This window comes from Microtus pennsylvanicus, chromosome 10 (assembly GCF_037038515.1).
Source record: "Microtus pennsylvanicus isolate mMicPen1 chromosome 10, mMicPen1.hap1, whole genome shotgun sequence".
In the NCBI taxonomy this organism is placed as follows: domain Eukaryota; kingdom Metazoa; phylum Chordata; class Mammalia; order Rodentia; family Cricetidae; genus Microtus; species Microtus pennsylvanicus.
In genome coordinates, this window is record NC_134588.1 from 89074 (window position 1) to 161162 (window position 72089).

The 72089-nt window shown below is 45.1% G+C and overlaps 1 protein-coding gene across 3 annotated transcripts; it reads right to left on the bottom strand.

Moving 5' to 3' along the window:
- Positions 1–10916: 10916 nt before the first annotated feature.
- On the bottom strand, positions 10917–53361 carry LOC142858437 (protein phosphatase 1 regulatory subunit 21-like). 3 transcript variants are annotated; one of them, XM_075987607.1, is made up of 8 exons: positions 53260–53354; positions 53134–53177; positions 36516–36591; positions 20503–20535; positions 17469–17585; positions 14604–14702; positions 13211–13432; positions 10917–11352 (listed from the first exon to the last, which is right to left on the bottom strand). In XM_075987607.1, exons 5-7 carry the CDS (start codon positions 17538–17540, stop codon positions 13223–13225), a joined length of 381 nt encoding a protein of 126 aa, XP_075843722.1. In that variant the 5' UTR covers positions 17541–17585; positions 20503–20535; positions 36516–36591; positions 53134–53177; positions 53260–53354; the 3' UTR covers positions 10917–11352; positions 13211–13222. The 3 variants fall into 3 exon arrangements, with proteins under 3 accessions (XP_075843722.1, XP_075843723.1, XP_075843725.1); XM_075987610.1 differs by having other exon boundaries at positions 11173–11352; positions 13304–13432; XM_075987608.1 differs by lacking the exon at positions 53134–53177 and having other exon boundaries at positions 53260–53361.
- Positions 53362–72089: the final 18728 nt, after the last annotated feature.

A 72089-nucleotide genomic window follows, 5' to 3' on the forward strand; every position in this document is an offset into this window, starting at 1 on the left:
CCCCTTCCCCTTTTCCCCCCTTCCCTTTCACCTCCATAACCCACTATATAAACTCTATACCCCAGCTGTCTCTGCATGACGTATTTATCTGTCTGTGTTCCCCTTGGCCTCAGGCCACCCGCCAGAGGACCCGTGAGGCCTTGGGTGGCCATCTGCTGCCCCTCATGGAACCACCGTCCCTCATGGGACCAGCCTCGGGTCCCACCTCTTCATGAATGATAATGACAACCCCTTCTCTCTTCTCTCAATATGCAGGTTTCTAACCCATGTGCCTTGGCCAGATGGTGGCTGACTTTCTCTTGGCCGTTTGGAGATATGGCCTCCACCTCACTATCCATCACACTCACCCGAGGTCAGGGACCCTTCTGTGGTCGGCTGACATCTCCAGAATCTCACCGTAAAACACAAAGCCTACTCCGAGGGCACTTAGTCAGACTTTGCTGCTGGATGCCAGGCAGACAACCCTGTTTAACTAGATTCATTCCACAAGGTGCAGAAGGGAACATTGCCAGAGGGCAGTTTTCTCCAAACAGCAGAAGGTTGACTTCGATGGCTTTAGGACATGATTAGAAATTCCCAGGAAGAGGAAGAAACAAAAGATTCTTATGGGTGCATTGTTTTTCTAAGCAATGAGGCCACACAAGTTCAACACTTAGTACCTGCACTTAAATGAAGGCGGTCTTTACGCACTGAGACTACTGACAAAGCCTTACTAACTCATACAAATGTGAGCTGTCAAACTGGGCAGAAGTGAGTTAGAGCCCTTTTAATATAAGCCCTCCCCCATTTTCAGTGAATTCAATTTTTAAATCCTTTTTATGTTTTATTTATTCTTTCACAACGTCATACATATGTAAAGTGTACTTTGATCATCTCCCTCCCATTGTCCTTGAAAGAATAAAAGACCCCTACCTAGTAGCATTAAGTTAGCAGACCCCTACCTAGTAGCATTAAGTTAGCAGCAGCAATAACGAGCCCAGCCGCCCCCACCAGAACCCACAGCTGGCCGGCTCTCATGAGAAGCATCCTGTCCGCTTGAGACCCTCAGGACCCTCTCAGGACCTGCAGCTAGCCGGCTCTCATGAGAACATCCCATTTGCCTAGGAAAACAGGATGCCTATAGTCAGCATATGTGCCCAACTTAAAATATCAGCAATTCACAGGAGAAACAATTTCCCCTATAAAAGATCCCAGCTTAGCTGCTGCAACGTCATTTCACAAGGCTTTTGACGAACAATGTAAATGCAGAGTGAGGTCAGGGTTCCTGGCTGCAAGGCAGAATATAGAATCAATTAACAGGAAGCCTGTTACCATACATCTGGGCTGGGAAAGGAAAAACCAAGAGAAAAACAGGATATCTGATCCCATACATCTATTCTGGGAAAGGAAAAACCACCTGTGCCCCTTGCCCATTCCAACTGACCAATAACCATGCATTTGCTTCTGTAATCCGCTTCTGCTACCCTCTTTGCTATAAAAAGATCTTCCCCCAGTCTGCAGGCGCGCAAGCCCTACGAAAGACTTGCTGCCCACAGGTACCTGTGCTACTCAATAAACCTCCTGTTAATTGCATCCTGTGGCCTGGTCTCGGAGTGTCCTGGTTCTGGGGTCTTCATCAGAGAGGAAGGTCCTCTCTGAGGATCTTTCAGTCCTCTTATCCCTTTCTCCCTCTCCAGCTGTGTGTGTGTGTGTGTGTGTGTGTGTGTGTGTGTGTGTGTGTGTGTTCCACTTCACTTTATTAGGATTGCTTGTTCTAGCATGGGTGGGGGTTAAATACTCGAGCAAGGGCAACTTACCAATAGCTATATCACTAGGAATATCCCCTAGAAACTCCTCAGGGAAGGGTGGGGCCTTATGAGCCCCTCCCCATCCATGACGGACAGCAGGCGGGTCCCATTTTGTGGCTTTGAGTTCATGGGGCATCATCCATACCATGCTGAAAAGAATAGGTTTCCTTAGTGTGCCTTCCCATACTTCACTTCTTCCACTCTATTTGCCTTCTCTGCCATGTTCCCTGAGACTTGCAGGGGAGGATGCAGATGGCTAACCAACAGTCTCTTATTCTCAAGACTAAATGCCGGTATGATTTTCCCCATTACCATGGTCTTTAAATCTTTATTTCTCCCCTGACCTGCTTTAAAAGGTTGTTGGCAACATGTGTTATGGTCTCATTATTGTTTGTAGAGAAAGAGAATAGTTTTCCAGAAGCTTGTCTTCTTTAAGGACTAGCTGAAGGATCTGAGTTCGGATCCCCATGCACTCACATAGAACATTCAACTTGGCCAAAACGAGGCATGCCTGAGCAGAGACAGGGTGATGCTGGTGTTTGCCAGTCTGTTGGAGAAAACAGTGAGCTCCAGGTTCAGTGAGAGACTCTGTCTCAAGGGAATAACATCCTCCCCTGCCATCCATAGATGCGTGCACACATTCATACACAGCACACACATAAACACACCTTCAAGAAACCAACAGAAGTATGTGTTTCTCACATACGGTGAAGCGCAGCATTCCCCTGCAGTTCCTCCCACACAACAAAGTTTTGATGAAGCCCTGGCTGCTTCCAACAGCTCTGATTCTGAGCCGGTGAGGCAGACAGTCAAAATCACTCAATCCCTAAAACACAAACAACGAACGACAACAAAAACTACCCCCGAATCCATCTGCGTAGTTCCAGGAAAGACTTGAGAGGCTCTCTGGAAGCAGCCATAGAACCAAGCCCATCATGGAAACATTGACTCAGCCATAATAGAACCCGACCTAAAAACCACCAAATGAACTAAACAGCTCTTCCTCCCAATCAGAATGCAGCTAAAGTCGCAGCCTCAGGGCTAGAAACTAGCGCTGTGTTTTATTTTGTTTGTGGTCCTTCTCATTTTAGCCTCTTCCATTCTTTCGCTTGTTTGCACAACTGCAGACCAACAGCCTTCCTGCCCAAGCACGTCAGGCAAATTAAAACCTCTAGCCTGAGGGAGGCTGTAATAGCTGGGTTAGAGCAGTCAAAAAAGAAGACTAAAAAGCTTCACTAACAGTTAGTGGAGACTGAAGTCCTCACTTTGAGAAGACCAGCTTCTGCACGGTATGTTTTATTTACTGTTCGCTGCTTTTTTGCTGCTTGTTTGTTTGTTTTTTTCCTTTCTGTGGTGGCAGTGGAGGGGGGATAGCATGCGCCACGGTGCGTGGGTTGAATATGGAGAACAATGTGAGGGAGTGGGTTTTCTCCTTGCACTGTCTGGGGTTCCCAGCAATCCAACTCAAGTTGTCAAGGCTTAGCAGCAATCACCTTTACTTCCTAAGTCATCTAACTGGTCCTGAACACATTTTTTTTTGGCTAGCATTCTATGTTGTATTATAAGTTTTGCCGTCTAATTAGATTTACTATCATTGTTGGGGGGTATACATTTGGGAAGAAAGGAGACATAAGATAGACAACTAGATACCCAGGATGGGTGCTACCGAACCATACATATAGTAGAGTCCTAAAGGGAATCTGTTTTCATTCGCACCTGCACCCACAGGGTTCACATGCCTAATCCAGGCACAAGACATTGCTGCAACAAACCCTAGGGCAGAGTGTTCTGATGCCTGTGTGTGGACCCCTTGGCCTGGCTGGCTTGGCCTGGCTGGTCATCTCAGAGGAAAAGAGGGATGGAAGTAGATGGTAGATGATAGATGGATAGAGATAGATGACAGATAGATGATAGATAGATAGATAGATAGATAGATAGATAGATAGATGATATAGAGAGATAAATAGATGATAAGTATAGAGAGATAGATGATAGATGATAGATAGATAGATGATAGATAGATGTAGAGATAAATAGATGATAGATAGATTTAGAGATAGATAGATGATAGATAGATAGATGATAGGTAAATAGAGATAGAAGATAGATGATATATTTAAAAATAAAGTAGGTGGCTGAGTTATGCTGTTGCTGTGCCTTGTTCTACCTCTAGCTTCCCAGGAGGCCAGCCCATCTCAGAAATGGCACAGCTAACTGAAGAGAAGAAGCATACAGAAATCAACACACATGCAGAAGTCACTACCACTACAACGACTTTCAGAGTGCACCTTTTTACTTTCGCCATCTTTGAGATAAGCAGTATTGCTCTGGTTAGTGGGGTGGGGAGCTCAACTGGTGAAAGAATAGCAGGGAAACCCTGACGCTTCTCTAGGGAGCAGACGGGCGTGGACTTTTCTAAAGACTTCTACAGTTCGCTGGCACCTGCTTTATCTCTTAACCAGGGACGCTCCTTCCCTTTCCGCGCTGCTCTGGAGCTTGCCACTTTCCTCAACACAGATCTCTTTCTCCTAATTCCAGCACATATCTCCATGGGAGCCTCTCTGGCAGGGTCCTTTCTGTAATCAAATCTGGTGGCAAACAGCTTAGCCTATCCTCAGCTAAGCCACCACAGCCATGTCACCAGCTGGGGACCTCATTCCAGCTTCTTTTCCTGCTGCACAAAACAGACCCTCAGAGAACATACTTCTCAACTTTTTAAATAACATTTATTTTTATTTTATGTTCATTAGCATTTTGCCTACATGTATGTCTGCGTGAGAGTGTCATATCTTGGAGTTACAGACAGTTGCGAGCCATCATGCGGGTGCTGGGAATTGAACTCACGTCCTCTGGAAGAGCAGCCGGTGCTCTTAACTGCTGAGTCATTTCTCCTGCCCCCACCCGTCTCAATTTTATTCAGAGCTTCCCCCCCCCTCCACCTCCCAAACTTTTCATGGACCCACTAAGAACTTCTTATGAGATTCCTGAATTCACACAGCAGTGGGATTCTGTTTTAAACACTTCTGGTATTGTCTTTGTGACCTTGGAAAGCCTAGTAAATGGAAAAGATATTGAAATAGTTTGTCCAGTCACTGGAATTCAGGATTCAGTATCACGAGAAGATCTTCAAGGTTTTTGCAATAGGACCTGGGGAAAACTCAGCTACCTTAGAATTCTTCAAATCCAAGTCAGCTGAAGCTGTTAGGATCAATAGACCTTCAAGAGGAGGGCCAGGCTAGTCTCAAATGGTTAACCAGAACACTATTTCTCCCAAACTTCACAGCCATAGTCTCTGTTTGGATGACAAGAACCGTTCAGGACAAAGTGATAGCTGTGGGGGAAATGTATTAGAGAAGAAAGAACTTGGTACACAGACATTTTACACTCACAAAATGTTCTGAGCCGACCCAAGCTACTGCTATGTCCTTTCCTGAGGAAATGCAGCTGCGCTTTGGATGGACAATTCCTGAGCTAAAAAGCCTACATATCTTCAACAGATAATGCCAACCAAAAGCAATCGATTCTAACCAGGCAGCCATTGTCAGTCTTTTAGCATAAAGATGACACTTCTGGTATGGTTTGAGCTACCCTGACTGCTGGCTACAGCTGGTTCACGGCTCAGTGCCTGAGACTATCTATCTATTGCCTGCTTTCTGTGTAGAAGATACCCTGCTATGCAGCAAACATCAGTCTAAGGAGTGATTCCTGCTTCAAGTTCCTGCAAGGGTAGAGGTCGATGTCATACATTAAAATACAATGTGAAAATTGTCCCTTTAACCCAACTAAGGAGGTGACCTAGGTAGGAAAGACTGAAATGATGCAATGCCTACAGAACTCAGGAGACTGAGGAAGGAAGATCATGAAGTCAAGGTCTAGCAAGAAGGAAGGAACAGCCAGGGAAATGGAGGGAGGGAGAGAGGCCAAGGGAGAATATTCTTCAGTATTTGAACAGGGTATAACTGACATTCTGTTGACTGGATTATGCTGTTTCTATTCTAGGGCCCCAGAGATTTCCCTTCTGGGCCATCCCACCGTACTCCCTGGTGCTTAGAAAAGCAGTGGAGTTCAGGAGTAATTGAAGACCCCAGTAAAACCAACACTAAGGTTCCAACTGGCGAGTTGCCTTTGGAGGCCCCTCCACTTTAGGCTCCAGCATGCTTTCTCTGCTGAGTCTGTTCACAGAAAGTTGGTCAAAGATTTGGAAGAACAGAGCTGCCCTTGCCAGCTAGCCTCCTAATTTGGAGTTAATTACTGAACTGCTCAGAAATGTGAGGCAGAGGAATGTGCTTGCTGACTGCCTTCCCATTCATCACCATGGTATCTGAGGACATGGCTCTCGGCCGAGAACAGGAACTTCCTCTGCAAACAGAACAGACAGCCCTTGTTGGTCTGGATCTGGGATGTTTCTCAGTATCATCTGCCATTGTCTATGGTTCTCTTCTTGTTAAAGTTATGGAGAATGTTTAGGACTTTGAAGACCAGGGAGGGCGAGCAGGTAAGAGCACCCATTGCTCTTGTAGAGGACCCTGGTTCAATTCCCAGCACTGACATGGTTACAACCACCTACAACTCCAGTTCCAGGAAACTGCCTCTCTTCTGACATCCGTGACCATCACACATGCGCATGGCACACATACATGCATGCAGACTAACACGCATGCACATAGAATCGAATAAGTATTAAAATACTATTTTTAAAGACCGGGGTCAACCTCAAGAGATAACGATGCATAAAACAGATCTATAAACTGTACCTTTTCTGTATGGGCATTTTTACCATGGAGAAGGCTTTCCATTGACTGAAGAAAGCTTTGATTGCAACTCAATCTGTGCCTTTCAGCTAGTTGGTTCCGCTTGTTTTAACTTGTTTGCAAACACTCTGACTTTTTGGTTGTTTGCCGTTTTTTAACAGTGCTAAGTTACCTCTGTCTTGCAGTGACCAGATAGTTGGCAGAAAAAACTCAATGGAGGAAAGTTTTATTTTCGTCACTGGGTTTGGAGAGATGTCAGTCTATCCCAGAAATGGAGGTCTGGCAGTGGTAATACATGCCAGGGTTGTTCATTTCTTTGTGGTTCAGGAAGAACAGACTGGACTGTGGGGGTCAACCCCCGTGACCCACTTCTACCAGGTAGGCCTTACATCTGAAGACTCTACAGCCTTCAAAATGGTGCATGAGATGGGCGCTGAGCAACCAAAGCATGAGCCTGTGAGGGATGTCTCCTCAGATATAAATGGCGACAATGGACCAGGGCCTTAGAAGCAGTCATGTTAATGGTCATGCCAGTTTACCCAACAGTGTCTAACCATCACACCAAAAGCAACAGCTCTGCCTGGAGAATGGAAACTTCCTCTTTAGACACAGAACAAACTATCCCTCATCAGAGTGGCTCTCACATGCCTTCCCAGACATTATCTGCCAATGATGTTATGTTCATGTTAAATCCCATTTTATATGACAATCCAGTTTATCAGCTTAAGAAGCCAGCAGCACTGCATGTAACAACTTAATTGAGGGTAACATTGACAAACGACATGACAAGACACATATTTGTCAGTCTCTCAAGCTGTGCCTGAAGGCTCGTCTCCATGCTTCTGGCTGCTTTCCCTGTGTATGGTGCCTCCAGGCACTAGGAGCCATGCAAAGGCCTTCCCTTTCCCATTAGACAATCTTTTTTCCATTTGAAATTTCTCATCACATAATTTATCTTATATTAAAACATATGTGAGCATTAGATAATTAGATAATTACTTTTCTAAAATTAGTTCTTTTTTTCTGTGTGTGTCTGTGTGTTTGTAGAAATGAATATGATGTTCACAGAAACCAGAAGATGATGTCAGAGCCCCTGAAGCTGACGTTACAGGTGGTGAGCCACTTCATGTGGGTGCTGGGGCTACAATTTCAGTTTTCTACAAAAGCAGGTACCCTTAATCATTGAGCCATCTCTCCAGCCCCATGAATAAGTTAAAATGTTAAAAACTAAACCTTTATTAAGAGATTATGTTCTTCATCTATTTCCTAGTTTTCCAAATTTGCAACAATATGCACGTAATATATAATCAAGAAAAGTCATTTTAATAAGTTCTTCAGAAAACAAGTGGTCTTAGGGTTTTTATTGCTGTGGAGAGACACCATGGCCACAGCAACTCTTATAAAGGAAAACATTTAATTGGGGCTGGCTTACAGTTCAGAGCTTCAGTCCACTGTCATCATGGCATCGTGCAGGCAGATGTGATACTGGAGTAGGAGCTGGGAGTCCTACATCTTGCAAGCAAGAGGAAGTTAACTGAGACACTGGGCAGTATCCTGAGCATGGGAAACCTCAAAGCCCACCCCCACAGTGACACACTTCCTCTAAGAAGGCCATACCCACTCAACAAAGCCTCACTTCCTAATTGTGCCGCTCCCTTATGAGATTATGGGGACCAATCACATTCAAACTAGCACACAAGTCTTTATGCTGTTGCATTTGTGGCTTTTGGTACACACGCACCTCAGTCACTATCTTAGTCTCCACTGCAGAGACCGGAAATCTACTCTCAGTTTTCATTGCCCGTGCCATGAGAGGCCTATGCAGTGGAGAGGACATTTCTGAGAGGAAGCGTAGGTGGCTGTCATGAGAAGGCTTAGAGGGCTGTCATGAGAAGGCTTCCGGAACTGAGAGAGGGTGAGAGACAGTGACTGCCCAGGATGCGGCAATCCTACAGCCCAGGGAGCAACCAGGACAGCCCCCACTGAGTCCGAGGGCTCAAGAGAGACCTGTTCCCCTGACATGGTGTCTCACATGTTGCCTGGTGTAGCTTCAAAGGCTCCTCTGCCTGAGCTCCCCAGCAGCTGGGACTCATAGCCGACTTGGGGTTTCTTGAAGATGTCCTGGCTGAATTCCCAACCAAATTTGGCTTCAGTGAAAGGAGAATTACACTTCCAGGAAAAAGTTCAGGAATGAACAAATGGCACCCACTAAATACATGTTTTAAAGGTCATCAGAGAAAACAGAGATGTTATACATTATGTGGCTTGGCTACCACGTGCATCTGAACAGTCACAGGGAAGTTTATATTGAATATCAACACGATCAAAAGGTGAAGCAACCAATTTAAAGTGGAAGGGTTTTCTCTCTACAGAGTGGAAGGAGGACTGGGGACAGTTTTTTTGTTTGTTTTTCATCAGGAACATGTATGTTAGAACAGCCTGACTCACACTGAGGCTCATACTGCTCTTGCAGAGGATCGGAGTTCAGTTCTCAGACCTATGTCATGCAGCTCATGGAGCCTGTGACTCGGTTCCAGGAGACCCAATGCCTCTGGCCTCCTCCACTTATGTGTACCCTATCATACACACAAAGACATACACATAATTAAGAATAATTAAAAAAATTAAGAAATGAAACACAGAGAAGTTGAAGGGAAAAAGCCTCTATGTATTAGTGTTTCTTAATTTGAGACAATCTCAGAACAGGATGAGAGAGTTCATGATTATATCACCGCTATGTTGCAACGCAGCTCTCCAGACAGTTGTTTGTACCCCCTCCCCCATGTGTGCAGTACATGAGCACACCTTCCCTGCACTAATCGATCATGATGACTAATGAATAAGACAGGTTCAGAAACCAGTGCTAACCATACTCACCGACACACGTGTAGAACTGAAGCATTCAGATGAAATAACCCAGTGTCTTAGACTTACCTTAAACACTCCAAGAAAAAAAAGCTTACCAAAGTATTTCTGATAACTGACAGGGACACGAATCTGTTCTCTCCACATCTGTGTACATTTTGAAACTCTCATTATAAATGAGCGATGACAAAAAAGTTAGTGGCACAAATACACTAGACTTGCGTGATAGTTGGCAAGGTCTGTATAGCAGAGAAGTCGGGGCTAGAGAGGTGGCTCAGTGGTTAAGATCACTCTTGCAGAGGACCCAGGCCCAGCTCCCAGCACCCACATGACAGCTTGCAACAGCGTGACTTGAGTTCCAAGTGATCCAATGTCTTCTTTTGGCCTCTCCAGGTACCAGGCACACATGCAGTACATGTACATACATGTAGACAAAGCAATCATACACACAAAAAATAGGTAATGTTTTTATGTCAAAGGAGAAAAATAATCACGCCAAGGACTGGAGAGACAATGGCAGTTAGGAGCATCTGCTGCTCTTGCAAAGGACCTGAGTCCAGGTTCCACCCATTGGTCGCTCACAGCTACTGAGAGCTCCAGCCCCAGGAGGTGCTATACCTCCAGCCTCTGCAGGCACCTGCTCTCCTGTGTACACACACACACCTACATAACTTTTAAAAATAAAACCTTTTAAAAATAAAAATATATATCAAGGGCAAATATTATATCTGGCCTTTAAATGAATCTGAGAAGCTAACTAGCTAAAAACTTTACAGGCTTTTGAATGATGGTATGAAAGAGGAGGCAGGATGAAGTAATGGAGTTACTGAGAAATGTCATAGTTTACCTCCCAGAAACAGCACCTGGAGCAAAATGCCCATCCAAAAGCCCTCCTGAGGAGCGGGCTCAGGGGTGCACTCGTGTGGCTGTGGCCGGGTTGCCTAGGCCCTCTAAGCCTTAGTTTCTATCCGGGAGACAATGACAAGCCACCAAGCACAAAACATCTGCTTGCGGTCTTGGGAGTAGGGTGCAGGGACAGGAACCCAGGGGTTTGCACTGAAATGGCACGTGTCTAGGAGAGACCAGGGGTCTCTGCTTGAAAGGTGGGTACCCCCAAAACTCAAGGGCCTTCTAGAGGCCGGACTGTCTGATAGCTCAACTAGAAAGTTTATCTCTAGATCAGTGGGACTGGATGGGTTTGAAGCTCCTTTATCACGTTGTCACAGACAGCCTGCAAGGTTCATGTGGGTAGGAATTTATTGACATGAATTTCCTTGAGCAATTATTCTAACACAGAGAGTGCTGCACAGCTGCAGACATGACAACAAACCCATGGGATGCAAAGGATGGGAGGCTCATCACCTTCGAGGAATGGAGGGAAGGGGGAGGAGGGAGGGGGAGATGGGGAGGAAGGGGAGGGAAGGGAGAGAATCTTTTAAAAAGAATCTGAGACATCTTTCAATTTTCAATTATTAGAAGAAATGACAATATAGGATGTAATGACATCTGACAATTTAAGCATTTTATCCAGAAACATATATCTATTCCACAGATACAAGATCCATTGCCATATAATCAAGCTTGAAAATATACAAAATGTTTGTTGTTCTTACATACTGAAATTAGGTCCTAATTTCAAAAAGTGCACAGTAAAAACAGCATAAGGAGACCACAATATCCATGGTTATGTCTATTGTTTTCCATTTGACTGTCAACATCAAATTCTGTACTTGCCTTGATGTTTACAAATATACTTCAAATGTCTCAAGGTCACGGACAACACTGGCTAGTTTACTAGGTCCAACCGCACTTCAGCTTCCCAGAGGCCGCCAGCACTGGTTGCGGGGTCTGACCCCGAAACTCTTGGCAGCAGCTGCAGCCGGTCTGGAGGGAACAGTCACTGACGAGCTCTTCGTCAACTATCGACTTCTGTTCTTCTTAGAATTTCCCTGTGCAAGGAACAACAGCCACCATCAGAACACAAGCTTCATGAAAAGCGTTCACAGCTTATAAAACAGGCTGTCTGGGGGCCATGCTGTCCCACAGAACACTCCGGCTTCCCATGTGGACAGCAGCTGAGAGAACCTGCAGGTCAGCTTTTCTTCAGTGACCACAAAGCTGCTGTTACTTTGACTTTCCCTTTTCACAACTTCCATGGATATGGATCCAACCCCTCTCAGGGCCAATGGTGGATAATAAAGAAAGCCAGCGACACCCAGTTTACCAAATTCCTTTTCTTATGTGATTTCATGAAGCAAATAGTTTTAGCTCCAATGTGTTTTTCTGTTGTTTAAATAAACAGGTTTGACAGCAGTGGCTCTCAACTTCCCTAATGCTGTGACCCTTTAAGACAATTCCTCATGTTGTGGCGACCCAACCATACAATTATTTTCATTGCTGCTTCATAACTGTAATTCTGCAACTGCTATGATATAACTGGAAGTATATTGGCTGGTCGTCATCACAGAGATGGTCCAGAAAGTGCCAGGAACCCTCTCTACACCGTGAGAAGTCGATGGCTACCCTGAAATGATGCTGGGGAGGGTTGTGTAGTGCAGACTCCAGTGTAGCAACCCAGAATGTTCTCTGGGGAAATCTCGCCAAGCAAAGAATTGATCTACTCCACCAGTGCAAGACTGCAGCCACACTCTCTACAGCCTCTTCAGCTCATGGATGGGTGATAAAGGCCTGGCTTACAGAAGTGCTCCGACCATCTGAGATGACACACAGAACTGAGCACCTGGTGTCGTGAAGCTGACATCCACTAACAGAGACATGGTATGCCATATATGGAGATGCATGCCTACCTAAGCACATTACTCAGTATCTATGGACTGGCTCAGACAGAGGCCCCACGAGAAACAGAGTCAACAGCAATCCTAGAGATAAAATGGTTAGCATCCCTAGGTTATATGGGCAGTTACGCGAAGAAAGGACTCCATTCCACTCCTGGGCATATACCCAAAGGTCATTTCCTACTGCAGAGACTTCTGCACATCCACATGAATTTCTGCTCTACCCAGAATAGCAAGGGAATAGAACCAGCCTCGACGCCCACCAACTGATAAAGAGGTGGGAGACAGATGATATGCAATATTATTCAGCTGTAAAGAAAAATGAGATTTGCAGGAAAATGGACAGACTCAGGAAGCATAACATTAACAGAGGTGACCTAAGCTGAAAAAGAAGAAGCGCATGCTCCCTCTCATATACGGACGCTATCCTCTAATATATGGATACATGGAAACAGGTCTAAGTGTCGATCTGGTACAACACTTAGGAAAGAAATCAAGAGAGGGCAATGTGAGGACAGAGTGCAGGTGGGGGACACACGAGCCAGGAAAGAGGATATTAGGCTAATTTTGTTGTGCTTGCTGTTGTTTTTGCCAGTTTCTACTCTGTTTCTTCTTTCTGTGTGGTAGATAACTGAATTAAAATGTAGTAGATACTGAAAGAATAAAACCCTAAGTCAAGTCTACAGTCTCAAACTGCAGCTCACTGAGAGGCCAGCGTTTGGGACTGATAAGTGTCTCAGTGGCTTCCTTAAGCTGTGTGAGGTTTTACTTGTGGTTTAACGAGAATAAATGATTTTACTGAATGAAACAATTTGCTAAGGGTTCCACAAATAGTGTTAGGATCTTCTACAGACAGAGCATGCTCCCCTCCTAAGGCCATCTGCTGGTCCCCCTCACTCACGCACAAAAGCATAAATGTCAAAAGGCAGCAGGTCAAACCGCAGCTTAGACTAAGCCAAAGAAACCATTTTTCTTTCTGGACAGGGAAATGAGGCGCAGGACGGTGACTCACAAGTATGTGCTCTCACACTTGCTCTTGAAACATCACAGTGACGTGTCTTCTACCAGCTGCATCAGCCATTCCCACTTCCCGCCCTGCACACACTTTACTGGACATCTTCAGCGTGTCGATCTCTTCCCTCTGCTTGGACAGTGTCTCGTTCATGCTGCACAGGTGGTCACTCATCATGCTTAACTGATCCTCGTAGCTCCTCTTGGTGGTCGTCAGCTCATCCTAAGAGCAGGGGAAGGAGAAGGCTTGTCAAAGTTACTTCTTTATTACAAACATCTAGAGAGCAGCCTAGCTGATTAGTTCACACAAAGGTAAGGCACAGGTTGAACTGAAAAGAAATGGGGAAATGCGTTCGTAACTTATTTGGGAAAACTTACGGGCTGGAGAGCTATCTTAACTTGTTAAGTGTTTGCTTTGCAAGCATGAGGCCCCAAGTGCCCGAGAAACTAGGCCTGTGCGGCACACTAGGAATCGCAGTGCTGGGGAGGAGACAGATCGCTGGACTCACTGATGAGCTAGCCAGTCTACTTAGCAAGTCTGAATACAGGCATGCTTGCACAAATGTTCCTGCATGTCCAAAATATAAGCATTCCCTCCTTGGCTGGGTACAGGACTGTCAAAAGCCTGAGGTGAATTGATGCTTCCAAACCACCCCGGGTTTTCAAAGGCTCTGCATAGACCTGGCCTTCTGCTCCCTCCCAGGAGGACACCTTCTCGCCTGCACTTTATGCTCTCCCCAGCCTCTTCAATGTCTCCTAAGTAATCTGAGAAGTTGATCTGAAACACGGACCACTGGGTTTTCCTGTGTCTCTCTCATGTTGACACCAACAAGGGCTTCCTGGAAGGCGATGTCAGAAACTGGAATTTGATCGTCTGCTTATGTATTTGTATACACATACTGAAGCAGGGTCTCACTATGTATTCCTGGCTGCCCTGGAACCCAGACTGTAGACCAGGTTGGCCTCAGAGATCCACCTGCCTCTTCCTCCCAAGTGCTAGGATTAAAGTCGTGTGCCACCATGTCTAGCAAAAACAAGTGTATGAAACCCAGCAGTGAGGAAGGAGGAATGATTTGCAGCCACCCTCTTAGGTTTATTTAGGTCAGTTTCTGAAACAAGACAGAATAATGTGGGCAAAACAAGCCTGCAGCCAGTCATGACCAGGAAGAAGAGAAAGAACTATTATGGGTAAGTGAAAATAAACAAATGCAGACTACAGCAGAATTTGAAATTCAAATCAGAAACAAGTAAGATGACCACTCTTTGCCTAGTATAAGTAATGCATGCCTTTCAGGTGAGTTAGACATGAACTGCAGAATGGTGTGTTTAAGGCCAGCGATCCAATCACTTCCCAAGGGAAGGCACTGGCGCAGAGGTCACCTTCAGGAACCCACCTGCAGCCTGCTGCTGTTCTGACTGGCTAGCTTCAGCTCCTCGGTCAGCGTCTCCTTGCACTTCTCCGCCAGGGCTAGTCTCTTCGAGAGCGCACGGCACTGTACAATAAAACATCAGACTTTATCCTGGGAAGGTTAGTAGGTTATAGTCACCAAAGCCAAAGGCCATCATCCATTCCAAAACTCTCTACTGAACATGTGCTGGAGAACGAGGACAAAAGATGAAGCCACACCCTCTTGTTTTAATAAGGTAAAAAAGGCCAGCAGTACAAGTTCATCAGTGTTCTCAGCTGCAGTGACTACAAAGCACATGAGAACATTCTCTATTTACACGGGATCCATTTATACTCCTGTGGATAGAGGACACTGGTTATCTCAAAAGTAATCACAGGTTGCCAACCAGGGGCCCTATCTGGGATTTGGGTTTAAAGTTATTCTGTAGAGACCCCAATGCAGGAAGGAACCATGACATCTTTATAATCCCACCGTAAGACTTATGCTGACGATACGGAGAAGACAAATCTTTTCAGAGTTTTACTAAGCCCAGATGATTCAAAACAGAGCAGATGAAAAGGAAAAGGGGAAATTTTATTTCACTATTGTTCAGACAAGGGCGATTTGAAGACACACACTGAATACTGTGTAGACATCAGGATCTCCAAGTATCCTTTCCAGTGAAGTCATACGGGAGGTACTACTTCCTGTTTATATATGAGAACAAACTGGGACAATCTAAAAATTCTTCTATCATAATTGTGCTGAAAACATGTACTAAAATACGCAGATCTCATGAAAATGAGACAGATTAAATTCCCTGTTACTCATTTGTTCTCGAGAAAACTTCAGGACAATCTGTACGATCAAATCAGCCACTTCCCTCTGTGCTCAGCACTGACCCTGACCAAGAGGGAGAAAGCAAGCAAGGCACGGTTCATAGGAAGATGACAATCACATTGGGAACACTAACCTGGAGAGCAGACAGGGAAGCAGAAATGTGGTATCAGTTGCAGGCCCAGCTCAAGAGGCAGCAGTTCCACCATTGGCCAGGCTGTTTGCTGTGCCCCCTTCTATACTGTAACATCGCAATCATAAGAGACCACCAATGAAAGGGGGCGCAGCAACTCCCTGCATACTGGGCTGGGCTGATTTACTTTAAAAGAAGAAACATAAGGTGCTCTTCTACCTCCAGCAACTGGCTGCCTGTCAACCTCCTCATCTCTGCAATGTCGGAGACAATCACAGATGACACTAGGTCCAAGAAAGAGTCCCTTCCTTTGCGGTTTAACACCTTAAAGTTCTATAATTCTCTGACCGTCTCTTTAATTAATTCTTACTATAAAGTGCGAACCGAAGACTTAAAACCCTGCATGTACCCACCCAGCCTTCTTCCTTCCTTATTCTTGAACAGTTGTACTGATTTCATTCACTTCCTGATGTGGGATCTCCTTCTTTATATGTGTTGCTTTTATTGGTTGTTGAATAAAGCTGTTCCAGCCAATGGCTTAGCAGAAATCAGAACAGAGAGAGAGAGAGAGAGAGAGAGAGAGAGAGAGAGAGAGAGAGAGAGAGAGAGAATAGGTAGAGTCAGAGAGACTCCATGTAGCTGCTGAAGGAAAAAGATGGCAGAATGCCAAAACCTTACCAGTATGCCAGAGCCTCTTGGCGAAACACAAATTAATAGAAATGGGTTATAAGAATTAGCCAGAAATATGCCTAAACTTTTGGCCAAGCAGTGTTGTAATTAATATAGTTTGTGTGATTATTCGTGTCTGGACAGCTGGGAAACAAACAAGCAGTCTCAGTTTACAACTTCCCCTTCAACTTTGCAAATTCTATGTATAGTGAACAGTGGGTTTTATTTATATGAATTATGGAGTAAAGGAAGAAGAAAAGGTGACAAAAGTAAGATTTTGTATCTTTTATAAGTTAAAATGGGTGCCATTTTCCATTTTATCATTTAAATCCAGTCCTATAAACTTCTCCTTTGGAAATGTGAGCTTGCTGGGCTGGAGAGATGGCTCTGCAGGCCAACTGCTTGCTGTGCAGGCATGAGGACCTAGGATCCCCAGCAGCCATGCAAAAAAAGCCAGGTATGGCGGCACAGGGCTGTAACTGCAGAGCTAGGGAGGCAGACACAAGAGGAGCCTGGGCTCTAGCCAGCCAGTCTATTCGACCAAGAGCTCTGGTTCAGTGCGAGGCCATGTCTGAAAGAGACAGCTGGAGAATGATGGAGGAAGGGACCTGATGCTGACCTCTGGAGTCCACATGTGCATGCACAGGTGTGTGCACACGCACATCCACAGTCCCCCTCAATACACAGAGACATAAAGACACTGAAGAGAATTTAAAGATGGGCTGGAGAGATGGCTCAGGGGATAAAGGTGCCATCAGCCTAATAACCTGAGTCTGATCCCTGAAAAGAGGCAACTCCTGCAAACTGTCCTGTCATGTCTACACCTGCTGGCACTCCCACACCTGCATAGTAAGGACATATAAAACCAAAAAGGTCAGATGCGGTTTACTTTTCACTCTGCACATGTGAAAATCCCTTCATCTACGCGTGTCCTCTACCACCAACACAAGTAATCCTCCAAAACTCACAACACAGGGCCACAGAAAGGCTGCACAAACCTGTCATCTCTCTTGCAGGAACCTGGGAACGATGCATGAAGTCTCACACTTACTAAATTGAAGGTGCTGGAGTGGCGGACAAACTGGTCGCCATCAGCCATGACCAACCCAGACACAGGAGGACAGAAAGCGCGTTGGTGGTGACGTCTCTCCCAGCAGACGGAGAACAGAACCAGAACCGTGACCCGACTGGTAGGGGCAGGGGGAAGTGGCAATCTTATTAGCTCCACTCACCTCTGCGTAGAAGTGCACTGATTTGCTGTCCGCCAGCTGTAGCTGAAACGTGAGCTCCGCTATCCTTGCCATGTAGTGGTTCTTGATTAGGTCTTCCCGGGACTCCACGTCTGGGACCTAAGCAGAACACAAACCAGAGGTTCCAGTGAGAACAGAGGTTCCAGTGAGAACGGTATTTCTAGCAGAGAAACCAAAGCCACACTTTACATCTCTTCACTGGAACCTCACAGGAGACAGCTCTCCGTCCCCTCAGAGTGAAAGAATAAAAGACCCCTACCTAGTAGCATTAAGTTAGCAGACCCCTACCTAGTAGCATTAAGTTAGCAGACCCCTACCTAGTAGCATTAAGTTAGCAGCAATAACGAGCCCAGCCGCCGCCCCCCCCCCCCCATAACCCACAGCTGGCCGGCTCTCATGAGAAGCATCCGGTCCACTTGAGACCCTCAGGACCCTCTCAGGACCTGCAGCTAGCCGGCTCTCATGAGAACATCCCGTTTGCCTAGGAAAACAGGATGCCTATAGTCAGCATATGTGCCCAACTTAGAATGAGAACATCCCGTTTGCCTAGGGGAAACAGGATGCCTATAGCCAGCACATGTGCCCAACTTAGAATATATCAGCAGTTCACAAAAGAAACAATTCCCCCTATGAAAGATCCCAGCTTAGCTGCTGTAACATCATTCCACAAGGCTTTTGACGAACAATGTAAATGCAGAGTGAGGTCAGGGTTCCTGGCTGCAAGGCAGAATATAGAATCAATTAACAGGAAGCCTGTTGCCATACATCTGGGCTGGGAAAGGAAAAACCAAGAGAAAAACAGGATATCTGATCCCATACATCTATTCTGGGAAAGGAAAAACCACCTGTGCCCCTTGCCCATTCCAACTGACCAATAACCATGCATTTGCTTCTGTAATCCGCTTCTGCTACCCTCTTTGCTATAAAAAGATCTTCCCCCAGTCTGCAGGCGCGCAAGCCCTACGAAAGACTTGCTGCCCACAGGTACCTGTGCTACTCAATAAACCTCCTGTTAATTGCATCCTGTGGCCTGGTCTCGGAGTGTCCTGGTTCTGGGGTCTTCATCAGAGAGGAAGGTCCTCTCTGAGGATCTTTCAAGAGGAACGCCAGACACGGCAGAAGAGCCCAGGCTTCCTCATCAGCAGCTGCTGGCCTATGTGGTGGAGCTCCCCAGGAAGTGGAGTACCAGGAAGCCCATGGACCACGTCCTTAGACATCTGTTCACTCATTCCTGTTTTGTTTTGTTTTTTTTTTAAGTAGAGTGCTACCAAGCATCTAGGGCTAAACTGAAATGCATAATCCTCCTGCATCAACCTCCCAAGTGCTTGGGTTACAGGTGTAAGCCATCACACACAGTTCTAATCAGCTTTTATCAGCCACAAACCTAAACTTTCAAAATCTCCACTTTCTGACTAACATAAACTCTGTAATTGGAAGAGAGCAGAGAATGGGGAAGTATTTATTGGAACCCCTGGCTTTTGTTGACACACAGTTATTATATATACAGTCCTGGGTTTTCGTTCACAAGTATAAATATTGCCGGTCCATTATTGGAACCCCTAGCTTTTGCTGACATACAGTCATTATATATACAGTCCTGGGTTTTAGTTCACAAGTATAAATATTGCTGGTCCAGTGGTGTGGGGAGTCCTTCTGTCTGTGTGTTGCTTTTATTGGTTAATGAATAAAGAAACTGCTTTCAGCCAATGGCTTAACAGAACACAGCCAGGCTGGAAAAGATATATATAGAGAGAGTAGGCAGAGTTAGGAGAAGCCATGGAACCACCAGAGGAGAAAGATGTGAGCAGCCAGCCAGAACCTTGCTGGTAAGCCATGAGCCTCATGGAAAAATATAAAATATAGGAATGGTCTAATTTAAGATATAAGAGCTAGCTAGCAGTGACTTAATAATTATAGCTTCTATGTGATTATCTCATGTCTTGGCAGCCAGGAACGAACAAACTGCCTCCCCAACAGCACTCCAAACTTCCGATCTTCTCCTTCCCCTCATTAGCCTCCATCATTCTCTAGATAGTCATAGAGAAGCTTTTCTTTTTCTTTTTTTTTTTTTTTGAGAAGCTTTTCTATATCTTTATAAAATCTAAGAAACCACAAATGGGAGAAAATGTTACATTTATCTTTCTGAGCCTGACTTGATCTACTTCACATGATAATCTCTGGTTATATCCATTTTCTTGCAAACAATATAGCATTCTTATGGCTTCATAAAATTCTGTTGTAAATATACCACATTTTGTCATTTCTCTGCTGGTTCACACCGAGGTTGACCACATGATTTGGCTACTCTGAACAATACCGCAATCAGCATCTAGTGTAAATACCACTGTGCTACGTTGACTCATGGTCCTGTGGAACCTCTAAATTTAGAACACTGGTTTTTCCACCCTTAAATTTTCTTCAGGAAAATGTAGTGCTCATAAACATACTAATAAATTAAACAAAATAGAACTGTTTAGGACCTTTGTTCCAGATTGGTCCAGACCAGTATTTTTCCTGGTTATACTAGCAATTACACATAATTGAGCCAAATTTAAAAATTCATGAAGCTCAGTATTACCTCTGAAATCAGTAAGTTAATGACAGACTCTACAAGTCTCCTAGGACCGTTGTGGCTGCACTAAGTGATGAGTTTGGCTGCTTCAGTTTTCCTCTACTGGTCACTTGCAGAACCATTATTTTCAGTTATTTCAAAATTCAAATATATAAGCCCAGGTGACAGGTCACACCAGATCTCGGCTCACTCACAGCAAGCACACAGGGAGGCCTGAGAAACCCTGCACTCTGTCAAAACTGTGGAAGTCGGCCACTGAGCAAGACACGTGCTAAGCCAGGCTCTAGGCTACCCTCTGTTGACGACAGCACAAAAGTACTGATGAGAGAAAATGTCACTTTCCTTGTAAGAATTGCCAAAACACACAGAGAGCTCCTACAGGACTCGTCCACAAGCATGTGCCACACAAGCACTAACCAGCAACATAATGCAGAGTGCACATACCTCACTGTCTGGCACTCTGGTTAAAACCCCAACCTAGAACATAAAGAAAAAGCAGCATTAGAAGAGAAGATACACATTTCAGACACAGAAGCTAACAGCCTATAGTGCGTTCTCTTCTTGGTCTGCACTGGTGCACAGGCCATTGGTAATGCAGGCCAGATGGCTGTGGATGCTCAGCACGGCTTCTGCCAGGCGGCACAAACTGATGACCAATGTCAAGTGCTCTATCGAAATGCTAAGTCACCCAACAAATCATCCAGGAGGGACAGGAAGGACAGGAGGGTGACCAACTTTGACACTACCACATCATTTCCAAAGCAGTCACACAGATGGTCCCATGGAGACCACAGTCATCAAACGAGGTGAATGGAACACAAATAAGCACTTTGTGTAAAAACTCAGAAGGAAAAAAGCATACATAATATTATCAAGACATTAATAAACATTCATTTGAGACTTAAATACATATAACTTTAGATAAATTATACTACAACTCCATTTTTCTAAATTTTGCTTTTATAGATTAAGACTCAAAAAACAGGACTGGGGGTGGCTCAGTGGTAGAGAGCTCGCCTCGCCTCATACGCACAAGCCCTCAGTCCAGTCCTGACCACCATCACCCCTCAAAAAAAGAAAAAGATGTCAAAAACAGGTGTGATTGCAGAATGCAAGTTACTGCCCAAGGTGGCAGGCATAAGGACTTAAGAAACCTGCAGGGGCCAGTCTGCATATATTCTCAGCCATCCTCAAGGGCATCATTCTTTTATTCGCTAGCTGCTGCCCACGACCTTTGTGGAGACAGTTTCTCTCTATAGCCATGGCTGGCCATGAACTCATGGCAATCCTCCTGCCTGTAGCAGCCAGATGCTAGGATCATAAGTGTGCCCTGTGTCCAGCTTTCAAGGGTATTACTCTGAGGACTGAGTGCTGTGATTTCACAGATAGAGTCTCCCTTAAGAATCTCTGGTTACAGAAGAGCTGCAATTTTCACCTCCTCAATTTACTCCTCCTCAATTTGCTTCCTTTTGAAGCAAAAGTCCCAATTTCTTTGTTTATCTTGAAGTTAAACACTACTTATAATAACCCACTGATCGCCAGGCAGTGGTGGCGCACGCCTTTAATCCAGCACTCGGGAGGCAGAGGCAGGCAGATCTCTGTGAGTTCGAGGCCAGCCTTATCTATAAGAGCTGGTTCTAGGATGGGGTCTAAAACTACAGGGAAACCCTGTCATGAAAAACCAAATAATAATAATAACTCACTGATCATTTGGTTTGGCATAATCAAATATAAAACACAAAGCTATGCCTAAGCCCCTTTATTTCTCCCACTCCTTACTCCCATACTTGAAAATGTGGTTCCACACAGAGTCCTTCAACGGGATAGTCAATAAATGGAAGGAATATTCTGACATGTGTTGTCTCAATATTTTCTCATGTTCCACTAACAAGAGTACAAACCAATGCAATCTCGTTAGAACATATTTGGAAATGAAGATCAAAAACTTATAATATTCAAGAGAGGGGAGTGGAGAAAATGTATACTCAATAAAAAAACTTATAATATTCATGTCTTTTGACTCTGTAGTTCTTTCTTTTCTTTCTTCTCTGTATAACAGCTCTGTATATCCTGGAATTGCTCTGTAACCAGGCTGACCTGGAACTCACAGAGATCTGCCTGTCTCTGCCTCCCTAAGTGCTAGGAGTAAAGGCAGGTGCCACCACAACATGACATGTAGTTCTTTCTTAAGACAGTACTTTTAATTATGTCTATACATGTATTCCTATGTGTGGGTATATGTACCATGAGTTCAGTGCCCCCAAAGTTTAGATGAAGGCATCAGATCCCTCAGAGACAGAGTTACAAGAGACTGTGAACTGCTCGACCTGGGCACAGGGAACCAAATTCAGGTCCCCTACAAGAGCAGAACAAGTTCTATTTAGTAACTGTGACCCTAACCTAAGAGTGTACTCCAATCAAATCACCTGATATGTGGAAAAACATTGCATAAAAACGAGATGATAGGTAAGAGTGAAAAACATAACCTATGCTCAACCACAGGAAAATTAAGATGTGTTAGATGTGGATACTGTGGGGTCAGTATCTACAGGGTCCGTGTGGATACTGTAGGGTCAGTGTCTACAGGGTCGGTGTGGATGCTGTGGGGTCAGTGTCTATAGGGTCCGTGTAGATACTGTGGAGTCAATGTCTACAGGGTCCGTGTGGATGCTGTGGGGTCAGTGTCTACAGGGTCGGTGTGGATGCTGTGGGGTCAGTGTCTACAGGGTCCGTGTGAATACTGTGGGGTCAGTGTCTACAATCTCTGATAACACAATATGCATTAACCTTATGCTGAAACCTAAAATTTGTATCAATGAGATATAATTTTATAGAGGAAATTTAGTAGTAATATTTATCCAGGATAATGCCATCGATTTTCTTCTTTTTTACTCTCCTGTTATTTTTAGTTACCTCTAATGAACATAGTTAATTTTTATATATAACATAATTTAATCATAAAGTCTACTAATTTAAGCAATGTTTTTAATTAAAACAAAATGTGAACATTTGCATGGCTCTGTATTTTTTCCTTCTTGAGATTATTATCTTTTTTTTTAGAATAATGAACCCATGGTTACATGGTTGAATTCAGTGCTGAATGAAAATAATTGACATTTGGCCTCTGAAATGGTACAGGGCTTCAAACAGTCAATTTATATTGGTATTGCTTATTTGACCTTAAAGTGACCTCTTGGATTGACGGCTTCATCCCTTTTGAATCAACTGACTGTGAACCAGGCAGGCTTGCTTCTCTCACTCAAGATAACGGCAAGGCAAGGTGGGTTCACCCTCAGCCACAGCTATGGACTGAGCGCTCTGTGTTCACCTAAGCGAGGGCAGAGGATACTTTTTAAAAAATGCTGGAAAAAGAAACAGCAAAGTCGGAAAATGGTCTCTTAACCTCGCTGTCTGCACACAGGGGCAGGGCCAGGCCCTCTGGGCAGGGAGAGAGACGTGCATGGGCAGACTCTTCTCATCCCAATCTCCTGCTTCGACTCCTGAGCAGATTTAAGACCCACCCGTGCCACCTCTACTGTGACATCCTCCTCCACCGACTGACCTTCCTGAGATTTCACAACACTCTATAGTAAGGCTAGGGAAGCTCATATGAGATGGAAATCAGCTGAAAGCGGGAATATTCCACCATGTACAACAGTGTGTGAACAGAGGCGGCACCGGCCATTCTCTAACTTGGAACATAAAGACAGCATCTGAAATAGCAGTTTAATTCCAATTAGATTTAAACTCGAGAGTCAAAGAGCAGGAAAGAGCAGCTGCAGAGAGGAGATGGCACCACAGTGATGGGGTGGTGAGTCAGCAGACAACCGGGCAAAAGAACAGTCGCAAAGGCAGGAGGGGAAAATGCAACCAAGGGTGTCAGAAATCGGGATTCAGTTTGGTTTACCCAGGGGAAATGAGCACAATTCGGCTAGAAGGACAGGTTCCAAGGGCCTTGAATGCATAACAGATGAACTGAATTCTACAGATGCCGCCCAGGAGCTAGAGAGCTCATTACCAACCAGACGCTAGGGAAAGCACAGGTGGCACTTGAGAAGCAGGTGGGAAAAGAACCTTTCCGAGGTGATGGGCAGGAACAGAAGACAATGCTGTGTGCACACACACTAACTGAACACCCTTCTTAAAGCAAGAGCAACTTCCAAATGCACCAGCCCCCAGTAAAGTTGCCGTGAGGGTTCAGTGTGGTTCAGGACTAAAGGATCTTCACGTCCCTGGGAATTCTCGTTTACATGCGGGAAAAGTGTTTATCATTGTGGGGTTCAAGGAAAAAATAGGCCTAGGCTTTCAGCCACTGATATCGCCACCAAGTACACTAGTTTCCAACACCATCTCCTCAGAAAGCCAAGCAGACACAGATCGAGAGTGGCCTCTGTGAGTTGTTCTGCTTCCCCTCATCTTCAAGAGCCAAAGGGACAATGCCTCCAGTTTCACACCCCTACAATCCCATCCAAGGACAGACTGAGATAACACACTCCCACGTTTGCAGGTCCAGTCTGGAAATTATTATGGCAATTCCTGCTGCAACTAGCGGCATAACTTCTGGACCAGTCTGGTGCCATGGACACTTCCCGGCCATCACCAATGCTAAGGCCAGCACAAGTATAAGTGAAAGGAAGGAATGGATCTGGGGGGGAGGGTATCAGACAGTGGAGAACAGTCAGACGGCAGGGAACAGTCAGGCAGTGGGGAATGGTCAGACAGCGGGGAACCGTCAGACAGTGGGGAACCATCAGACAACGAAGAACAACCGGACAGTGGGGAACAGCCAGATGGCAGGGAATAGTCAGACAATAGGGAATGGTCAGACAGTGGAAGACAGTCAGGCAGTGGAGAACAATCGGACAACAGGGAACAGTCACACAGTGGAGAATAGTCAGACAGCGAAGAACAGTCAGATGCTGGGAGACAGTCAGATCCATTGATGAGGCTGACTCTGGAAGTGGCTCACTTCAGTAACTTAAGGGTGACTAGGGCTGCCACACTGCCCAACAATTCTTGGACAGATTTTAAATTCTGGTGTTTGTTGGATGTTTAGTCCATCTATCTGCTATCTAGATTCAGTAAAAACATGCTAGCTTTGCTTTACCATTCTATATACACATTTTTTTCCCTAACCCTAACCAACTATAACTATAGTTCCCACGTGCCAATAAACAGCAGTTACTCCAAATTTTAGCGATTGACCATCAAACCCAGAAAAGTTAAGGGACCCATACATCCAAGGTCACTGAGTTCGGACTGGCAACACCAGAAACCCCATCTGATACAGAGATAACACTCCCTGCACAAACTCTCATTCCATTATCTTCAGCACCTCAAACACTCGTTCAGTCCTCAGAATGAGTTCAATGCCTCTGAGTGTGAAGCAAAGCAGAGGAGAACAAATGATATGTGTTCAGCCGTGCTGTACACCCTGGGTTTGGTGCACACACAACATTAAAATCACTTAAAAATGCCAATAATTTCTTCCACAATATATCAATCACATTACGGTCCACTCCTATGAGTCACTGGTCCTCTTTCAACACACAACATGGCATGATTCCTTTACCGAGCTGTATTATATCCTGAAACCATCATGTGTTTGCACACAATCATAGAAGGCATTTGTGAGAAGGGTTCTATTCAAAAGGAGCTTTCCCATTACAAAATCTCAATAATCTCCCTAGGAAGCCCAAATAATGTAATATCCAAGTGCCAATATTGCAGTGACCCCAAACTGTAGTGATTGGCCATTAAACCCAGCAGAGTTAAGGCACCCTTCCATTTAAGGTCACTGAGTTCAGACTGGAAACACAAAGAATCCCATCTGATACCCAGATCATACTCCCTGCACAAATTCTCATTAAATTGTCTTCAGCTCCTCAAAAACTCGTTCAACCTCAGAATGAGTTCAATGCCTCTGAATGTGAAGCAAAGCAGAGGACAAACGATATGTGTGCAGCCGTGCTGTATCTAATCAACACCCTGGGTTTGGTGCACACCCAACATTAAAATCACTTAAAAATGCCAATAATTTCTTCCAAAATATATCAATCACGTCCTCTTTCAACACAAAACATGGAAGGCATGATTTCTTAACCGAGCTGTACTATATTTTGAAGCCTGCATGTGTTTGCCAAATAATCATAGAAGGCATTTGTGAGAAGGGTTCAATTCAAAAGGAGCTATACCATAACTAAATCTCAACGATCTCTCTAGGAAGCCCAAATAACTATAATATCCAAGTGCCAATATTGCAGTTACTCCAAATTTTAGCGATTGACCATCAAACCCAGAAAAGTTAAGGGACCAATACATCCAAGGTCACTGAGTTTGGACTGGCAACACCAGAAACCCCATTTGTGAGAAGGGTTCGATTCAAAAGGAGCTTTCAACACACCTGGCATGATTCCTTTACCGAGCTGTACTATATTTTGAAGCCTGCATGTGTTTCCTACATAATCATAGAAGGCATTTGTGAGAAGGGTTTGATTCAAAAGGAGCTATACCATAATTAAATCTCAACAATCTCTCTAGGAAGCCCAAGTAATGTAATACCCAAGTGCCAATATTGCAGTTACTGCAAATTTTAGCGATTGACCATCAAACCCAGAAAAGTTAAGAGACCCATACATCCGAGGTCACTGAGTTTGGACTGGCAACACCAGAAACCCCATCTGATACAGAGATAACACTCCCTGCACAAACTCTCATTCCATTGTCTTCAGCACCTCAAACACTGGTTCAGTCCTCAGAATGAGTTCAATGCCTCTGAGTGTGAAGCAAAGCAGAGGAGGACAAACGATATGTGTTCAGCCGTGCTGTACACCCTGGGTTTGGTGCACACACAACATTAAAATCACTTAAAAATGCCAATAATTTCTTCCACAATATATCAATCACATTACGATCCAATCCTCTGAGTCACTGGTCCTCTTTCTACACACAACATGGCAAGCATGATTCCTTCACCGAGCTGTACTATGTTTTGAAGCCTGCATGTGTTTGCCACGTAATCATAGAAGGCATTTGTGAGAAGGGTTCGATTCAAAAGGACTTTCCCATTACAAAATCTCAATAATCTGACTAGGAGCCCAAATAATGTAATACTCAAGTGCCAATATTGAAGTTACCCCAAATTGAAGTGATTGGCCATTAACCAATATATATACTTATATATTTATAATTAATATTTATACACTTATATATTTCTACATTTATACCTTTATACATTTATATATTTAAAAATTTATATATTTATACATAAATACATTCATATATTTATACATTCATAAATTTATACATTAATATATTTATACTTTATACATTCATATACTTATGCATTTATACATTTATATATTAATACATTCATAAATTAATATATTTATACATTTATATATTAATATTTATACAATTATACATTTATGTATTCATACATTTATATATTTTTATACGTATATATTTATACATTTCTATATTTATATATGTATATATTTATACATTTATATATATACGTTTATATATTTATACGTTTATATATTTATAGTTTGTATATTTACATATTTATACATTTATATATTTATACATTTATATTTATACATTTATATATTTATACATTTATATTTATATATTCAAACATTTATATATTAATAATTATAGATTTATATATTTATACATATATACATTTATACATTCATATATTCATACATTTATATATTTACACATTTATATATTTATACACTTGTATATTTACATATTAATATATTAATATTTATACATTTATACATTTATATATGTATATGTTTATACATTTATTCATATATTTTTACATTTTATATATTTGTAAATTAATATTTATACATTTATGAATTTATATTTTATACACATATATTTATATATTTATATATGTATACATTTATATATTTATATACTTATATATTTATACATTTATACAAATATAAAATGTATAAATGTATAGAGATTGATATATAAATATATAAATGTATTAATGAATAAATATATAAATGTAAGAATGTAAAAATATATAAAAGTATAAAAGTATATATATCGATATAAAAATATATAAATGTATAAATATATAAATGTATACATATATAGGTATATAAATATGTTAATGTATGAATGTAGAAATTTATGAATGTATGAATATATAAATATTAAAATATAAATATATAAATGTATAAATGAGTAAATAGTAATATACAAATATATAAATGTTTAAATGTATAAATATATAAATGTGTAAATGTATAATTATTAATATATAAATGTTTAAATTTATAAATGTATAAATATATAAATGTATAAATATAATATATACACATATAAATGTATAAATATAATTTGTACACATATAAATATATAAAAATAATATATACACATATAAATATAGAAATGTATAAATATTGATATATAAATATATCAATATATAAATATCAATATTTAAAAATGTAAATGTATAAAAGTATAAATATTAATATATAAATATATAAATATATCAATGTATAAATATTAATATGTAAATATGGAAATTAATAAATATATAAATGTATTAATGTATAAATATATAAATGCATTAATGTATAAATATACAAATGTATTAATGTATAAATATACAAATGGATTAATGTATAAATATATAAATGTAAATAAATGAATGTATAAATATATAAATATATAAATGTATTAATGTATAAATATATGTAGTAATATTTAAATATATAAAAGTATGAATAAATAAATGTATTAATGTATAAATATATAAATATATAAATGTATAAATGTGCAAATATATAAATGTATAATTGTGTAAATATAAAAATGTATAAATATAAATATATAAATGTATTAATGTATAAATATACAAATGTATAAATTTATATGTATAAATATATGAATATATAAATGTATAAATATATAAATGAATTAATGTATAAATATATAAATGTTTAAATTTATAAATATCTATATATAAATATAAAATGTGTAAATGTATAATTATATAAATATATAAATGTATAAATATTAATATATAAAAATATAAATGTATTAAAGTAAAAATATATAAATATAAATGTAAGAATGTAAAAATATATAAAAGTATAAATGTATATATATTGATATATAAATATATAAATGTATAAATATATAAATGGATAAATGTATAAATATATAAATGTATAAATATATAGGTACTTAAATGTGTAAATGTATGAATGTAAAAATATATGAATGTGTGAATATATAAATATTAATATACAAATATATAAATGTATAAATATATACATGTATATATGTATAAATATATAAATTTATAAATGAATACATATATAAGTATATAAATATATAAATGTATAAATATATAATTGTATAAATATACCAATTTATAAATGACTAAATATATAAGTATATAAATATATAAATGTGTAAATATATAAAAATATAAATGTATAAATAAATAAATGTATAAATATATAAAGGTAAAAAGATAATATATACACATATAAATGTATAAATATAATACATACACATATAAATGTATAAAGGTATAAATATTAATGTAAAAATATATAAATGTGTAAAAGTATACAGATATAAATGTATAAATATATAAATATATAAATTTATAAATGTACAAATCCATAAATGTATAAATATTAATATGTAAATATGTAAATGTATAAACATATAAATGTATAAATATATCAATGCTGAATATATAAATATATCAATATATCAATATATAAATGTATGAATATATAAAGGTATAAATATATAAATGTATAATTATATAAATATATAAATGTATGAATATATAAATGGATAAATGTATAAATATTAATATTTAAATATATAAATGTATAAATATATAAATGTATTAATGTATAAATTTATAAATGTTTTAATATATAACTGTATAAATATATAAATGTATAAATATATTAATATATAAATGTATGAATATTTAACCATATAAATATGTAAATGTAAATATATAAATGTATACATAAATTTAAATATGTATAAATGGATAAATATTATTATATAAATATATAAATGTATAAATATGTAAGTATATATATAAATGTATAAATATTAATATATGAATATATAATTGTATAAATATATAAATCTATTATTGCATAAATATATAAATATCAATATATAAATATCAATATATCAATATATAAATGTATAAATGTATTAATATATAAATGTATAAATATTTATATATAAATATGTAAATGTATTAATATATAAATGTATAAATATATAAATTTCCAAATGTAGCAATATATAACTGTATAAATATTTAAATGTATAAATATATAAATGTATAAATATATAATTGTATATATATATATATATAAATGTATAAATATATAAATGTACAAATATATAAATATATAACTATGTACATGTATTCAAACATATAAATTGATAAATATTAATATATAAATGTATAAATGTATAAATATAAAAATATATAAATGTATAAATATATCAATATATAAATGTATAAATATGTAAATGTATAAATGTATAAATATTAATATATAAATGTATAAATATTAATAGTAAATGTATATATGTATAAATATATAAATGTATTAATGTATAAATATATAAATATATAAATGTATAAATATATAAGTATATAAATGTATTAATATATAAATGTATAAATATATCAATATATTTATAAACATATGAATATATAAATATATGAATATATAAATATATTAATGTATAAATGTATACATATATAAATGTATAAATGTACATATATTAATATATAAATATATAAATGTATGAATATATAAAGGTATAAATGTATAAATATTAATATATAAATACCTAAATGTATAGAAGTATAGAGGTATAAGTATATAAATGTGTAAATATATAATTGTATATATGTATAAACTATAAAGGTATAAATATATAAATGTTTTAATGTATAAATATATAAATATATGTATGTATAAATGTCTAAATATATAAATGTATAAATGTATAAATATATAATTTTACTAATGTATAAATATATAAATGTATAAACATATAAATGTATAAAAATTAATATATAAATATATATGTATAGGTGTATAAATATATAAATGTATAAATATATAAATATCAATATATAAATATATAAATGTATAAATATAGCCGGGCGGTGGTGGCGCATGCCTTTATTCCCAGCACTCGGGAGGCAGAGGCAGGCGGATCTTTGAGTTCGAGGCCAACCTGGTCTACAAGAGCTAGTTCCAGGACAGGAACCAAAAGCTACGGAGAAACCCTGCCTCGAAAAACCAAAAAATAAAAATAAAAATAAATGTATAAATATATAAATAAATATATAAATGTATAAATATATAAATGTATAAATATATAAATGTATTAATGTATAAATATGTAAATATATAAATGTACCAATATATAAATGTATAATTGTATAAATATTAATATATAAATATATTAATGTATAAATATATAAATGTATAAATATAAAAATGTATTGATGTAGAAATGTATAACTATATAAATGTATAAATATAAAAATGTATTAATGTAGAAATGTATAACTATATAAATGTATAAATGTATGAATATGTAAATGTATAAATATTAATATATAAATATATGAATATTTAAATGTATAAATATATCGATTATTAAATGTATAAATATATAAATTATTAAATGTATAAATATATAAATACATAAATGTATGAATATATAAATTTATTAATGTATAAATATATAAATGTATAAATATTTGAATATGTAAATGTATAAATATTAATATATAAATGTATAAATGTAAAAATATATAAATGTATGAATGTATAAATATTAATAACAAAATATATGAATATATAAATATATAAATGTATAAATGTAAAAATATATAAATGTATTAATGTATAAATATATAAATGTATAAGTATATAAATTTATAAATATATAAATGTATAAATATCAATATATAAATATATAATTTTATAAATATATAAATGTATAAATCTATCAAATGGGGCTTTTAGCTGACCTGTACCGTCCTCTAGGATTGGTCAATCATCCCCCGGGGTTTGCATTTGTCTGTTTAGGTCTTTCTGGATTGGCCGCTCGGCCCCTGGGGTTTACATGTGTCTGATTAGGTCTTTCTGACAATTCTTCCCAAAGAACAGAGAATGAGAAAAATGCTTCTACAGTCCTTTACACTACATTCAATGTCTTTCAGTTTCTCCCACCCCTAAATAGCTTCAGTCTTATATTCTTCTCATTATTTTAAAGCCAAGATCTCAGTATGTGGCTATAGCTAGCCTGGAACTCTTTATGTAGATCAGCCTTAATCTCACAATGATCCACTGCTTCTGTCCCTGTCTCCTGAATGCTGGGATTGGGTGCAAGGGGCTGGGGATGGAGCCCTTTACAATTCTGCTTTGAGACAGAGTGTGACGGTTTAGATGAGAATGTCCTTACAGGCTCATATGTTTGGATATCTGGTCCCCATTTGGTGGAACAATTTGAGAAGGATTGGGAGGTGTGGACTTGTTGGAGAAGGTATGTGATTTAGGGCAAGTTTTGAGGTTTCAAAAGCCCATGCCATTCCCAGTCAGCCCCGCCCCCCTCTGTCTCATATTTGTGGATCAGAGAGTATAATCTCTCAGGTACTGCTCCAGAGCCACGCCTGCCCACTGCCACACCCCCCACCAGGATGGCTATGGACTCACCCTCTGAACTCCATGGCATTTTGTCACCGAAGAAAAATCCCTAAGACACAGGGTCTCATGAAGCTGCCTGGACTGGCCTGGAATTTTTGGACCAACTCACCACAGCCTTCTGAGTGCTGAGATGACAGGCCTGTACCACCAGGTCTGGCTGGCTATGACATTCTTTAACTGCATTTTATTCCCCTGCAGCTTAACTGACAGCTGTGTTAGCAAGTTTTAACATGTCATTTTATCCTCGGATAAAAACATCCAGAAAAAAGTAAAAGCTATCATAAGCATATAAAATGCAAAAATACATTTTATATAAATAAAATATTACAATCTACACATACACAAGTGTGCTCACATATGTTTAAATCGACACACTCTACTTTGCTCATGACATCCTTACTAGCCAGCCATTTGGTCCAAAATGAAGTCATTCGGGCTCAGCAAGAGACCCTGTCCCAAAAGCAAATGGGTGGAGAGCAACTAAGGAAGGTACCCCATGTCAATTTCTGGCTCACACACATGAACACATGTGAACACATGCATATACCACACACACTCAAAATAAAGAAAGATAAATGAATAGGAGAACTTGCCCAAGGTCACTCTTTGGGTTGGTGTTTGTCAACTGGATACAGGCTAGAGTCCTCTGGGAAGAAAAAGCTCTACTAAAAGAATGCTCCCATCAGACTGGTCTAGAGGGAAGCCCATAGGGCATTTCCTTGATTAGTTATAGGTGTTGGAGGGCCCAACTTACTATGAGCGAGCTGGTGGTCACCAGTTCTATAAGAAAGCAGATTGAGCAAGTCATGGGGAGCAAGCCAGTGAGTAGCACCCCTCCATGGCTTCTGCTTTGGTTTCTGTGCCCAGGTTCCTACCCTGATGCTGTGGGACAATCTCAGTCAACAGAATGGTGTGCCAACATGGGACTGACCAAATCTACTTAAAAGCCTGAGAGAGCTTGGGAAATTACTCTATATATAAAAGAATAGAGTTAAACACAGCTTCTTAATAGCAGCATTTTCTCAGGTGGGCTCTGCTTGCTAGAGGCAAGTACTCTCATTTAAGAGAGGCTTCCTGACTCAGCTTTAGCTATAAAACCTTGCAGGTCTTTTAAAGAGGTCCTGCCAAGAAACACATCAATGGTATTGATGCTTTTTGGTGTTGGCAGGGACCTTGAAATGCCATAGAGTTGTGGCAATAGACATGGCTCCAGCCGGTACTTCTGCCATGAGGCTGAAATCTCAGAAAACTAAGGAATGGGCTGGATTCAGCTGTCAACGTCATGGCTTTACTCTTAGCCATATTTCTTAGCAAATTAAAGACTCATGTGGTCAAAAAACCCCCAGAAATATACAGTAAAGAGAGATTCAAAGATGAAGAAAACCTCTAAATGTTTTAGTGTGTTAAAAATATATGCAGGCTTGGGAAAGAAAAGAAAAAGGTTAAAGTTCTTAAAATAAAAAAGAAAGAAAAGGAGTAGTTGGGTGTGGTGGCATACACCTTTAATCCCAGTACTTGGGAGGTAGAGGCAGGAGGTTCTCTGTGAGTTCAAGGCCAACATGGTCTACAGAGCGAGTTCCAGGACAGCCAAAGATACACAGAGAAACCCTGTCTCAAAAAGCCAAAAAATTAAAAAGAAAAAATAAAAGAAACAGAGGTTAAAATAAAGCCACGTAAAGATGGAAAACACACAGAGAATCTGCATACTGTATGTTATTATGTTCTGTTTGAATTGTTTGAATGCTGAGGAAGGAGCAACAGTTGCTAAAAGATATTTGTTTATAAATGCTGCTGAATTAATCTAAGATAGGTATTTTGAAAATACCTTGACTTCAAAATTGAAGTCAAAAGGTATGTTAATTTGGAGAAGAGGTTTTGCTTTTGTTTCCACAGGAAATGGGAGGCTGTGGATTCATTCTGAGTTAAGAAAAATCAGGTTTGATCAAGGAATACCACCTAAGAAATCTCCAGTAGGAATAGATGACACAGATGTCTGAGTTCTGCATCCAGAACAGATTCAAGACTGCTGCCTGAGATGATCAAGCCTCACAGAATACTCCAGTCATGACTTGATCATAATTCTAAATTTTCTTTAGGTCCCCCTAAGATTATCAGTGCCCCCAACCAGCAGAAAGTAGCCTGGAAAACTATGCCCACATTCCCAAAAAAATGGACTATGGATATTTTCCCTTGTTTGGAATGTTGATTACAAGTTGTTATGAATAATAGTCAGGAGAAAAGTTAAACAAAGGATATTAGATTCAGAGTTCTTGTTTTTTTTTTTAATAGGGGGAAGTGCTGTGGGACAATGGTTTGTACCCTGTCAATTGTATTTAATAGAATGCTGATTGGCCAGTAGCCAGGCAGGAAGTATAGGCAGGACAACCAGACAGGAAGTAGAGGCAGGGTGACGAAAACAGGAGAATTCTGGGAAGAGGAAAGCTCTTTCTGCAGTCACGACCCAGCCACAGAGCAATCAAGATGTGACTGCCACACTGAAAAGGGTACCAAGCCACGTGGCTAACATAAACAAGAATAATTTTTGATTTAATTAATACAGTTTCTGTGTGGTTATTTCAGTTCTGGGCGGCAACCCCCTGCAACCCCCTAATGTCCCTCTGTGATGGACTGTGACCTAGAAGTGTAAGTAGAAACACACCCTCCCACAAGCTACTGTTGATTCTGGTGTTTATCATAGCATTTTAATGCAAACCAGGACATGCACTCAACAGGAAGAGGCAGAGGTGGGATTTGAACTCAGTCTGCCTGCTACAAAGTGGTGAGGTTCTGCTCCACACACAATCAGTCCCACTGGTGGTTCCCCAGCCATGTGAATGGAACTGGGCAGGTTGGCTACTTATCCTTGCTTGGGTATCTTCACAAGGCCATGATCATGGGAAGGGACCCCACTGTGCACTTCCAATGAGACAATACACTTACTAAAGTTCCAAGGAGAAAAGACAAGAGGTTCCCCTTCAAAACAGCCACCCCATCATGAGCTGGAGCTGACCTCAGGCGCAGGGAACCTGGCTCCTCCTGAGGCGATGGCCTACAGTGGGGTCTGAGCCACACTTCAGACCTTCCAGGCTCAGTCTGCTAAATGTGGGTCTCGAGATACCTCAGTGGCTGCTAACTCCCCACACCCAACTATCTGTTACAGGGTCTTCTTTAGCCCAGGCTGGCCTGGAGCCAATATGGAGTTGAGAATAACCTTAAACTTCTGGTTCTCCTTCTCCCACCACTGGAGTGTGGGGGTACAGGCATGGGGCGCCATGCATGCTGTGTGTTGCTGGGGGTGGAATCCAGGGCTTTGTGCATCTGAGCCAAGCACCCTGCCGGCTGAATTGTGCCCCAGCCCTCATCACTCCTTTAAGACAGTTCCCATTCGCTCCATCCTCTACCCAGAGGGAGATGGCTGAGGCCATCCCTCATGCCTCAAGTGGATGAGTCAGTGTGGGGCAAGCCCTGCTGGGCCCTCCATGGGACACAGGAGGCGTCCTCAACCCTTCTCCCACGACTCTGCATTTCCAAATCCACTTCCTGCTGCAGAGTGTCTTTGGGATCCCAAAATAGCTTCAGAGTCACAAAGCTCAACATAAGGCAAGAGCTGGCTCCCAGGTGCATCTCCCCCGCTGCACCCCATCCGGGAAGCCGCTCCCCACTGCCTCCGCTTCTGAGGCCGCCACCGCGGCCACCACTCACCACAGAAGGAGATGATGTGGCTGCTGTCCTCGTGTACAAACTTTCGGGTAACGGCCTCCTCCATGATCTGCTTCACCTGCAGGATGCACAGGGGTGGAAGAAACTGATCAGATGGGGTGCTGTGCCCCAGGGCCCATGCTGTACCCCCAGAGTGTCCACAAGCTCCCCATCTCACTTCATTTGCACGGAGGCTTGTCACCTTTCTCAGGTGTCACACAAAGTGCCCTACCCTACACACAGTTCCCAGAACTGCGCCTGTATGATCCTTCCAAGGACCCGGCGCCGTTCCTGCTCTGATCCCTATGGTGTCCTACCTGCATCTCCTCTCCAGAATACAAGTCCCCCTGCCTTGCCCTTGCAAGTGCCCTTATCTGCACTGTATATTAGGATGCAGTGGTAAATGAGTTGGAAGATAAAGGAATTATGGGGGCACCATGGTGACAGTCAATTATGGGGTTTTGGAAGCATTGGGATCCAACAGGTTTGTGGGTGAGCTTTGGGAAATAGAGGCTCACAAGAGTCCACCTGCCAGGGAGAGAGGGAGGGAATAGATGAAGATGGACCACCAGCTGGGGTCCCCATTACAGGCTAGGGCCTGTCCTCATGACACTCGGTCCCTGTCATACACTGCTGAGTGACTCCAGGATACACACAGGTTTCTTTGGGAAAGGACAGCTGGCCTCAGAAAAGTAGTGACCTCTGGGGCTTGAACATCCTCTGGCTTTACCCAAACTTGCATCCCATTATGCCTGGAGGCATTATGGGATTCAAGCAAAGCCTTTCTCCTGGGCCTCAGTTTCCCCACTTTGAGTCTGAGGTCAAAAGGTGATCCAAAGGCCTGTCCCAGAAATCTGTCACAGGACTTCTAATATAGGACAAAGGAAGCCAAGTCCTGGACCCTGCTCTCTTCCTCCAGTGAGTCCATATTTATTTTCTTTCAGGTCACCACACACCTGCCTGAGGTGCTGCAGCCCCTGTAGCCCCTGTCTCTTCCTGCAGCTTGCTTCCTGGAGGTGCACACAGGATGACAGAGCCCTCGGTCACACATCACTAAGTGCTCAGAGGCAGCAGGACAGCCACAGCCCATCCACCTGCGTCAGCACCAATGAATGACTGGCTCTGAGAACAGGGACAGCAGCCGGGCTTCACAGGACCTATTCTCAGCCTGAACCCCTCCGCAAGCCCACGGCATCACCCTGCTTTACAGATGTGAGCCCAGGTCTGCACACATGCCAGGCAAGCACTGTACCACTGAGCCACGCCTTCAGCCATCTGTCATTAGCACCGTGGGAGGAAACTGGAAGTCAAAAGCAGAGGGGCAACAGGAAAATCCACAAACATGCAGAAATGAAAGAGCTCATCTGCCAGTCAAAGAAGTCCCAGGAGACAAAGAAGAACATCTTGAGATAAAAGTGAACAAATACAATATGCTGAGGTCTACTAGATGCAAGACCTACTAGGTGCAAGACATACTAGATGTGAGGCCTACTAGGTGCAAGGCATACTAGATGCGAGGCCTACTAGGTGCAAGAGAACAGTACTGAGGGTGGAAGACCTAAATGACAACTTACCGACACTTCTTAGGAATTAGCAAACAGGAAGAAATAAACCCAAGGCAACAGAAGGAAGGACATAATAAAGACTGAAGCAGAGAGAAAATGACGTATTGGGCCAAGGAGATAGCTGAGTAGGTAAAGGTGCTTGGTGCTAAGCCTGACCATCTGAGTTTCCAGCCCCATGGTGGAAGGAGAGAATGAACTTTCACAAGTTGCCCTCTGACCTCTGCAGCACGCCCTCACACATCAATCATCTAAGAAAAGTAAATAGATAAGAAATGAAAGCCAACAGAGGGCTAGATTTGGCAGCTGGCCAGTAGCTTGCTGACCCTGCATGAGTGTGGCTCATACCAGGCTTTCACCCAGCTGGTCTAACCTAGGCTAGCTGAGGGACTCTGACATCGCCATAGTGTGGTGCTCCAGGCTCCAGTCCTAGGCAGTGACCGCGGTGTCTCAGGCAGGTGTGGTTCTGCTGCCAGTGTCCTCCTGGTTTCCGGAGGCGGCCATCTGCTTGTCCCTCTCCCCCCCCCCGGGCTGCTCTTAATCAGCAGCGCTGCTGCCTGACTGTGTGCAGAGACACCAGGTCCCATCTGCTCCGTGTCCCCAAAGGAAGCCATGAGCCTCCTCAGGACATGTGGCAGGTCTCCAGGCTAGGGTGAGGGGAGGGAGCAGGCAAAGAACCAACCCTGGTAAATTCTGCTCCACTCGGCTTCCTAGAATGTCTCATTTCCCTCCTCTCCTCCCACCCCAATATTTCTCTTGCACTCCCCCAAAATTGTTGCGACAGACCAGCTCCCCACCTGGCTTTGTGCGGGGTTGTGTGCCCTTCTCTCTCCACCCACAGGCTATTTTTGTTTGTTTGTTTGTTGTTTGTTTCCAGTTTCTCTTAGCTTTGGATCCTGGGACTCAGTCTGTAGAGCAGGTTGGCCTTGAATTCAACAGAGATCTGCCTGCACCTACCCACCCAATGCTGAGATTAAAGGTGTGTGCCACCACTGCCCAGTGCCAACTGACTATTTTAAAACACTTTCTCCTACTTAGTCTGAGTATGATCATATTTGAAAAGAAAATATTTAAAATTAGGCCATTGGGGTTGCCCCCAATCTAGTATAAGCAGTGTCCTCATATGAACAAGGAAAGAGGGACAGACAGTCCAGAGGGAAGATGGCCTGGAGACAAGAGAGAAGATGGCATCTAAAGGCCAAGAGAGCACAACCCAGCACAAAGGTCTCTGTCCTTCCTTTGCAGCCTCCGGAACTTCAGGACAGCACATTCCTGCTCTGTGTAAATCAATCTGCCTGTGGTATTTTGTCACAGTAGCCCAAACAAAGAAAAGCAACACCTTCACAGGATCAGGATCCAGGTCCTCATCTCTGTGTGATGATCAAGGTCATGACTCAGCACTTTGCTCATTCTCTCTCACACACACACACACACACACACACACACACACACCCCTCCCTAGCACACACCAGAGACTGCAAATGCAACCATTCTAGCAAGGTTCAGTTTCCTTTACGGGTGGGGAAACTGAGGCATGGAGTTTTTTTTTCTTTTTCAGATAACTCACCCAAGATCTGAGAAGTTCAACCCAGGGTCCTTGTCTTACAACAGGCCACTGACCACATTTTGGTTTTAAGGAAGCGAGAGGTTTTACTGAACAAGTACTAGACCTCGCTACCTGTGGACAGCGCCCTCCTCAATGCTCATGCGGACATCACTGGCTCTACCCTAAATATGTAGAGAGTCAAGGTGTGTGGCTCAGGCACAGATCATGTACCTAACGTGTGGGACTCCATCCCTAGCATTGTGACAGGGCAAGACAGTGCAGAGGTTCCTCCATGTTGCAATCTTGCTGAGGTCATTTTAGGCTTAACTAGAATTTGGTCTTCTTGGTGGGAAGCCCCTGAAAAATTACCCAGCTCTATCCTAGAACCTGAGACCACCATGCCGCAGCTAGCTTATCCTAGCTTCTGTTAAACAACTTGTTTGTGCAAAACTCCCCCTGAAGCTGAAGGGCAAGATACCAGGATGTGGTTTTTGCTTTAAAAACCCCTTACTCTAAACACTTGGCACTGCACTTGGGTCCCGAATACTTGAGCTGACAGGAATACCCAGCTGACAGGAATCAAGACTGTCAATTGGCTATAAAAAGAGTGAGTGGTCATCTCTGGTGGGCTCCCCTAACAGCAGCATGCGAGCACTGTGTATGTGGGGTTCAGAGAGCTGAGGCACCTTCCCAAGGGTCATACAGACTGGGAACAGCAAAGGAATTCTAACTCAGTTCTTTCGGAAGAACAGGCCTGCCCCTCTGCTGAACACCTAATGAGCTGGGAACTCGGTGAGAAGGGACTCTCACCTGGGCAAGGAGAAGGGTGGATTCGGCTTACAGGCCAAGGCTGGGAGTCTCTCCCACACAGAGACCAAAAGAGACACTGAGGTCAGGAGGGAGAGGTACCCCAAGAAGATCCTGCCAACAACACCCTATGGGGATGCTTTGGGAGGCCTCAGGGGTAAACATATGACCAGTAGGGTGTCTGGAGTCTGGATGCAGTCCCTCACAGCAGAACTTGCTCCTCTCGAAACCTGCTGAACCTGTTAAGAATCAGTGCGCGTGTGTTGGGGCAGGGGTGTTGGAGAGACGGGCGGCTCAGTGGTTAGGACTACTGCCTTCTCTTCTAGAGGACCTGGGTTCAGTTCCCAGCACACAACAGTGGCTCACAATTGTCTGTAATTACAGTTCCAGAGGCTCTCCAGCCTCCATAGGCACCAGGAATTTACATGTGCACAGATATAAATGCTGACAAAACATCCATATATACTCACTAAAGTTAATTAAAAAAATAGACAGGCATGGTGGCGCACACCTTTAATCCAGCACTCAGGAGGCAGAAGCAGGTAGATCTCTGTGAGTTCGAGGCCAGCCTGGTCTACAGAGTGAGTTCTAGGACAGCCAGGGCTATTTAGAGAGATCCCATCCCCCTAAAAGAAACAAACAAACACAACAACAAAAAACAAAGTGTCTAAAAGGCCTCCCTGAACTGGGCATGTTGACACAGTCCTGAAATTCAGGCACCCAGGAGAAGGGGCAGGAAGAACAGGTGTTCTAGACAAGTCTGGGCTAAGGAGCAGAAACCCTGTCTCAAAACAGACAAGCTGGCCAGGAAGTAGAGCTGTCCAGCTGGGTCTCACTTTCTGGGAAACAGATCTGAGGCTTCAAGCAAGCAGAAACCTACCAGGATTGTGAAGGTGCAAGGGCATGAGCTCTCCATAGGGGGCGCTCATGGGCCTTCCACGGAAGGCCAAGGAGTTTCCACTTAGGGCTGCCCAGGACACAGCTGGGCCTGGGGTGGTAGTGGCCCTGCCCCTCCATGTAGGCCTCTGCCACACCTGCCTCCATTCAGACAGCAGCCCTGCCTCCCTCCCTCCCTCCTTCCACCTGTAAATATTTAAACAGCATAGGAGAATGGATCTCTAGAGGAAGTCAGGGAAGGCTGAGAAACTAGGCAGGTCTTCCAGGCTGGAGGGATGTTCCTGGGTCTATGGTTGCCCTGTTTGCTGCCCACCATGTGTCCCCATCCTCCCACAGCCCACCTGGAGTTCTGCCAGGTTCCCAATCAACTTCCACATTCCTGTCTCCCGCCCAGTTCCTGGTTACATTGAAGCCTTTGACTTGGATAGGACTAGGCTAAAAATTCCAGAATCTTCAGGCAAAATACTTCCCCTAGGACCCTGCACAGAGCTGCACCAAAACAACAGACCCTTTCTAAGGGACAGAGATAGAGCACGAAGGAGCCCTTGGAAGCCACTAGGCCCAGGTCAAACCCTGTCATTCACAGAGTGATCTCCAGCTTGGGTTTCCCATGGCGAAGGTGCGGGCCCCATACAGCTTTACCCTGGTCCCCTCCACTCACATGGTTCCTCGGAAGGATCCACCAACTCTCTTTCTAAGAACATCTAGAATGTCCTCCCATCCCTCCCAGCATGCTGAGTTCTTGGTATGCCCTACCATGCTTGTACTCTTACACACCGAGTTTGTTGAATGACTGTTGGAGACCCTGAGGCCCATGGGCACACAAGTGCTCGCTCATATGAGACAGTGACCACTCTGGGGCTGTTATTACCGCTAATGCCAATCACTGATGCCTTGGTAGCTCCGTCCTCAGAACTGTCCCCACCTCCTGTCCTTCCTGATGGGCCTTTGTATATCAAAGGCCAAAGACAGCAAGGGTTTTTCCATAAAGGGCCAGAAAGGAAAAGAAAACAACTTTCTGCCTTTTGGGAGAATGGCCCCATGCACCCAGGTCTCAGACGCAGGGAGGTGGTGTTAGTAAAAGCACATTTCGGATATCGTGTGGAGTACTGCAAGGATCTTTTCCTTCCGCTTCACTTAAGTTCAGGTCCAACTGGACACTCTGAATTTTTATTTGCTAAACCTGGGAGACCTAATTGCAGGCCACAGTCTAGGTCACATGGTCTCTTTGGTTTTGTTTACAAATCTTTAAAATTGTTAAACAAACATCTTGCCTTAAGGGTGGGCACGACATGCTGGACTTGACCCACAGGGATCCCTAGCTGGAGGCACCCAGTACACAGGCTTGAGCAAAAGAGGTCTTCAAACTCTCCTGGGCCCAGCTAACCCCCTCCAGTCCCTGCTGACGCCTGCTGGTTGGTGAGTGAGGAAACACCGTGGGTGTTTCCACTCTTCCCGTGTTCCCAGAGAGACTAAGTCTGTGGAGCTCAGGGAGCTCCAGGCTGTCAAAAGTGGGGACCCCAGTAGCAGGGCAGCAAGCAGCGTTCACTTGACCCCCTGCAACTGAACATCAGGATTTGGTACATGGTCAATTCCTGGCTCCCTGGCCTTGATTCAGTTTCTGTGGGTCACCTCTCCCAGCCCACCTGGCACACACCGACTCCCTGGGAGAATCATGCTGCCAAAGGAACTTCCTTCGCCAATTACCAGGCCGAAGAAGGCAGCACTCAAAGGCCGTGCCCTGCACAATGCCAATGATGCCATTCTGGAAGAGGTGTACACACGGGGAATGTGAAGAGATTGCAGGATGCCAGGGCTAAAGAGGAGAGTAATAGGGGACTCAAAGGGTGTGCAGGGCAGTGATGGAATTCTGTTCACAAACTTGTCCAAGTGACCTGTGCCAAGAGGACCCTCAGTGCAGCCACAGGCCTCCAAGGAGACCATGACGGGTCCTTGAGGATTCCTTAGAGCCAGTGTGCAGCAACCCATCATGGGGAAGCGGGCTGCAGGGAAGGCCAGCATGTGGAGGGATGAGGGGATGGGGGATGGGACTCCAGGCCAGACCTGTAACCCTCTCCTCCAGTCTTTCCTGTTTGTCCACACATGCAGATGGAGGTAGCCAGGCTGGGGAGGATGACCCCCATGAAGGGGTGCAGAGGGCAGGCCAGGGAGGTATGAAATTGGACAGTAGTGGGCCCCAGAGACTGCAGAGTGTTGGGAAATCTTTCCCCTGCCCACTCCCAGCCCACCCGCTCTAAATAGGTGTTTGGATTGCAGGATGGAGGTCTGTGGCTCAGTTGCCTGAGTTAATGGTTTATCTGCTTACTATAAATAGGCGCTGGGCATGGTTCCCTCACCGAGGGCTTGAGGACTGGCCAATCCCCCTACAACCACAGAGAAAGGTGTTCTAGGCAGGGGATGCAATTTCTACCAACCTGTACTGGTGCTCCAGGCCCCCTGGAACCAACCCTTCTCATGGGATGAGGTAATTGGAAGGAGGAACCCCAACCTCCTCTATGCCCAGAGAAATGAGCCAAGCTCGTGCCTCACATCCCGCGCACACCCGAGAGCCATCTGCCTTCTCCTAGGTGTACTGCCCACCTCTTGTGACTAGATCTCTGGCAATGCCCCAACTCCAGATGCACAGCCCTGCAGATGAGAAAACACAGATTCTCCCAAAAAAACGCCTAAACCTGGGAGGGTATGAAAAGCAAATTTCAGGGGCTTGCTTAAAACACCCAGATAAAGCAGACACTGACTTTACCCTCCTGGGCCTTAAAAGGAAAAGCAGTTGGGATGCTGTCTTTAAGGGACAGTATTCGATCCTATCACCAGTTATCTGCTGTATGCCCATGGGCAAGTCACTTCACTTAAAGTGCCTCCATTTAAACATCTCTAAAATGGGATAACACACAGGTCTGCCTCTCAGATGGCTGCAACATTTCTGCATTACATGTGTGACTATATACCAAGCACTTGATATAAAAACCAGAATGTGATAGAAGGTTCTAGAAATGCTCTGTATACCCATTAGGTAGCACTAGCTACGTGGATCTGTTGAGCATTTGCAAAGAAGCAGGAATTGCTGAAGAATCGTGTCTTATTTTCATGTGTGTTTGTGATGTTTGCACACACACAGTTTGGGGGGGGCGGTGTGTGTGTGTGTGTGTGTGTGTGTGTGTGTGTGTGTGTGTAGGGTGGACCACCGTGCATGTGTGGAAGTCATAGGACAACCTCAGCTGCCAGCCCTCACCTTTCTCCTGACCAGTTTTCTGTTTCCTAGGCCAAGTCAGCTGTGCTGTGAGTTTGGGGCTCTCCCTGTCCCCACCTCCCACCTCCCACCTCTTGCAGGCATGCTGGGATTACAGCACTTTATGCATTAACACTGGTTCTGGGGATTCAAACCCAGGCCCTCAGTGAGCCCTCTCCTCAGTCATTTCCAACTCAACAATGGACCATAAGAGGGGACCTGGTGCCCAACTGTGCACTGGCCAGGCAGGGCCTGGAGCACAGGGAAGAACTGGGACCATCAGGGTGTTCATGTGTCTGACTGGGCTGTGTCTTCTGAAGGGGGAGTCGAGCCCTTTCCCTCCCGTTTCCTTTCAGCGAGCACAATGATGGAAGTCAGTAGGCCTCACTGGAGCTGGGCTTCCCTGACTCTCACAGTCCTGCTGTCCAGATGGGCAGCTGTGGTCCCACCCCTGTGTCTGGCTCTCTGCCTGCCATTTCCTACCCATGCTCCTCTGCTCTGCCCCTCCAGGCTTGACCAATCACAGCAACCTGCACTACAAAGGGATCATGTGACCCAGGCTGGAACAGACCCAAAGGCAAGGAAGGAAGCTCTATTCTCTGCTGTGATGTCAAGGTCATGGGCAGACTGTGCCCCTGGGGATGCTGGGTACTTGCTGCGTCCTCACAGGGCCAACAAACACAGAGGTAAGCACAACAAACACAGAGGCAGCACAGAGGTAAGAGTTTCTCATGATATTAACCCTGGAAACAGCTGTACCTGAACCTGCTCACCCCAAACTTCCCAAACACTTGAGCCCAGACATCTGTTTCTGGCCCCTTCACTTTGTAGATTTAGTTTTCTACCTAGGTTTTCAGGGCTTATTGAAGCTGAAATGGATGGAAGATGGACCTTGCTCCACTGCGCTTTGGCTGTGTGACCTTGTCTTTGTTTATTAACCTCTCTGGGCTCCAAAAGGACTGGTTTGTGATTAAAGAAGAGGGAAAGCACTTAGGATCCAAGTTCAGTAAATGGAAGGTGCTAGAATTTTATTAATTATTCATAAATTACTAAATAATAATAATCAGAAGGGAACATGCTCAATCTCTGAGTATCACTGGGTCTCTAAACTACCAGGTTTCCAAGGGTCTCTTTTTATTATTATTATTATTATTATTATTATTGACAAGTCACATAGCCCAGACTGCTTCACATTCCCTGTTCTGCTGCAGATAACGATCCTCCTGCCTCTGCCTCCTGAGTGCTGGGATTAAAAACAGGCGCCACAATACCCAGTTCCATTTGGTTTTTTACTCGGTCTTTCTCTGGCCCTTTTATAAATACCCACAATCTGTCCCTGAGAAGGAGGAACCAGAATTTATTCTCCGAGATTCTCAACTATTGAAAGAAAGAGAAATACCACTGTCAGCGTTCGGAACTCTCAGGGCCCTAGGGCACAGGAACACATAACAGTAAGGGGGCGATACCCAGGAAGTATAGCTTCCTTAGGCTGAACACTGTCTCCTGTAGGCTGATGAGAAAACAGTAGAGGGGGGACCCCCACGCTGTCCACCCCAGGACAGGGGCACAGCCAGCCAAAGACTCAGCTATTCCAACTCAACTCCTAAGAGAGGGCAGTGGGCTCCCACTACACGGGAGCAAGGCTATTGGGGGTTTATCATCGGAAAGGGTCCTACACTACCAGAGGGCAGAGCACACTTCCTGAGGACTCCTGAATTATTGGTTTTGGCTCAGGAGAGTTGAGTTTGAAGTCAAGCCTAGGCTGCAGCATGGGTATTTCTATGACAGAGGGTGAGTGACCTGCCTGCCATCCCTGTGTCTCCTTAATGACTGCCAGGACACGGTGCTCCATCAACCTCAGGGGACCTGGGGATTGCCTCAGCCAAGTGCCTTGTTCCCACAGCCTAACCAGATATCTCTTATTACATCTTACACACAGGCTTGGCACATTCAGAGCAGCATAAACAGGGACGAGTGGGCTGAAGGATGGAGCCAAATAGATGTTCTGAGGTCTCAGGCTGGCCAACCTCACTCGCCTGGAAGCTGGAAGAGACGATGGGAGTGGACAAACCATCTCTTCATGGAACGCTAGCTGCAGAGGCAGGACAAGGGCTCTGGCTTCCTCAGATCCCACCAGGAAGACACAGTACTGATGAGTTATATTTAGGGGTACTGATGACATTGTTGACCCCTAAATATAACTACACCTGAACCTGATCACCCCAAACTTCCCAAACACTTCAACCAAGAAATTCATTTTTAGCCTTTCCCCCCCCTTTACAGGGTTCTGTAGCCAGAAAGTGCTGGTACTAGTGACAGAATGGCCCTGCCCTATCTGCTAGTCTGCATCAAAACATTCTTTGATGGAGCCCCTTCTGAGTGTCTGCAGGGCAGCCCTGGGAGGGGACAGCACAGGAGGTGCAGAAATCATCCCTCCTGCCACTTCGCTGAAGAGACCACAAGCGCCAGGGCCTCCCACGCGTGTCCGGTGTCATTCACAGCTCCCAGAAGCCACCTTCTCAGAACTTTGAAAATACATCAGACATGGCAGGTGGGCTGAAGAGACTGCTTTGTCCAAAAGTTTCACCCTTTGAAGCCCAAATAGAGCACACACACTCACCTGCACGCACATGCATGTGTGCACACACTCTCTCTCTCTTGCTCACTCAATAGCAGTTTTGCCACCTGTACTTCATAGAGCAGGAACATGCAGGAAGAGCGACAGTGACTTCTCACTCATGAACTAGCTCACAAAGACTAAGTCAGAAAGCGGGATATAGAGGCACAACCTTTAATCCCAGCACTTGGGAGGCAGAGGCAGGAGGATCTCTGTGAGTTCGAGGCCAGGCTGGTATACAGAATGAGTTCTAGGCCAGCCAGGGCTATGTAGTGAGACCCTGTTGAAGAAAGAACAAGCCAGTGGTTCCTCTTGGCTATGGTGTTCTTGTTCCCAACCCCACATGCCTGCAGTCCTTTCATGTTCCTCTCTCACTCAAAATTCCAACATGGCTCTCATGTAACTCAGACTAAATAGCAAGTCTCACCTGTCCACAGGCACGACAAGCCCCCCAGTCTTTCTCTGACCTCGTTTCCTGTAGTAATAGGAGCGGCGGCGGGGCTGCGTCCCCAACACCCCAGCCGCCTGCTCGGCTAGCTTATGCCCCGAAATAATTACACGGACACTGTATTCTTTTAATCACTGCTTGGCCCTTTAGCTCTAGCCCTTACTGGCTAATTCTAATATCCCGATCAACCCATCTCTAATAATCTGTAAGCACCAGTCTTACCAGGAAGATTCTAGCCTAAGTCCATCCTGGGTCAGAGCTGGGGCATGGCGTCTCTCTGAGGCGTCTGCTCCGGAGAGGAGAGCTGTGGAGTCTGAGCTCACTTCCTCTTCCTCCCAGCATTTTGTTCTGTTTACTCCACCTACCTATGTTCTAACCAATGAGGACCAAGCAGTTTCTTTTTATTTAACCAATGACCTTCCTCCATCAGTTTCCACTCTTGTTCACTGTTTCAGCCCCATTGACCTCTTCGCTATCCTTTGCTTCCAACTCAGACTCTGAACATGCTTGTGCTTGACCTGTAGACAGCAATATCCATCCCTCCTTCCCTCCCTGCCCCCAAATCACCCCATTACAGAAGCCATCCCCGACCGCTCTGGTCAGCCCTTCCTTCCATCTCTCCCCATCTCGTTTTCTCCATAGCACTCAGTGCTATCCATACCGTGTGTGTGTGCGTGCTTGTGCATGCCGTGTGCATGTTCATGTTCACATGTACGTGTGGAAGCCAGAAGTTGATGTCTGCGTCCTCAGTCATTTCCCACCTATCCTTTGAAACAGGATCTTTCCCTGGGGATTGGCTCACCGACCGGCCATTGAGTTCTGGGGTTCAGCTCGTCTCTGCCTTCCCAGTGTTGAGGTCACACACTCATTCTGCTGTGCCAGCTTTTACATGGGTGCTGAGGATTTGAACCCAGACCCCCATGCTTGCACAGCAAACAGTTTGCATGGAGTCACCTCCCCAGCCCCACCATCCATATTCTCATCTGCATCTTGGCTAAATTGTGCAGTGACAGCAGGTGACGGCTCCTTTTTCTCATTTTCCAAGCTGCAGCTTCCTGAACGGGGTTACGGTGCAGGGCTGCTCAGTAAACATTTGTGGACTGCGGAAGAGAATGAGGGAGGGAGAAAGGAGAAGCCATCCTTTCAAGGAGCCGGGAGGCGTCCATCGTGACCGCTATTAGACACAGCTTTCTCAGAACCAGCCCTCCCCAACTCTCACATTCTCTGTAGCTCCGTCCTGTCTGAGGTAGGCAGGTCGTCTTCACAGTGACAACCACAGCCTGGTACAAGTCTAGACAAATGCACTTTCCTCGTCTCTTTCCTTCACACCCATCTGCCCGAGTTGTTCTTCCAGAGACTGTCCGAAGATCACAGCTCCAGCCGCTGCCACCTGTTCCGAGCAGGAGTCTCCCAGGTGGTAACAGTGGTGGTTCTGGGTGGGGATGGAGGGGCTGGGGTGGAAGGGGTCGTGATGGTGAAGACAGTCGTGCTGTGGAGTGACGATGAGAGGTGACAGCGCTAGAAGTGGTGAAGTGGGGTGCGGGTGGACATACGATGGCCAAGATAACAGTTTGATGGAGGTGACAGTGGTGGGGGTGGTGGAGATGGTAGAGGGTCATGGTGATGACAGAAATGACAGTGGTGGGGGTGGTGGTGGTAGGGGGAGTAGATTGTGGGGGTGATGGTGGTGGTGAGTGATGGAGATGATCATAGTGATGGATGATGGTGGAGAGGTGGAAATGGTGTTGCTGCTGCTGATGGTGGTGGGGATACCGGGGGGTGGTGGTGGTGGTGGTGGTGGTGATGGTGTGAAAGGTGGTGTAGATGGTGGGGTGACGGATGCTGGCATATGGCAGTGTTATGTGTACCTCAGGATGTTGAGCAGCACCTGTGGCCTCTTCCTGCAGATGCTGGGCGCTCCCATAGTTGTTACAAGCAAAACATTTCCAAACACTGCTAAATGTCCCTGGGCAGAGCTGCACACTTACACTAAATACATATGAATTCTTGTGTTTGATTCAAGGCTTGCATGGTGACCCTGCATGTTATCTGGAGATTGTTTTGAGGTGGTCAAGTTGTCCTCTGTCCTTTATCAAGACTGCTGGGTTAGAATGAAGCCCAAGCGTCTCCACGGCAACATCACTCGGTTTCCTCATCTTCCTTCAGCCTTCTTAGCACATCCCCCTTTTCTTTCATCATCCCATTTCCCACTTCAGGGCTGGGGGTGGGGTGTGCTCCCCCTAACTAGACACAGCTCAGCAGCTGTGAGGCTGGCTCTGCAGTACAGCCAGCTACCCACACCCTGCCTCAGCTAGCTGTAGGTTGCCCCGAAGGACCCGTCTCCTTCCAGGGGTCTCATCTGCCACCCACCAGCCCCTGCTTTCTTCTCTCCAATTAAGAGGCCTCCTGGCAGCAGCCAGAGGCAGGAAAACAAGGTAGTTAGTCACTTAGCTTCCGTTATCAACCTGGATCATGTGGCTGGCTCTTTTAATGGCTGTTGTCATGACAACGGGAAGCCAGTCTCTGCTTGCTTTGGGAACCAAAACAAAATTAAGGGGTGGTGGCAGGGAGGGGAAGGCGAGCCAGGAAGGAGTCAGCTCAGAGTTGGTGGGCTTTAGCTGGAGAAGAAAGCATCCCTCCGACATCAATCTAACCCCCGAGAAGCGCAGGTGAACACGGAGGATGCTTATACATAGTTTATTCTGCCCACTGAGTCATTTTCATCCCTATTATGACAAAATGGTCACCCAGATACCCGCAAAGATAAAGAGAGATGCTTCTGGGAGACTGCGATTGGCAAGCCACTGCAACGCCCCATCCTGCAAGCTTGCAGATGTCTCTGCTCAGTGCTGGTGCCTGTGCTTTGGTCTGGCTATGTCAAGACCTCACACACCTTCTGCAATCCTCTTTTTTCATTTCACTGCTGAGCCTTCCAGGGTCTGTCTCCTCTGGAAGAATGTTTCCCCAGGAGGCCAGGGAACCCTTGTCCTGGTCACTTCAGTGCCTATAGACCCTCTGTAGCGGATGAATCCAGGACTCGACTCCAGCTCTGGTTGAACTCCAGGCTCCTTCCTGACCCACATGATGGGTATTGGGTCCTGACAGCTCCCCAGGCTGGTTCTGGACAAAAGTCCTAGCCCCACAGGTTCTGTGGGTGGTTGGAAGATGGCATAGTTCGGAGCAGGTTTACACAGCTGTCTGGCTATCTAGGAAAATCCTCTGTCGCCTCTTCCGTGAGGAAGAGGGAGGTTGTGGCACGTAGGGGTGTGGCTAGTGAACCCAGACGAGTACAGCAGAGAAGGCCTGCTGATCAGAGTTGTGGCAAATTTCTTCCTATCCCTCTAAAGCTGGGAGGTGGGCAAAAGAAGCTGTAGAAGGAGGGGTAAGATTGGGTGGCCAACTTGAGAGCTCCAAGATGGCAGCCTTCCTCCTGCTGCCCTGCACAGAGTCTGTCCCCTTCAGCTGTGTCCAGTAGTGTAATGGGAATTGTGTCACCCTATTGTCGCCTCAAGGCTCAGATTTTACCGAGACCTAGATGGAGAGCGTACTCCTTGGCTGTTAGTCTGGGTAAACTCTGGTCCCTGTCGGCTGGGTGTTGTTAGAACCCTACCGCGAGCCCCAGTTCTGTCGCTGCCATTTTCATAAGGTCGCTATGTCTTGTGGGCACAGCACGGAAAAGCCCCCAACAGAAGCTCAGATCCCCACGTGGCAGTCCCTGGAGTGACTGTCCTCCGTAAGTAAGATTTAGAAACTGGGATGTTTACGACTGAATCCTGCTCAATAATCTGCTAATTCCAGCGACTGTCTTGCCTATCTCAGGGCTCGAGAGCTTACTCCGCTCAGGCCAAAGTCAAGAAGGCAGCTCCCTCCAAACCCAGTGGTCTCCAGGATCGAGGAATCAAACAGATGCGTGTCACAGGACGGGGGCCGCACCCCACAGCCTTTCTAGGAGCACAGCTAGATCAGTAAGGACCAGACTTGGGGCATGGGGCCCCATGTGTTCCTCAGCAGAGGGGGAAATGAAATCCTAGTGAGGGGAGGTGTGACTCATGGGTGACTTTGAGGGAGCTGGTGGCACAGGCTGGGCTAGGGTGTCTCCTAATTTCCCAGAGGCCTCGCTCACCCTCTCTTCTAGTCACACCCTCTTTTGTCAATCATTTTGTTAACAATGGTGGGGGGTTCATGCCAGACTAACAGCCAAGGAGTATGCACTCCATCCAGGTCTGGGTAAAACCTGAGCTACAATCTTTCCACTTTTAACCTAAGACCTTTCCTCCAAAGGGCAGGGGTATGAGTTTGTGGGGCTGGGGTCTGAATTGTACAGCGTCTCATGTCTTCAAAGAGACCTTTACAAAGACTGAGCTAAAAGCTTCTAGGCCTTTCTGAGGGACACCCCCCTCCCCAATCTATCTATCTTACACATCACCTCATCTTAAAATTCTAGAATCTGCAGCCAGTTTTGGAGCTGGTTCTTTAAGACAAGGAATAAGCTACATACAGAAGACACACCCACGAGCCCCAAGAGGAAGAAGGTGCCAGCAACAAGTCCCAGCCTCCAGCTGCCCAGGTGGCTGCCACCAGGAAGGGAGGGCCTCCCGGGTGGCACCTGTACGTACACACACGCCTGCATCACACAGGTGTACAGACGGGCACAGACACACACCCACACTCAGGAAGCAAGGGACAGACTCCAGCCTGGCTCATGGATTCACAGCCCAGCAATCTCTTGGGATAAGAACCCAAGATGAAGAAGAGGCAGTGGGGGAGGGCAGGCTGAAGGAGAGGGTGGAGATAAAATGGGGAGGGCAACACTACACTATACACATACACTCAGTCTTACTCATTCACACAAATACACACATGTAGACTCACACTGGTATCTCCAGGTAAGTGCACATGTGTTTACCATACACTCAAGCACATCTATACCTACAGGTCCACAGACATCGAAATGCCACCTCAGCCTTCTAAACTGTCTCTACTCCCAGGGCCCTGGGAGGTCATGCCTGGGCTCACAGCTGTCACTTTCCTCCCCAGAGGCAGGCAGCCACTCCTGTTTGATCCTGTGTGCATGGCAGGCACGCAAGAGGGGGACAGCTGCCCTGTGACCCTTAAGAGCTCTTTCAGACAGAGTCCCTGACACCTAGAGGTGGCTCTAAGAACTGAGCATCTGGGGTGGAGCAGGGGGTTAGCTTTATGATTCATAATTGAACCTCTTCCCTGCCCCAAACCTGGGGACATTCTGCATCACTATGGAGGAGCCCCACATCACCTTACCCCACCCCAGGAGTGAGAACCACCCACCTGCTCCTCCACAAGGAACGGTCCCACCTAGACTCCTACCATTCTCACACCTGGAGAGTCTTACACCCCTAAACACTCAGGACCCCTCACCCCCTCACCCCTCCCCGGCCCCGGCCCTGGTCAGCCATGCACAGTCACTGCCAGCCTGGTGACCACGGTGACCCTGTCGCCCCGGGGTGGCTGCCCCTACCTCCTTCTTCACGGTGCGCAGCAGCCTCTGGCGGGTCTCGGCCTCTGCTGGACAAGCAGGGAAGGGTGGTGAGCTGAGCGGAGGCTGAGGGGCCTGGCCGCCCTCCCGCCGCCCGCCCATGCTTACCTGCAGGTACTGAAGCCATGGTTCGTGCTGGTCGGTGCTGGGTGCGAAGGGTCCCCTCTCCGCGTCCTGCTGCAACCGCGAGGGGCGGGGCCGGCGGGAGATGAATGACAGCCCAGGATGTGGACGTCAGAACCCTCCCACTCACCCCGCCCGCGAGACCTCAGCGCCGCCTCCTGGACAGTATAAAGCACATAGCATCCTGGCAGTCCTCCAAGGCACCATCCTCACAGGCCTCCTCCAGGGCATCAGTATCATCCGGTGCCAAGCTGTCAAGAGTAACATAAGATATGGCACTGTGGTCCATACCCTGTGTCTCCAGTCATGCATATTTAAAATGGGGCAAAGCTAACATGGAGACACGTACCTCGTCAGTGGGGAGACTGAGGCAGGGACACAAAGTCAGGTCTTGCCTCCATAAAACTTGATTCATCCTGTATAAAGTGGATATAAGTTCTAGAATGATCTGATAATCAATCGAGATGTTTTATCTGGAATTCTCAACACAGACCAGAGAAAAGTCTGGTGGCTATAAAGGGTAACTGCTTCTGTATCTTCCTCCTCCTCCTCTCCGTTTCTTTTATAGACTCTGCTGAGATACACTTTTCTCCCCTGGGGAGGCGAGCCTCATCGGTGCTCCCTCCTCTATATTGGGAACTAGGTTTCGGTCCTTTATGTGTCTACTCCCACACAGAGCTCCTGTAAGCCAGAATCTCCAGTCCTGTTAGGACAAAGGCGTGTTCCACCCAGAGCCTTCACCAATTACATCCTAAATCCCCGACTGTGGCCTCCAGAGAGAAATCAGGTCAACAAGTATTCACTGAGCACCTCCAACGTGCCAGGTCACAGCGTTGAAGAGTCTGAAGCATGGGCACATTGCTGTGGCACTCGGACGGTAGACCATAAAACACCTGAGTGAGGGATAGTGAGGTGGAAGGTTCTGGAGAGAAGTGGAGTAGACACAGGAGAGGTACCAGTGAGTGAGACTGACAGCTGAAACAGGGAAGCTGTGTTTTCTCACTGAACAGAGAGAAAGGAGGAGGTTGGGGATGCCAGGGGAGTAACTGCCCGGGAGGTAAAAGAACAGGAAGATTAAAGGCCCCCAAATTTGGGGTGTGCCTGCCTGGAAGACAGCATGAAAGGCGGTCAGAGGCACCGAGTGGCAAAGCAAGACAGACTGTGGTACGGCATGGGCCAAGACCCTGTAGGCTCCTGGAGACCATGCACTGAATCAGCAATAACTCCACCCTCTTCCTCCCATACCCAGCCCCTCCATTCAGAAGAGCTAGGGCTTGCAGCCATGGTCCCAGAGCCCCTCTTATGTGTGCTGGTAGGCTTTCAGTCACAACACTCCCTCACCCTCTCCAGTGAGGTGCGCCTGGTGCCTCCAGGATGCCAGAGAATGGGAAATACGAACTTGACAAAAGAGAAGAATAAATTAAGGATGTACTATGTGCTGAGCTCTGACTGCGTAAGCTCACTGATCCACATACCTCTGCCCTCCATGATCCTTACCCACAAAGAAAACCAAGCCCAAACCTTGGGAGAGTTTTCTTCGGGTCCACAGAGCAAGCAAGCAACAGTGTAAGTCATGGACCATGTGGCTCTCCTTACTAGGGCACACTAAGTAGAGCTGGGTGAGTTAGAGTCGGGAGCTTAAGCCTCAATCTAGAAACATCAAATCAGATGTTTCTCTTTTCCACACCAAGCCCCGCAAAGCTTCTTGGGATAACCCTTGAAAATGCAGGATTTTCCCCTAATATAAATGACTGTCTAGACCCACAGCAGTGGCCTTGGAGGGGACTGGACATTGCCTTAGGTCTGAATCCCAAGCCTTGCACTCTGTCCGACTTAACTATTACTGTGATGAAACACCACGGCCAAGAGCAAGTTGGGGAGGAAAGGGTTAATTAGCTTACACTTCCACATCACACTGTTCATCACTGAAGAAAGTCAGGACAGGAACTCAGACACAGCAGAAACCTGGAGGCAGGAGCTGATGCAGAGGCCATGGAGGGTTGCTGCTTACTGGTTTGCTCCTCATGGCTTGCTCAGCCTGCTTTCTTATAGAACCCAGCCAGGACCACCAGCCCAGAGGTGGCACTCACTACCTGTACTGAGCTAGGTCCTTACCCACCAGTCACTAATTAAGAGAATGCACTATAGGGTTGTGTACAGCCCAAAGTGATGGAGATATTTTCTCAGTTGAGGTTTCCTCCTCTCTGGTGTTTGACCCTTGTGTCAAGCTTACATAAAATTAGCCAGCACAACTTTCTTCTTGTCAGTTTGACACACAAACGCATCACTGTTAAAGACACTACTTTTCCTTTCTTGGTCATCCCCAAGTGCACACATTAATATGAACATCACAACATTAAATATTACAAGTCTTACAAGTTCCACGGTCTTTACAAATGCAAGCATTTAAAATTCAGTCAATTTAAGAACCCAAAGCCTCTTTTAGAGCCTAAAAATCTTTTTAAAAATTCAGGCTTTCAACTGTGAGCTCATATAAAATCAAAAATAAATGAAATTTCTCACTTCAAGAGAGGAGAACCAGGGCACAGTCACAATCTGAAAAAAGGAAAACCAAACTAACTGTGCCAATAATCCACTGCCCAATGTCTGGGGTTAACTCACCATCTTCTGGGCTCCTCCAAAGGACTTGGACACTTCTCCGGCTCTGCCCTCTGCAGCACACAGCTTGTCTTCCAGGCTCTGGCTGGTTCCACTCCTCCACTGCTGCTGTTCTTGGTGGCCATCCCAAAACACTGGGTCTCTGCTGCAACTGGGCTGCACTTTCACCCCTGGCCTCTCCTGGGCTCTCTTCAGGGACTCCAGCCCTGCCACACAGTGCCAGGTCTCAGCTGCTCCCCATGACCCCTTCAGGCCTTCAAAGCCAGCACCACCTGGTGACTCTTGCACTACCAAGTTCAGCTGCCAGCACGATGCAACGCTGGCTGCCTCTGGACCCCAGCTTTTGCATGCTGGCCCTAAGAACACACTTCCCAGGAGACTTCACCTCAGTGATGCTGGTCTCTTCTTGATCACAGCTGACTCTTCAGACCCAGCTGACCAGAACTACAGAATCTCAATTCAAAACAGCTGCCCTGATAGTCTTGGCTTCCTTCTGACACTCCACAAAATAGGCCGCCGTCATCTTCACGATCCTCAACATTCTTCTCTCCCAGGCGCCTACAGAACAGCCCACTGAGTCCTCAACACTCAACGTCTTTTCTAGTCCAGCGTTCCAAAGTCCTTCCACAGTCCTCCCTTCTGTCACAGCAACATCCCACTATTCTGGTACCAACTGTCCTAGTCAGGGTTACTAACTTGGTAAGGAAAAGGTTATGGCTTACACTTCCACATCACTGTTCCTCAGTGGAGGAAGTCAGGGCAGGAACTCAAGCAGGGCAGGGACCTGGAGGCAGGAGCTGATGCAGAGGCCATGGAGGGGTTCTGCTTACTGGCTTGTTCCCTGTGGCTTGCTCAGACTGCTTTGTTCTGGAAACCTGGACCAGCAGCCCAGGGGTGGATCCACCCACAATGGGCTGGGTCCCCAATCAGCAATTAAGAAAATGTCCTACAGGCTTGCCTACGGCGCAATGTTCTGGAAGAAATTTCTCAGTTGAGACTCTCTGCTCTCTAAGGACTGATGAGGCTTGTGTCGTTGACATAACAGTAGCCAGCTCACACTCTCTGTGAAGCTTGAGATCCTTTAGGAAAGCCTCCTCCTAGCCCAGAAACTTCTTCCGGCCCCACAACGCCGTTGGCGACAGACGCCTGTGTCTGCAGCACCCTCTAGAGACGAACATGAACATTGCATGCAACGCTAACTAAACCAAATACCTAAGAATTAGCTCCTTGTTGCGGTCCCTCACAAGGCATGTTCTCACAAGTCGCAAGGCAGTAAGAATGATAACAGCTGCGATTTGCTGATGAGGCCAATGCTGTGCCATGAACGTCACGCATGTTGTCTCATTTAAGCTGCCAATCAGCTCCACGGAGGATCCTCCAGAGAAAGCCTTTAAGACGTATGACAGAGTAAGGGAGACATTCTCAGTGCAGAGGAACCCCGGTTAGCTTGCCTGGCTCCTGGGGTGGGAAATCTAAGGTACACCCAGACAGGAGTAGGTCAGGCATTCCTCGGAGCATGCTGGGTAAGAGGGACAATAGATTCTACAAGGAAGGACAGCTGACCGCCTTCCCTAGTGTGGGTGAGCCTTGTGCAGGCAGCCGAGGACCCAAAGAGGAGAAAATGGAAGAGGAAGAGGACCGCCTCTCTGCAATCACTTAGTCAGGGACACTTGAACTTTTTTGGAGTTGGATTTAAACCAGAATTTTGGCTCTTCAAGGATGCCAGCTTGTCAGACAGAGTTGAGCTGAGCCACCAGCCTTCCTGAATCTCCAGGTCTTGGAGATCTGAAGAGCTTGGGCATCCATCACTGTGTGAGCTGATGTTTATGGCAATCTCTCTTTCTGTACATGTGTGTGCACACATACAGTCTGCCTCTGCAGCTGCAGGTCGCCCTCCTGTGAATTTAACCAACGGTGGGTAGGAAAGAACTGGCCATAGCTGCCTCTGTGCTGAACACGTGCGGGCTGTTTTCATGCGATTATTTCTTACTCAGTACTGCCCAGCGTCTATCACATCCCATTTGCACTGCTTTAAGTATTGGAGATCATGTAGAGAGTTATAGGAGGATGTGTGCACAGACGCCAGCCATGTGAGGGGCAGGAGCACCTGATGATTTGGTCCATTCTCTATGGATCCCAACGGATGGCCGCATATTTTATGAGTATATATTATATGTGTAGAGTGTGTATACGTGCATGTAGATTTATATACACGCACACATGTGCACCTCTTCTGCTCTGTTTCTCTGGAGAAGACAGATTAATACACTTGTCACTCAATATTAATCTCTTTCTCCCTCTTTTTTAAAAAAGCCGAGTTTGTCCTGGTGTTGCCTTCTGTCTTGGACACCTGCTTCAAAGGAGGTACGCCACTTCCCGCCTTAGGTAGGTCCTGATTGGCTTAAGTCAACCACCAGGTCCTGTTTCCTCTGCCAGTAATTAGCCTATTAATTAATTAGTTTACCCTTTTATTCGTTTATTGATTATTTGTATGTGTTTTTGTGTGTATGACTGCCTGAGGAAACCAGAGATTGGTGTTAGATGTTCTCAACCTTTAAAAATACTTTATTTACCTTATTTTTAATTAAAAAGATATTTTTTATTTTATGTATATGGGTGCTTTGCCTCTATGTGTGTCTATATGAAGTGCCCCCAGAGGCGGGGTGAGGGTGTCAAGTCCCTAGGAGTTGGAGTTACAGACAGGTGTGAGCTGCCGTTGTGCAGGGAATCAAACCTATGTCCCGTGGAAAAGCAGCCAGTACTCTTAACCACTGAGCTATCTCTCCAAGTCCCTTCCTTTATTTTTGAGACATGGAACCTGGAGCTCGCTGGCTGGCCAGCAAGCCCCAGGGATTCTCCTATCTCTTTCTGGCCAGCACAGAAATCAAAGGTTCATGAGGCCTCACCTGACTTCTTTATGTGGGTGCTGAGATCTATCTTGAGCAGCCACTGATTGGTTTGAAGAAGAGCATGTGACTCCGTTCTGGCCAATAAGATGCAGGGAAAGTCCCCCCTGTGCTTTCTGGGGGTGCCTCCTTGTTCAGGCAGAGGCCTGCAGATCACACAGCCCTGCTTTGGGGTGCTGGTCCTTTCTGTCCACTGTTCCCTGGCAGTCAGAGGACACAAGTGGCACCGGGTCCTGATGAATTCAAGCAAAATCAAAGACGCTGCAGCATCCACCCCTGGATGAAGTCTCAGAGGCAGGGCTTTCTCTTATTGGCAGTTAAAATAATCCCGCTGATGCAAATGAGCAACACGGGGTGCCCTTCTGTTTTCACACACGTGAACTGGACAGTCTGACTTACTTTTCCCTGCCAAAGTTCAAAATCTAGGTCAACAAACGCAGCTCACTGTAGAGCATATAAGCTCATTCCTAGGAAACGATGTTGGTTTGTATACTGTGTTCTGGATGCTTCCTGACGCCTCTACCATGTTCTAGAATGAAATACGTAATCCTGAAATGAAATCCTAGAATGAAATACTTTGCATCCTGAACAAGTTTAGGACGATTACAGAAGTGTCAGTATGGTTGCTAGTATGTATCGGTTCCACAATCCATCCCACAGCAGACTCATAAAGGTCTGTCCCAAGTTCAGACTGCAGGCGGCGCTGCTGAGCAGATGAAGTCACCTTTTTCACCCGAGGCAGCTCTCTGGTACAGACCTGGGTCTGTGTCATGTTGCACTCTGGCCAGCTGTACACTGAGTTTCAGCTTCTCTACATCTTTGCCCAAACTTATTGTGTGTGTGTGCGCATGTGTGCATGTGTGCACGTGCATCTGTGTGCACACACATGAGCACAGACGTATGTATTGTATTCATAGGCTGTACACCCAATTGGACAGGTAGAGGCCAGACGACACATTGGGTGTCCTGCTCCTTCACTCTCTGTCTTGTTCCCTAAAACAGAAAATGGAGCTAGGCTGATAGGCAGCAAGCCCTCTTGAAGATCCTCTGGTCTCCACCCTCCAAGGTGCTGGGCACACAGGCCTGTGTGGGGCAGTGTCCTGGGAATCTGAATTTAGGTACCTGTGGTTGTACAGCAAATGTTCTTTCCCAACTGAGCCAAGCTCAGCAGCCCAAAAGCTTCTTTCTATTTTTCAGTCATCCCAGTGCGAATGAAGTAGAAGCACACCGCTTCTGATGTTCATTCCCCAGCGACAAAGGACACTGACACTGCTTCAGGTGCTATCTGCTACCTGTGTGACAATGCTGTTGGTCAGTTCTTAAAATTGGATTGTTGGTATTTCTGTTCAGTTGTACAAATTCTTTATGTATACTAGACACTGCTGTTATGGAACATACGATGTTCTGGGATATCCCCCACCCCCACCCCATGGATTATCTTCTCTATTTTATATTAGCCACTGCTGTTATGGAACATACGATGTTCTGGGATATCCCCCACTCCCATCCCATGGATTATCTTCTCTATTTTATACTAGCCTGTTAAAATGCACATATCGTAAATTTTTGTGAAGTGTAATTTACTCATTTTTCCCCCTCTCTTCACTTGTACTGACAGCTAAGAAAACAATCTCCAAAGCATGGCTATTTGGTCCTATATTTTCTTCCACAGGTTTTATAATTTTAGCTTTTATCCAATCCATTTTACATATGGGACGAGATGAGGATCCTGCGTACATTTTCAGATTGACTCTTGGTCACTGCTCCACTCTGCAGGGCCAGACGGCTTGGCTGGTTTCCGGACTCTCAGGTCGACTTCACCATTCATGTGACAATATTAATGGCAGTGCAACAGTGTTTTGGTCATTTTCATTGTTTTCATTGTTTCATTTCATTGTGTGTGCTGTGTGTGCTGTGTGTGTGTGTGTGTGTGTGTGTGAGGTGTGTGTGTGTGCATGTCACAGAAGGCACATGGAGGTCAGGGAATAACTTCAGGTGTCAATCTTGACCTTCCATTCTGTCAGAGGCAAGGCCTCTCTTGTTCTCTGCTTGTGCACCAGGCTAACTGGCCCACCAGCTGCCAGGAGTCTCCCATTTCTGGTCTCTGTCGTCCAGGAGTGCTGGGATCAATGCTCACCCCCATGTCAGTTTCCAGACCTCTGTCTTCTAGGAGTGCCAGGATCAATGTTCACCCCCATGTCAGTTTCCAGGCCTCTGTCTTCTAGGAGTGCTGGGATCAATCACACCCCCATGTCAGTTTCCAGGCCTCTGTCTTCTAGGAGTGCCGGGATCAATGCTCACCCCCATGTCAGGCTTTGCATGTGGTCACTTTAGCCACTGAGCCATCTCCCCGGCCCTCAACTTTATTTGAAACCTGTGAAAATGTTAAAGATGTGCTATCCAGTCTTTGTCTTCTCTTTCAATATCATTTTGTCTTGTGGAGATTTCTTAATGTCCCCTATGAATTTTAGTCTCCATTTTTCCACTTCTGCAAAGATGAGAGGGGGTCACCATGGCGACCCACAGGCAGGGGACCAAAGCAAGGGATCACCCACCTTTAATCACATGACATTTCTGTCCTCTTCCTCACTCAGGAGTGCGGAACTTGGCTCCACCCACCCACCCACCAAGTGTTCACCTTCAACTGTTGTTGACCCGGAGGCCCTGAACCCAGTGGGGCTGAAGGGGAGAGGAAGGGCACCTCCTCATTAGAGCTGGCAGCTGGGCCAACAGGTTCTGCCCCCACTGATTCTTGCTGCTGGGAGAGCTGGGACAGGCCAGCCACTCTTCTGCCTCTCAGCCAACCTTTAGACATTCTCTTCCAGATGCCACTGTGGCCCACAGCTAGTTCTTCTTCTGTGCCACTGGGTGATGCCCTGTGCTCATGGACGCCACTTTCCTGAGATGCCGCAGGGGCTCAGGGGACTGTGGAAAGCCCAGAGTGTTTGCCAGAGTTCTGATGTTACAGTAACTATAGCAGTATGTTCACAGGCAGCCTCAGTCATGGCATCCATGTGTACCAGTCTCTGCCCCCAGATAAACTCCTGGAACCCCATAGTCCTGGAGATAGTGGTCTCACGGCACATATGGGAAAGCAAAATCTCAGAGAGGTATGATAACCTGCTTGGAGGCACACAACACACAGCTGGTGAGTAAGGGTTTGCTCTCTATGTTCATGAGCCAGAGACTTAACATTGTCCATAAAAGGGGCCATTTTTAATCTTTATCACATTATTTAAGTGTGTGTTTAAAGAGAGCAGAAGGCAACCTACAGGAGTTGGTTCTATCCTACCACATGGGTCCCTGGGATCAAACTTAGGTCCTTAAGCTTGGCAGCAAGCTCCTTTATCTGCTGCACCATCTTGCTGGCCCAGAAGCTATTGTTTTTAACTCGTGCTGTGTAAACTTTGTATATTCTGTCTTCGTACATTTGTGTGTTTTGTAAGGTGGAGGGCTTGCCCAGAATGTGTGGGGTCCTGGATTCCATCATATCCTAGGTTTCTATTGCTGTGATAAACACCATGACCAAAGCAATGTTGGAGATAAGGGTTCATCTCATCTTATAGCCTGTGGTCCATCATCCAGGGAAGTCAGGACAGGAGTGCAAGCAGGACAGGAACCTGGAGGCAGGAGCTGATGCAGAGGCCATGGAGGGGAGCTGCTTACTGTCTTGCTCCCCTTGGCTTGCTCAACCTGCTTTCTTATAGAACCCAGGACCACTAGCCCAGGGATAGCACCACTCACAACAGGCTGGGCCCTCCCCATCAATCACTAAGAAGACACCCTACGGTTCCTGGCCAGCTGGCTAGCCAGACAGCCCCAGGAATCCTCCTGTCTCCATCTCCACAGGATTACAGATGTGTGCTGAGCCTGGCTTTCATGGGTGCTGGGGGTGGAGCTCAGGTCCTCACACTTGCACAACACACACGCTGCTGACTGAACTATCTTTCCAGTGTCCCCCCACTGCTGACTGAACTATCTTTCCAGTGTCCCCCCACTGCTGACTGAACTATCTTTCCAGTGTCCTCCCCCAACTCCTGACAGAATTATCTTTCTAGTGTCCTCCCCCCACCGCTGTGTGCCCTCTCAGAAGATGAAGGAAGCAGGTACAGAGTAGGTACGGACCCCACAAGAAGCAGCTTTACTTTAAAGATAGGCACATGGCTGTGACATCAGGTTCTCTTGTTCTGTCTCATCGTCCATGCTTTCATAAAAGACAAACCAGCCTAGGGCCCAAGGAGCAGGAAGGACACAACTTTAGAAAAAACAGAGATGCGCCCCGAGGAGGAGACAGGTGCATGCTCATGCTGATATTTTTGCTGCAAATATTCGGGCTGATTTAGTCTTGCCTCTAGTGCCTCCTGTCTGTGACTTTAGGGAAGTGGCCGCGCCTCTGCCCCTCACCACCTGTTTCTTGGGCTTGTAACCAGCTGAGATGGTTTGATCTATGCAAAGTGTTTAATAGTCCATAAGTCCCCGTACGAGCATTTAGGTTACAGGCAGACACACAGTACCACATCCAGGGATTTGAACTCAGGTCCTCATGCTTGCACAGCAAATACGTTTACTTCCTGAGCCATCTCCCCAAGCCTGGGCAACATTTTAATCTAACATAATGCCAAACACAATGTTCTAAACACGATGCTCTGTCCCTGGTTCTTCTTGTCGCCTTTTCCTGAGGGTCGACCAGATAGCTGTCACTAGTGACTCCTGGGAATGGGATGTGACTAACTGCTTTATTTTTCATGGTCCAGGCCAATCACTGAGCAGAGCGAGTGGCTGGGTTTAGTGGCATACACCTTTAATCTCCGCATTAAGGAAACAGAAGTAGGTGGATCTCTGTGAGTGTAGGCTGGTCTTCATAGTTCCAGTACAGCTAGGGCCACACAGAACAAAACAACCTCACCACTACCACCACACTAGGTGAGGAGGGGGCAGGAAGCAGGAGGGGTGGGCGTGGTTTTACGCAGAGCCCTGGTGAGCCTCCTCAGCTCACATAGGTGGAGGCCCTTTCATTTTGTTCAAATTTCTCCTATCCTGATCCATCTCTGATGTTTGCTTCCACTCCACTCTCAGTGGCCACGTCTTTATTCTCTTCCAAGGTTGTGCTATCTTAGCTGGGCTATCTGGTTATAGTATGCCGACTTCCTTTTCTTTTCATTTGTCTTTCTCTGTCTTCCTCCCTCCCTCCCTTCCTTCCTCCCTTCCTGTTTTTTTTTGTTTGTTTGTTTGTTTGGTTTTTTTTTTGAGACAGACTTTTTTCTGTTGTAGCCCTGGCCATCCTGGAACTCACTATGTAGAACAAGCTGGTCTTGAACTCACAGGGATGAACTGATTCCATGGCCTGGGGTAATAGTGGGTAGCAAATTGTACAGCATCCCCGACGTTTTAATGAAGACCTATTGTAGACTACCCAGGTCCTTGTGGAGGTGGGACATACTTTATGCATGTATGAAATTCTCAAATAATAAACCAAAAAGTACATTTTAAAAAGTTAAGCTCATAGGAATTTTAAAAGACACAATTCAAAAAAGTAGAAAACATGAAATTCCCAATATACAGGAATGGATCGTGGTCAGGCTGGGGAGGTGGCTCATTTGGAAAAGGGCTGCGGCACAAGTCTCGGGACCTGAGTCTGGACCCCCAGTCCAGGTAGGAGAATAGCTGGGTGCAACTGTAGTTCCGGTGCTGGGGATCAGGAACAGGAGGCGCCCTGGCTCTCAGTGGTCAGGCAGCATGGCCAATGAGGCAAGCTCCAGGTTCACTGAGCACTCTGCCCCCTGAAATAGTGTGAGGAACTGTAAAGAAGATAGTTGGCCTTGAGCTCTGGCCTTCAGTGTACACGCGTGCACGTGCACACCCCCTCACGGTACCTCCCACACGCAGCGATTGGTGGCTAAAGCTGTCGTCATGTTTCTGACTTCTCTCACTATGTACCTACACTGAATCACTGTAGTTCCCTTAACAACATGCACATTGGGCTTAGGGGGCATGGTGCTAAATGCTATCCGACAGCCTGAGGTGTATCTCCAGAGTCCATACGGTGAAGGGAGAGAACCCCTTCCCCAGGTTGTCCCCTGATCACCACACACCTGTCCTGGCACACATGTGCAACTTACACATAAATAAAGATGAAGACATATTGTGCTTTGGCAAAAAAATATTGCCTTACCAAAGTTTAAAAAACTCTCAGGTAACTTTATCTCTCTTAATTAAATGGGTATCAAGAATTTAAACACACAGCAATGCACTTATAAAACCGAGGAGCGAAATGATGATAAAACCCCAAAACACCTCTCTAAAACTAGGCCAGAGTCCAAGACCAGTGATGGGAAAAGGCCACCACCACTACTGCTATTATTATTAATAATTTTATTTTAATTTTTTTGGTTGTCTTTCGAGACAGGGTTTCTCTGAGTAACAGCCCTGACTGTCCTGGCATTAGCTCTGTAGACCAGGCTGGTCTATAACTCACAGAGTTTGACCTGGCTCTGTCTCCCCAGTGCTGGGATTAAAGGCGTGCGCCATCACTGCCTGGTCCATATTTTTTTTTTAATGACTCAAAAATGCCCCCAACTCCCCAGCGAAGGGGCATCTACTTGCAGATATCTGCTGCATAAGTGACCCCAGGTGTGACCCGGGTTGAATCCAAGGATGCAGCAGCTGCACTCAATTGCAGGATTTACTGCAGTTCCTAAGGACTAAGGGCTGTTTATGGGCTCAAAGAGGGCAGGCCACCCCACTCCCACCCTGCCCCCCACCCAGCCCCTGAGCCGCCCAGGTGCAGGTTAAGTTTAGTTTCATCTCGGCAAGGATGGGGTGGGACTAGATGCCCACTGTGGCCTTGAAATTGAGGTCAGAGGCCTTTGCAGCTCGGCCTGACTTGGCAATTGCGCCGTTTTCAGGAGGCTGGGTCTGTGCTTTTCTTTCACATCCTTTGGTGACTTTGGCCTGGCACAGGACACCCTGGAGAGGAGGCTTCTGTTGCCACTGGACAGAGGTTGCAGGAACTAGTTCTGAGCCGCTGTGTCTCATAAAGTTCTGTCTCTGTGGAGGAGGCAAGTTTGGGAGACAGGCCTAAAAGAGCGGAGGTAAATATGAGCAGGTAGGGAACCCACTGGGGACATTTGAGGGGCTGTTACTGGCCCCTGGGAGCTGGCTTTGCCTGCCTGCTGAGAACAGGCACACACCTGTGCCTCAGAAGGAGCGTCCCAACAGCCGCTCTCTCATGAGTCTGTTTGGGGGCTGTGACCCGTGTTCAACAAACTTCCCTCAGTTTCTAGGGTGCTCCACAGCCTTTCCCAGGCTTATCTGTGAAATCAAGGGGAGTCTTTGGGGGATGACAAGAAAGTAGCTATTTGACATTGTACTTTATTTTTTAAAGAAAGTTCCCTAGCAATTTCACAGAGGTCTCTGAGAGACTCTCCATCTTCAAGGGCCTTTGCCGATCATCCTTGCCATGTCGGGCTGGTCCAGGACTTTAAGCCGAGGCAGAAGCCAAGCCCTGGACATCTCACAGCCCGAGGCGCCAGGAGCAGCTGCTGACATCCCTGTAAAGTTCCATATTTCTTTCCAAACAAAACTGTGGGCCTGAGTGTGGGAGACCCAGGAACCATCGCCAGGTGGTCAGGATGGGTGGGAAGGCTGACTCTGACTCTCACACGTTTGTGTTTCCAGCCTGGAGTCCCTGTAGGGCAGTGGTTCTCAGCCTTCCTAATGTTGTACCCTTTAATACAGTTCCTCATGTTGTGGCGACACCCCCATCCAAAACACCTTTTTTCATTGCTACTCCATAACTCTAATTTTGCTACTGTTATGAAACATAATGTAAATGTCTGATGCTCCAGATGTCTCAGATGACTCCTGGAAAGAGGTTGTGACCCACAGGTTGAGGACTGTGGTTTAGTGTTTTTGTTTTTAAGTGCCCTGACTTCAGCCAAGGTTCTTAGTGGAGGCAGAGGCTGTCTTTATCACTTGTGACTCGTGACACAAGGTGTGACCTGCTCTTCTATGCTATGTCCGCCTAGCCTTTGCTGTCTGATCCCTTTTATCTCTTTTCCTGCCCCTAACCCCCTTTCTAGAACCATTCTCAGTCTCTAACAGACTTGTAGCTCAGAGGTGACTCTGAAGCCCGTATCAAATGCTCCCCATCTGCCCCCTTAACCTCCCTCAACAGCGCCCCTGCGATCCACCCCCAGGGAGACCCTGGGTGGAGAGGGTAATCACCTTGCCTATGTAAGTCCTGTCGCCTTCTTTTATTTCTAAATTTGTGACGCAGAGGCAGGTCGGCAGGCGGGGTCTCCTTGGCAACCTAGGCCAGCCATCCTAAAGCAAAGATCCCCTACACCCATGGCCTCTTCAGCAGCCCCTCAGGCCAGGCACACCTGCTTCGGGGCTCCCTCGGCCCCCAGCCGGTTTCACTAAACAGAACTGCCCACATCTGTGCATTATGAAGTTCCTCTCAGGAATCTGAGTGCTGCGGCAGAGCTGTCAGCTGGGCTCTGTTCCCACAGGCTCCAGAGAACCTGCCTCATCCGACTCCCAGCACCTCCTCCTCGCCAAATACACAGACTGCTTGCTTTTCTGGCATTGAATTTGCCCTTTTGTTGTGGCAAGATGGAGGCGGATCACTCTCTTCTCTCGCTGCCGTGCCCACTAGCCGCCCTGTCTTTCCCTAGGCTTTCTTTGCACCAGGCCTCTTCGCCCCCTGCCCTGGGATTCTCTAATGGTGGTCCCAGCCAGCACAGTGGCTTTCCATGGTGTCTTGTGTGTGGACTCACGCTTGTGGGCATGCCACCAGGCAGACTCCATCCTGACCGCATCCCAGAGATGTCCACGGACACTTTGCCTCCCTACTTCTTCAACATGCCACTGCCACCTCGAGCACAGAAATCCTGTCATCTGCTTGCTCTGACTAGTGTCTTCGGATTCCTTCTAGAGCCTTTATTCTACTGTTGTTTCCTTTGCATAACTTCCCAGTTATGCCTGCCACCTCTCTGCGTCTATGTTTTTGAGGGAGGGTCTCGCTTTGTAGGCCAGGCCGACTTTGAAAATGGGTTGTTCTTGTTTGAACCCAGGCACTGATATGGTGGTTAGTTGTCATCATACCAGTCCCCTGGGTTACTTTAAAGATTTGCCCGTTAGCAGAATGCAAGCGTCTTGGAAGCTAGGACTTGATCATAGCTTTTGCATGAGAAATGAACGCAGGGAACCCTGCTCTTCATCTCTGTTTCCACACACATGCAGGCCACCTCACGATGGGGAGAGTCACAGCAACTGGGAGTCCAGCCACCACAGCCAGGAACCCAGCACAGCCACCCAGAGCCTGGTCACCACAGCTGGAAACCCAGCTACGGCCACCCAGAGGCTGGTCACCGCAGCCGCGAACCCAGCTACGGCCACCCAGAGGCTGGTCACAGCCATCCAGAGGCTGGTCACCACAGCTGAGAGGCCAGCTACGGCCACCTAGAGCCGGGCCACCACAGGCTTGTGCCAGGCCCTTACAGCCCAAAGCCCATAACCTGCAGCAGCTCCCTGTCCAGTCATCCCTGCCTGGAGCCTTGCCACCAGAGCCACAGGCCCAGCCATCTCAGACTTGGGCCCAATTAGTGAAATCCAAGACCAACTCACCACAGGCCAGAACCCAGTCACCACAGCCCCACATCCAGCCACCCCTGCCTGCAGCTCAGCTACCGCAGTCCCACACACCATCACCTCAGTCACAGAGGGAAGGCCAAGCAGTTGCATCAGAGGAATCTAGAGGAGCAGAAGGCCAAATTCTACTTCCAGGTGAGAGAGAGAATGGTGGGGGTTGATGAAAGAGACAGAGGTGTCTCATGGATGGAGGCAGCCACAAAGGTATGTTTCTGGACAGCTGTCCTCAATAGGTCCACAATGACTGGCGGGATGTGGCGTGGCCACCTGGCTTCCTGGAGTGAGTTGTTGTCTTCAGTTTAAAAGCCGACAAAATAGAAATTGTAGTAATATGGGCGGCGGCAGGGTTGCGTCCCCAAATCCCCAGCCGCCTGGCTCGGCTAGCTTATGCCCCAAATAATTACACAGACACTGTATTCTTTTAAACACTGCTCTGGCCCATTTCTAATCATCTGTGTAGCGCCCCTAGGTGCGCTACCGGGAAGATTCTAGCCTAAGTCCATCCTGGGTCGGAGCTTCATAGCGTGCGTCTTCCCTGGAGCAGGTAGCATGGCGTCTCTCTTGTGTCTGCTCCCAAGAGGAGAGCTGTGGAGTCTGACCTCACTTCCTCTTCCTCCCAGCGTTCTGTTCTGTTTACTCCACCCATCTAAGGGTGGGTCTATCCAATGGGCCTAGCAGTTTCTTTATTGCTTAACCAAGGAAATCAACAGATTGATATATGACACTCCCCCATCACTTCCCCTTTTTCTGTTTAAACAAAAAAGAAAGGCTTTAACTTTAACATAGTAAAATTACATATAGCAAAACAGTTATCAAGCAAGAATTACAGTTACAATATTTATATCTATTTTATCTTTTATCATAACTAAGGAAAACTATAACTATCTATTCATTCTTCAACTCCAGCAAAGACTCCAGAAGGATATAATACTACCTAAGTAAACAAGAAATAAGAAAACTCTAGAAATGACAGAGACATCTTGCTGCCTGGACAGTCACCCAAAGTTCCTCTGTACCGTTGGGGCATCCATCTTCAGCCTACAGGCCCATGGTATCCAGCAGACATTTCCATAAAGCAGGAAAATTCAAAGTCAGTTCAGTCACTATCTGTTGTGTCCTGCAGAATGTCTTGCAGACTCTTTCATGAATCAGGAACCCCGAAAGATCATCTCATCTTAGGCAAGTTCAGTAGTCCTCTCTCTGTGGGTTCTCTGTGTCCAGTTTATGCAATAGTCCAGGCAAGAGCAGTTTCTTGCCCAAATGGCTATCAAACTCCATAAGGTACCTCTTCGATGCCCATCTTCCTCTTGAAGGAGATTGGTGCTGCCAGGAGCAGAGTGTCTCATTGTCAGGAAAAGTCCTCAGTTATTAAAACATTAAATGTCCTATTCTGTAATCTTTGAAAGACATGAAGAATATCTATCTAAAATATATCTCTATATATATCTAGAAAATCTAACTAACATGACTGCAAGCTTTACTATTATCGATGATTATCCATTAACAACCTATATTTCTTAATTATGCAGTACATATTTAAATGAACTACACAATCACAATACCTTAATAAATATCGGAAATACATATACATATAATAAAATTGACCTTAAAATCCATACCAATGCAAATTATTCATACCTATATCATTTCCCCCTTTAAATGTAAAAGAATGTTTATAAACCATATTTGGGAACATGGGCGCAGTTTTTTCTCTCCAAACTGCTTCCTGCTGAATGGGGGCGTCGTTAATTAGGTCTTTCATGGTATAACCTGTGTGCTAGTTTCATCTCAGTTGGCAGTTGAGCAAAGCAATTTTCTGAAGATGTTCACAGCAACCCTTCAGGAGGACGTGGTCCATCATACCAAATCGGAATAGAAGAAATGAACAGGGTCTCATCCTCTGTGAAAACAAAATAAGACTCTCTCCAAAGCATCATATCCTTAGACCCAAATTCTGAAATCGTAATACCCTTATATCCATTCTGGTTTAGCTTTGCAGTCCATGTAATGAAATGTCTCTCTGTACTTAGCTCCTTCACAGTCAAAAAATTTAAAGAAAACACAATGTACATAATCCAGACTCTCTGTGAATTTTCCATATTTACGTGGTTTATTTTTCTTTATTTCTTTTAATCTCTTAACTATCTGTACTCTGTCTCTTTAAAGACTTTACCTTTTTATTTTTTTTAACATTAACTTTATTTTCTATATTCTTTTTCTTCTCTCTCCCAAGCCTACATACATTCATCCAACAGTGTGACTCACTTAGTGGTCTGAATCTGTCCTATTGTGAATCTGCAATTTTTTACTATCCAGGAGCACTTTTGATTTGCGCCTTTAAGTCACTAGGCACTTAAGAATCTAAGCTGTGACATTCCTAGGTTAACTTTTTGCTTTTTGAGCTGGAATAACCCTGTAGACCAGGCTGTCTTTGAACTCTCAGAGATCCGCCTGTCTCTGCCTCCCAGGCATTGGGATTAAAGGCGTGTGCTACCACACCTTGAACTCACAGAGATCTGTTCATCTCTGCCTTCTAGGCACTGGGATTAAAGGCGTGTGCTACCACACCTTGAAGTCACAGAGGTTTACTTTAAGAATTTTAACTTTTAGTCTGTATATATTTTTAACACTGTAAATCATTTAAAATTTTTCTTTGTCTTTGAATCTCTTTACTGTATCTCTCTCTGTTTTTCTGACCACAAGAGCCTTTAATTTACCAAGCAATATCAGTAGGACTAAAGCCGTGGCTTTGACGGCTGGATCCTTAGTTTTCCAGCCTCATGGCTGAGGTACTGGCTGTAGCCATGTTTATAGCCACAACTGGCTTTTCAAGGTCCCTGCCAGCCAGCAAGCTACAACAGACAACACTCAAGTCCTCTCTCAGTAGCCGGCCCTCCTGCCTCAAACAGTCAGAGTTTGCCCTGGCAGGATGGCCCAGAAAGCCGGCATTTTTAAATGGCACAGCTTTTTTCCTGCTATGGCTGAAAACCGAAAAGCATGTGTTCAGCTTTTCATCAACACTGTTTAAGTGTTTTGTGGCAGGACCTCTTAATGAGCCGCAGGGTTTTGCAGCTAAAGCTGAGTCAGGAAGCCTCTTGGGGCTACCAGGTAGGAGCGGCACTCAGCACTTTAATTCTGAGACTGAGCGTGTAGCACAGAAATTCTTTTCATCCAAGTTACATCCAAATCTGACACGCAGAGCACTGTGCAGTCTGAAAACACGTCTCTGTATGGCGGCAGGAATCTGCCATGCTCTTCCGCCTGCCTAAGCCTGATTCTGCCTTCTGCCCAAGAGCAGGCGGGGAGCTCTGAGTCATCGTCACGGTCTCAGAGCACTCTCCTTCCGATCCCAAGCAGGAACACAAACATAAAGCCAGAGTTTTCACTGGTGGCACAGTTCCAGGAAGCCACTCTTTGAAATGACACAGCGTTTTTTTCTGCTGCTGTTGCTGAATCAGGAAATCTCTCTACAGCACGCCACCAACAAACAGCAAAAATCTGTGTTAAACTCTCTCTCCCTTATTTTTAAGACTTCTCAGGTTTTTTAAGTGGGTTTAGTTAGCCACACGTCTGGGCGTCATTTGTAGTAATAGGGGCGGGCGGCAGGGCTGCGTCCCCAAATCCCCAGCCGCCTGC

Excerpts from the sequence above, each read along its gene's own strand:
- LOC142858437 (XM_075987608.1), bottom strand. The coding sequence starts at position 17,540 with ATGGCAAGGATAGCGGAGCTCACGTTTCAGCTACAGCTGGCGGACAGC. Across the intron at positions 14,703-17,468 it reads CAGTGCACTTCTACGCAGAG|TGCCGTGCGCTCTCGAAGAG; the intron begins GTGAGTGGAGCT and ends TTTATTGTACAG. Across the intron at positions 13,433-14,603 it reads AGAACAGCAGCAGGCTGCAG|GATGAGCTGACGACCACCAA; the intron begins GTGGGTTCCTGA and ends CCCTGCTCTTAG.